At 40.0% G+C, this 72,089-nt stretch overlaps 1 protein-coding gene across 2 annotated transcripts; it reads right to left on the bottom strand.

Annotated features, from left to right (window-relative positions):
- Nucleotides 1-7,819: 7,819 nt before the first annotated feature.
- On the bottom strand, nt 7,820-23,713 carry enc1 (ectodermal-neural cortex 1). 2 transcript variants are annotated; one of them, XM_069937251.1, is made up of 3 exons: nt 23,054-23,713; nt 16,979-18,787; nt 7,820-10,677 (listed from the first exon to the last, which is right to left on the bottom strand). In XM_069937251.1, the coding sequence occupies exon 2, from the start codon at nt 18,779-18,781 to the stop codon at nt 17,006-17,008; it is 1,776 nt and encodes a 591-aa protein (XP_069793352.1). In that variant the 5' UTR covers nt 18,782-18,787; nt 23,054-23,713; the 3' UTR covers nt 7,820-10,677; nt 16,979-17,005. The 2 variants fall into 2 exon arrangements, with proteins under 2 accessions (XP_069793352.1, XP_069793362.1); XM_069937261.1 differs by lacking the exon at nt 23,054-23,713 and adding an exon at nt 22,412-22,814.
- Nucleotides 23,714-72,089: the final 48,376 nt, after the last annotated feature.

Below are 72,089 nucleotides of genomic sequence, written 5' to 3' on the forward strand. Positions count from 1 at the left end.
ACTTCCACCACCATGACATTTCTTCACTTTGCCTTTGACTCAACTCATCTAATTGATGGATCCCTCATGAACACCTTTGTTACTTCTCTACGTGCGGATTCCAGTTCTCTTCTGACAGCCTCCATCCCTACAAATTGGGAGCCAATCATAGTTGCTCTCAATCATACCAAATCCTGCATACCTATTGCCTTAGTAGGTGCAGATGCACACTGACTTCCAAATAAGAAGATTCAAAATCTAAAAGTCTTACACTTCTTTTCAACTCCCTTCATGGCCTCTCTGTTCCTAATTGCTATTGTAGCCATTGAAAATGCAGTGGTGGCTGATGAATGTGAAATAACGACACACACAGTTGCAGGTAAATCAGAACGCGTTTACTTGTTCCTTTTAAAACAGTGAAGAATGCGTGACACGTCATGACGTTATGACATCCCGTGCCAGTTCGCTAGGCTTCTGGGAGTTGTAGTCTATCTATAGCGACACTACACTTCGATAGTGCTGTGTAGGCTGGTGTAGGTCTAGGGATCTAGAAGTCTTAACTAATGATTTAGGGATCTCCATTCAAACACCTGATGGTAGCTTGAGCATCTAATTTCAGTTAATCCAATAAATCTGAAATGAAGAGCTTGTAACAATGACCATGAAGCCAATAGACTATTGTATAAATCTATCGACTTCACTTTTTTCCTTTCCTGCCATATCTTAGATGTGACTCCAAACACAAAGCAATGTAGCCACCTCCGAAATGGACAACAAACAACAAAGTCGTGGAATCAGGATGGGTACTAAATGCTATTCTTACCAGCAATGCTCACATCCTACAGTTAAATATAATCAAAGACAACTTCACTTCTATGACACTCTGAGGTGGATGTTTCAAATCCGGTCCATTGATTATTCCTGATTTTAATTACCTCAATATTGGCAGCATGCCTCCAGGCAAGACCATGAATTTGAATTCTTCTCCTCAAGCTCACTATTTAATCAGTCAGGAGATTATTTAAAATGGAGGTGTAAGGGAACTTAATTTATTTTTTTTAAAATTTGATTGAGGGATACTGCATGGTAAAAGGCCTTTCCTGCTCATGAGCTCACATTGCTCAATTACATCCATGTGACTTAATAACCCTGTACTTCTTTGGAAGATAACAGGAAACGGAAACAGGAAACCCACATGGACACAGAGAGAGTGCCAGATTCGAACCTGGATCACCAGTGCTGTAATAACATCACACGAACCATTATGCTTACCATTCTTCCCTTACTCTCGCAGATGGTGGTGAATTTCTGAAATTCTCTATACCGGAGAATTGCAGAGGTTGTATCATTGGGGGTCCAAAACACTGCAGATACTGGAATCTGGGTGGGGGAAGGGGGGTAAAAACTGCTGGATGCACTCCATTGCTCTGTAGAGGGAAGGGAATGGACAACCTTTTGGGCCATGAGCCAGCATCACAACTGACAAGAGTGTACAGGGGAGAGAGGTTGTATAAAGCAATGAGATGAGTGATGAGATAGGGCCTACGTAGTAAGTGGTAGGTGGAATCAGATGAGGTGGGCAATGAAGGGCAGGTGGATCCAGGTAGGGGAGGAGAGAATTCAAAGGCAGAGACTGGAAGGTGATAATCATAAGTAAAAAATAATTGGGTTGATGGAACCGTGGGGAAGGGGTAGAGACAGAGGCAGAAAGGTGTTATGTGGAAACAGATAAGGAAGGGTTGAGGGGCAGATGGAGACAGGCGGGGGAGGGTAAGAAGGGATCTTAGAGACATTAGGCCCTTTCACGCCAGGCCTCCACATGGAGGCCAGTTATAATGCGGAGGGGAAACATGGAATGCTAAAAGGCTGCTCCTGTGCCGTATTTCATGTCGAGTGGTGCCTCATAGCACCTACAGAGCCAACAGAGGTATCATCAGCCCGCCCCTAACCAGCTGCAACAGTAGCTGCACATTCAAGCCAAGTGATGGAGCGCTGCGCTTCGCTGATTATCTTTCCCTGAGAGGGATCGCAGTCAGCGCCTCGGAGCTGACCACGCGATTTCAAGAAGGCAAGTCCCCCAACATAAGGGTGGAGAATCTCTGCCTTTACAGTCAGGCTTTTTCGTTGCTTGAAAGGGCCTTTAGAGAGGCTGGAAGGTAAAGGTGGGTTGATGGGCGGAATGCCTTATTTCTGCTCCTATGTCTTATGGACCCACAAGTGCTGCTGGTGAACCAGATATCTGAACCAGGATCTAAGAGCGTGCCAATGGCAAGAAGGGCTCCTGAAGGGCCTCGGGCACTGAAGGCTTCCTGATTGTGTTCAAGGTTGGATCTGGAGCTTGAGATGCAGATGATTCAGGTTGTGTGGCTGCAGGAGAGCTGGAGGCAAATCCATGGACACCTTCTCTTTCCATCTTACTGTATGAGGTGCTGGGCAACACTAATGTCATCTGTTTGGCTGCCTTACAGCACATTGAAGGCACTTTCATGTAATATTACACGTTCTGTACTATTACATGAAAAAAAAGGAATCTTGAATCTTGAACAGGCCCTTCCGGCCCACAAGCCTTTGCCACCCAAATACACCAATTAACCTACAAACCCTGTTTGGAGGATGGGAGAAAAGTAGAGCACCTGAGGAAAACCCACACATTCATGGGGAGAACATTAAAACTCCTTACAGACAGCTCCAGATTCTAACCCAGGTCACTGGCGCTGTAATAACATTGCACTAACTGCACGACACCCTTTTTATTGGTAACACTTCTGGTGCGAGACATGGGATGTTTTTGCTCCCTTAATAATAGTTGTCAAGATTAAGAAAATGGTTGTTAAGGTAACAACAGAGAAAAAAAAGCTGAGCCCATCTTTGGTTTAGTTGTGCCATCTTGTAACATGACCATAGAAAACATAATATCATGAGAAGTATAGCACAGGACCTTTCAATCCACAAAGACAAGTTACTAAGCCTATCTGCCTGGACATCATCCAAGGGCTCCAGCTGAGATGTCAGCCATTCTTTTTCTCCACCTATTGCTGTTCAACCTGCCGAATTAATCCAGCAGATTGTGTATTGCCTGATGGCCACTACCAGTTGCCCAATAACCACAAGGACAAAGACTGAGGGGAACGATAGGCTTTATTGTACAGAAGACTTGAGTGGCCCAGATCCAAGCTAGGGAAGTGCAAGGAAGAGAGAGGTGGCTCGACTTTAATGGCCTAGGCCACAGGGGAGGACTCCAAGGGAGAGTGTCATCAGGGGGCGGGCCAGCCTGTGCCTTGACCAGCCAATGACTATGTACAATCCATATCATTACATTGCCTTCATCCCCTGCCTGGTCATGTGCCTGTGTAAATGCCTCTTCAATGTTGCTATCATATCTGCTTCCACCACCTCCCCCAGCAACACCTTCCAGGCACCTACCACTCTTAGTGTAAAATGTCTAATTTCATAAATCTCCTTTAACTGTTCCCCCACTCACCTTATATCTAAGTCCTCTAGTATTTGACATTTACACCCTGGGGAAAATACTCCTATCTGCCTTCTCATAATTTTATCTAAGGGTCACTCTTAGGCTCCAGAACTCCAGAGAAAATAATCCCAGTTTGTTCAACCTTTTCTTATTGCTAATTCTCTAATCCAGGGGACTCCTGGTGAGTTAAAACACAATGCTGGAGAAACTCAGCTGGTCAAACAGTATACTTCAGTAAAGATAAAGATGCAGAACTGTTTTGGGCATGAGTCCTTCATCAAGGTATGAACGGAATGGTGAACCTCTTTTGCATCCTCTCCAAAGCCTCCACATCCATCCAGTAATGCAGCAACCAGAGCTTTACACCACGCACTGAATATGGCCTAACAATGTTTTAAACTGATGCAACTTGACTTTCCAACTTTTATATTAAAGGAGAATAAAGTTTTTGTATACTGTGTACACCTTCTTTAGCACCTAATCTATTGTGGACCTACACACCAAGATCCAGAGGTGCAATGTTAATCTTTTATGTTCCAGAGCTGACAAGATGCCTGCCATTTCCAATATCCCCTCTGTATATATGTCACACCCAATTTGTGCACCTGCTCATTATGTAAATGGGGCAAGGAAGTTGCCAATATGTGAAATAAGCAGGTACACAGTTTGGGTGTAACATATGAATAGGGCTTCTTATAATGTCAAGCACTAAAGCAAGATGAAAGAAATATGTGAATTCCAGAGCTCCACAGAAATACAGTTATGGTTAAGACATTAACATGATTATAGCTATATTTAAATGTTATAACTGGTATAATAAAAACATATTTTACAAACTAATTTAATAATATGACAAAGTATTGCTCAGTTGCACTCACTAATTATCATAAAATATAATTATCAACAAGTACAGAAAAAGACAGTAATCATCTATTTTACCAATTTAAAACTAATTACTTATTCACAAAATGCCATCAATCAGAAGCTTCACATTAATTTCCACAGAGGGTCAGGTGTAATATGTTTTCGGGGTCTGAAGTAACTCTTGTCCTGGTGTCATCTGCTGATCTGTGGTACTGCCGCATGATGTGGCGTACGACTCAGGATTCCATTGAGCTAGAGGAGGTCCGTGTAGTTTAACAAACGTAAGTGCTGATACATGATTTATGAGAATTCTTGATCGCATTGTTGTTGTTATCAAGTTCATGTGACTCTCACACTCAGCAGTACTAATAGGAATAACTTGTGAACAGCTCAGTAATGAGCGTAAATCTTGGGGGATGCAGCATCCACGATCCTCCACATAATCTCTGAAGGCATTTATTACAGAGGAAGAAGAAACCTTAAACCACTTACAGAGAGATGATATTGCAGCTTCTCTATAATTAGACAGCATTTCAACAGGCCAAATAGCCTTTATCAAGGACACATATTTCATTTAGGAGGGATTTATGCATATTTTGAGGTTCAGAGGTTTGAAAACCTTTCAAGGATGTTGTCATGAGCATACGGTGCTGGAAATTGTTTATAAGATGACTAAGAAACAGTAGATAATTAATGGAGACAATTTTGTTGTTGCTTGTTAAGGTAATTTCTCCAAACTTCCCCTTTTCAACTGCCTCTTGAGCTTCAAAAGGTTTTGTACCAGGTTACTCTTTCAGTCCGTAATCTTATGCTCCGTTGGATCACTTTGTCTGCATGAACAATCGTAGTAGTGCGTTTCTGTAAACACTCTTAACAGTAAACCAAGTTTGTGCATTAAAGTTAAGTCTAATAGAAACTGTTCTGAAGAGAGTCGTTTCAAGAGAGTCTATAGGTTTTTTAGTCACTTCCAGATTTTGTTTCATCCTTCACTGCTTTTTCAAAATGAAAATAACGCTTCATAATTTTGCCACACAGCTGAAACTGTTTCAAACGAGCTAGCTATCCACCTGATGCCCAGAACTTGGCCTATTTTGCAACTTTGTTGTTCTAGATGAGAGGCACATTCAGACAGTTCCTTTTGATTTAGAGGTGATCCACTGTAAACTATAATTTGTCCATAAATGATTGAAAATGATTAATTTCATGAACTTCTCTCACCGAATCACCTACAGCAATTTCAAATCTGTGATTAAGACGGTGCCATCAGGGTAATGTTCCTTGAGAACTGTAGCAACACCAGATTTGACACCAAGCATTACCTTGCCCCCACCACTAGCAAATGCTACAAGGTTCTGTTTCAAGTAAGAGTCATCAAACCCATAGTTATTGAGATAGTTCAATAGATGCTTAAATATAGTTGCAGCTTTCTGATCAGGCAGTTCAATTAGATCTAAAAACATAAAATGGGGATCACCTTCCTTATCATTTTCACACTTCAAATAAACTATTAGGGCGATCTTAATACTCAGGCTTGTTGAATCATCAATAAGAACAGAAAATTTGCCATTTATCCGCTTGATATATGCTGGCAATTTTTCTTTATCATATTAATAGCTAAGTGATTAATTATCTCTGTAACATTAATGTGGGAATACAGCCCAATTCCAACATCAATACCATTTTTGTTTTGAAGCTCCAGTTAGCCAAAGTGACCTGTCATTCTGAGCTAAGAAATATGGAGAACAAAAAATGGAATAAGTTGCCTTTAGATGCAAAGCATTCATGGTGTCACATAATTTTCCAAGATCATCTTCACTGGCTCTATCTTCAACACATAGAGCAGCAGGGTGAGCTCTTGATAGTTTGTGATCAATATTTTTTTTCTGAGAGACTTCAAACGTGTACTTTGATCAGCTCCATAATATGATACTTGGTACAACTGCCATTCATTTGACAGCCTCAAACCCTTAGAAGTGAAAAGTGTCAGATTGCTTATGTTTGCACCCAAGTTTATCATCCTTGAAGTCTAACCAGGGATAAGTTTCTTTCTTTTTCTTCCATATTTTTTCAGTCTAAACATCTGAATAGGGATACAAGCCTGACTTCGAAGCATCAATACGCTCAGAACTGCATTTGGACCTGGTTAGAAAATTTGAATTAGAGCCAAGCGCAACACAGCTTTTGTCACTTGTACTGTTATCAGTCTCCTGTATGTTATTCTCGTTACAGTCCTCAGCTTGTTTATAAAAGAAAGAAGTTAACATTGTTTGCTTAGAACCCATAAGGTTGTTAGTGAGAAAAATTTACTTTTGGGTTACCAAGCAATCCACGGACCACCAGCCACCACAGATGTAGCCTAAGACAACAGGGCCTGCAGTGCTTATCAATGTTCCTAAGCAGGTATAAAAATAACAAAAGTAAAGCAAATAAGTTTTTTGCACTTAATTTGGAACCAAGTAATCAAGTATGAAAAAAGAACATTTAATGAACTATTGTTAAAGCACAAATATCGCTGAATATTAGTATCAAAAACGGTAGATTGGCAACTCTGTCTCGTACCGTTCCTCTTGCAGAAATACTTGGACAGAAAGTGTACCTGTAAGTGTCGATTAAATTACTCTTTTTCCTATCAACACAGAGGAAAAGAGCTTTTCAATCGTCAATAGTTGGTGGAGCTCGGCCAAGGGGTTGATCTGCTATTAATGATAATTGAAAAGATGTAAAATTAGATTACAGCCGAGAATTTTTTTTCCAATTGGATTGTTTAAAAAAAAACTAAATTTATCCAGGTGTACAAGAGGATTTTGGATGATTACCTTGAATATTTCATCAAAATCTGACCGAAGATAAGCGAGCAGTGAATTTTTCTTTCATTATTTTTGACTTTTAACCTTTGGCTTCAATGTTTATTCCTTGCTTCACATAGCTCCTACATGGAATCAAATGGTTCCCATTGGAAAGAGCGGAAAAATGCTCATACTTGTGTATTCCCAGCTTCCTAGGACAACGGGTCGAGCAAGGAGGAATTTCACAAATAACTAAAAGACCATCACAATTCCAGGATTTCACCAAAAACTATCAAATATCCTAATGGTGTTAGTGGTATTTTTCCCCCTACCAGCCAATCCCCCCCATCCCCCAACCCAACACCTGCTTCCGTAAAATCCCCTGTATAGAATTTGACCTCCCAAATTGCAGTTTATCTGGATTAAACTCATTTCTCCCATGTTATCAACTGATATTTGATGATATTGGTCACCATAATTCCACCAATTTTTGTGCTGTGAACAGAGATTCACTGAGGTTTCTAATCATGATACATTTTATACATCATCCAGTAGAATATAATTGGTTATTTTAAACATCAGAAAGCAAAATAAAGATTAAAAGACCAAACAATTGTTTGCAACAACATCCTCAGAACATTTGCAATTAAATGGTGCTGGCTCAATAACTCATTTCAGACAACATGGAAGAAATGTCAATACAATTTAATATCTCTGATTTCACATTGTGAAAAAAAAGTTACTTTTACAAAAATGTTACATTCAAGCAATAAAAAAAGGAAACACAGTACATCTTGAAATTACATTTTTTATACACACACATCTACTTTTGTTGGTGCAGACATTATTCATCTCTAATCACCCTCATTCAGACAGGTGTCAGCTCTATTGAAAAGGCCTTTATGCAATTACATTGGAAATAGAAGAGTACGCTTTGTAATGTGTTGCTATGGTGATAAGTGTACAAAATAGGAAGAACCTCCTTGTCTCATGCCAACTTTGTGTGTGCAGTCTGCTGTGAATTGCATTCTCTAGAAACGGTGCAGTGATTTTGCAGACCTGCAATAGCCAAACCACAAGCAAAATTACGACAAAATCAATTCAAAAAGCAGGACCTCAGAAAGTTCCCCGTAGAGCTTGAGGCCCACCCTGCATTCAATGCCTTCTCTTAGCTATTATTCAAAGGCAAATGAAATGATACACAAAATAGCTGATGTTCCTGTCTCAGTGATTGAAAATATGCATAACATTTTTCTTACAATGGTGGCACTGGTCAGATCTTGAAAGTTTATATTATTTCCATTTTTAATTGGTTCACTAGCAAACAGGCCTAGATATTTCAACCAATAATAAACACCTAAACACTAATCATCTACTACTGCACTGCCACTTTACTTCACAAGTCAAATACCTACGTTAATCCATGGATTAACGACATTCACTTTATTCACTTCACCATCCACTCTTTTTCATCCTCACCTGAATGTTGTGATTCAGGTTGATAAATGAAAGATGGTCGCCCTGTCTGTGGCCACAATCTTGATTATTCATGATATACAATGCATCAGAACTTGTTATCACTTGATATCACCCATTGACCCCATTAAAGCCTTCCAGCATGGACCACTTTGATCCATGATCACTTTCACGAATGTTGGGTGATTGAGCATTTCCTTGAAGATAGTTGAAGTCTGTTTTGCAACTTATTTTTTATCACCCTTTCCATTCCCTCTGTTCCCCTCCCAACCCCTCAGACAATCTAACCCCATACATGCCAGAAATCAAAGCTAATATTCTATTGTTTGTATGGCTCAGTTCCCAAGTGGGCAGTGCGTTTCCAACTGATGGAAACTTACTTATGTTCAATTTATATGCAGTCATAATAAAGCTTTTTAGATTATGTTGCAATGCATATATTAAATTTAAGATTTCCAGTGGGCTGACCATTTCCGAATTTTCTCTCACTAATGTTACCTAAGCTGCCCTACAGAAATCAACTAATAATCTAGTATTTATGTCACTGAAAACTTTTATGTGATTTCACACAGTGACTGGTATTTTAATGTGTAAATGCCAAGAAGGAACGATGCTTTAAGACTGATTCTGATGAAAGAATTTTAAGTATAAAGAGTTAATTTGCTCACACTGCATTCCACTGAGCTCTATTTTTAGACAGGTACTGTGACCTGTTTATTTTAAATGGATTAGCATCTGGCTAAATAATGCATGCAGGAATGTAGTGTAGCATGTTAATCCTTTATATGCAAAGAATGCCAATCAGAATCACACCTAAAATCTATATCTGAATTTTCCAGTCTGAATTTTGCTTCTCTCCCTTTCATCTATCATGTACACAGCAGGAAAGGTTGACCCTTGAATCATAATGAAAACTATTTGCAGCTCTGATCACTTTTGTTCATAATGATTCAATGTAATTGAAATGACGGATTTGATGAAGAAATCACGTAGGCTGGATTAACTACAGGAACGAACATGCTCAGAGATTGATTAGCATGCACTAACCAGTGCTGAAAAACATAGTGAAATGTGGGCGAGAATTACAGCATGCAACCTGGTGAACTATAGGCTTGAGAAGGTGACCTCAAAGCCTTCTTCCTGTTCTGGTGTAATTTAAGAACTTGCCTTTGGTCCCTTCCCATTTCCGACTGCAGATTTCCCCAGTCTTTCAGTGCAGGTTTGCAATGTCCATCTTACGTGATGAATGAATGGGTATGGTTTTAATTGTATGAGCTGCCCCTCTCGGCCCCTCTATCTCTGCTAAACAAGTGTGCAAATATTTCTAAACACATCCTCCTTAACTCAAAGTATGCATTTATGAATACTTGTTAATTTCAATGTGCAAGAGTCATCATTGAGCAATAAATATCCTTCGGTCATTAAAAAAACATAAATAACAGATACATATAAAAGCCGTTTCTCTGACCCTCAGGTCAATTTTTCTCCTCCCCCTTTTAATAAAGATTTATCTTCAATGATGAAGTTGTATTTTGATGGTTGTCCACAAGCTGCAGTGTTTTCGAGCCTGACAGCATGGTCACCGCAAGCAGGGCTGTTGCTCCCACAGGCAAGAGTCATCCACATTGTCCACAGTGCTGGCCAGACCCAATAAAAAAGACTTGGGGAAGCACGACTACACTCACGCTCAGCCTCAAATCCATGCCTTTTCCTCTCCCTCCTCTTCCTCGTGGTTGGCTTTGCATTTCAAAAGTCCTGCTACTAGATGACAGTCATTTAAAATATTACACAAAAATGATATGAGCCAATAAAAATTGAGAACAGTGTAGCAACACGGAGGAGCCAATTAATATCACCTTTGATTCATTAGTAATTACCATTGACCCAATCATTGTTCTGAAATAGGTTCACAATGACAACATATGGATGTATCAGGAAAAAATGTTCTCTTCTTTTGTCATAAGCAGGTTACATGCAGATTACCAAAGTCAAGTCAGTTTAGCTTAATTATGAATAGAAAGCTTTATATTCTTCCTTTAAGTTATGTTTCTTCACAGTTTAACAAAAAACATCTTCATGTCAGGAATCCTGGAAGTTGTTCTGTTCGAAAAGAAAACAAAGCTAGATTACAAATACTATACCAACATGACAATAAGAGTTCACCCAATCCAACCACATAACCGGTTCCATGCAGACAAAATCACTGGCTGTACTTTGGCTTCACTAAGTTGTAATCCTTCATTATTCAATGTCAATTTATATTGGTGTTTCTTGCTTTAGCGGTGAATGGGCTCATGTTGTTCATGTTGTTCTGTCTGATCAGATCACAGCCTGGAACCACTGCACTGTATCATCCCATTTCTCTGCTTTTTTTTTTGACCTTGCTCTCAAATCACAATCTTCTGGCGTCTTGGCTGCGCATTACTTCATAAAAAATTTCAATTGACTGAATAATGGCAAATTAATTTTCAAGGCAACCTTTACTGACAACCTCTGTGAACTCAGATTATGTTCATGGGCAAAGCTTAACAAAATAAATTAAATAATTTATCATCCATTACTCGAAGCTTATTCATGAATCTTGAATGCATAATTGTGCATTGTCCATTGGAATCCTACATAGATGAGCAGCATAAGGAATAAAAGAAATAAAGCATTGTATTCACTTGAGAAAACCCATCTTGTCTGCGGTGAACTCAATTGCTTTCTGTAGATGAAAAGAAGTAAGACAAATGCCACAAAGATTCTCCACTGTGATTGGGTTCAGCCTTTATCTTGGGCCCTCACAGGGCAATAAACATGATTTGTTGGGAGAAAGAGTAGAAAGGCAGAGTACTTTTTTTTAATGGTGCGAAGCTGAATTGTGTTGGTTTTCAGATGGACCTGGTGTCACTGTACACAAATCACTGATAACGTGCAGGCTCAGCAAGCGATGAGGAAGGCAAATGTTATGTCGGCCTTCATCTTTTGTTTGCCATGGTACAGTTGTACAGCGAGTAGAGCCGCTGCCACAAAGGTCCAGTGACCCAAATTCAATCCTGATTTCCTCTGCTGTCTGTGGAGAGTTTGCATGTTCTTGTGATTGTGCGAGTTTCTCCTGAGATTCTGATTTCATCCCACATCCCAAGGATGTCTGGGTTGATTGACTACAATTAAACTACCCCTGGTGTTTGGGCAGGAGGCAGATTATGTGAGGTGTTTATAGAAATGTGGGGATAATAAACATTAAAGATTCCATTTATTTTTAGGTACAAAAAACAACAATTCCTTTGTTTAACCAGTAAAATGGGAATCAGTCCAGAATGAGTCTAAATGGGTGTTTGATGGCTGGTGCAGACTTGGTGGCTGGAAGGGTCTGTTTCCATGTTGTTGTGAGTCTATGGCCATTACTTTGAAATATTTGCACAAGTAATTGTTTCACATATCTCCTACAGCCTAAAGTGGAAGTACTTGCACAGATATATGGATAAGAAGGGCTTAGAAGGATAGGGACTTAATGCAGGCAAATGGGACTAACCCACAATAGTTCCATGCTCTATGACCTTAATCAACAAGGGTGAACCAATGTGAGGGAAATGTTTTTATCTCAAGAATACACAAGGCTTTATGAACCAGGGCATCAGATATATAAAGCTCAATAAGTTAGTTCAATTTATTATTAAACAAAAACAGCATCATTATAGCATTAAAACTAAAAATACATTTTTCACTGAAATAAATAACCTGCTTCACCCAAGTATCAAAAGAGCATTGTTCTGATTACAAAGAACATTACAATTTGAACTGCAAGGGAAAACAGTTCATTTCAATACAACTCCATAGCATTACTTGTGCAGATTTATATCAGAATGATTGATGTTTTAACCTTGAACTGTAACCGATGGGACCCCTGAAGCTTTAGGACATTAGGTGGCTGAGTGGAAGTTATTTCTCTGGCAATATTCCCACAAGCAAATGCTGGAAAAATCAACAGCTTTTTCTATCAGCTTTGAATCATGGTAGTGTGGATCTCCATTAGCTATTTGTTTCCTCCACCCCCTGCCCCTCACTAGCACCAAGGATAATTGACAGTTAATTTGACTTCAAAATTAGTCAGTTACTGATCCCCTCTGTCTCAGTCTCTCATTAAAAACCTGTCAACATGGCACTTCCAGAAAGAATTGGGTCGTAAAGTCAGGAATGGGGGATTAATATCGTATTAACCTTCTAAGATTCTGCCTGCAAGAGCCAATAAAAAAGAATACTACAAATTTAATGCAGGAAATTTAATGCTTTTTATTGCTTCGTCGTTGTTTCTCTTCATAACTCATTGGCTGCTAGCCAACCTTATGACAGGGCATTACCCCGAGATCAAGTAAATCATTATAGAATGGCTAGTTCCAAGATTAACTTAAACCATTTGTTTATATTGCATAGAGGGTATCCAGAGTTTTTTTCACGATTTCCTAAACTCACAGTGATGCCATCTCAAGTACAAATTTCCAGCTATTTTAATTTCAAATAATTTCGCTCTTGCCATAGCATTTTCAAATTGCAAATCATTGCATTGAGACACACACTGTGACAATATTTCTTCCCTCCCTGCCTCTCAGGTCTGACAACTGGTCTCAGAGCTGAAACATTTCTTTCCATCGCAGCTGACCTGCTGAATGTTTCAAGTATTTTCTGGGGTTCTTTTTATTTCAGATTTCCAGCATCTGCAGTTTTTTTTAAACTGATTTATGAAGTCATAAGTGCTAGAATGTGAACAGTAAAAACACACACACAGAAATGCTGGAGGAACTCAGCCAGTCTCACAGCAACCATAGGAGGGAAAGATATATTACTTGACATTTCAGGCCTGAGCCCTTCTTCAAGGAATAAGCAAAGAACAGGAAGGTGTAAGAATCAAGAGGCTGGAGATTGGCTGGGGAGGAATACAGACCAACAAATGATGTTAATTGGATATAATAAGAGGAAAGATGAGAATAGATTTTGGCTCTGTGAAAGGAGACAGAAGGAAAAGGGAAGAGAGAGAGAGAGAGAGAGTGAGAGAGAGAGATAGAGAGAGAAACAGCTGGAGGAAAGAGGACAGGAGGAATAAGAAGCGGGTGGGGTGGGGTGCAGATTTAACGAAATCAGAGAAGTTGATGTTAATGCCATTGGTTGGAGACCCAGGAATGTGAACAGCTATTGTTTCTGATTGCTTTGTATTAAACAGTTCTAGCAGGGATGAAGGTCTGATCTGAACCTGGGGAGGGTGTCGGACAGGGAGCAAGCAGCTAACCATCTCAGCAGTGGCTTGTAACTTCCAGAAAACATCTGAACATAAGAAAAAGAAGAAATAGGGTATTCATTCCCTGGTGTGTCCTCCACCATTCATGGATGATCTTTATTTTAGCACCCCAATCTAGCACTCACCCATATTCTTCATATCTTTTAATCACATGAGCGGAGGAATACCTGTCAGGCAGTGGATGGAAAAGAAACTTCAGCCAGCAGAAGGCTTCTATCAAGTCTTGGGGAAGAGTCATCCACACTCAGGTTCAACCTGAGGTGATTGTTTGTCAAGTCAATCTAAAGAACATGAAAGACCAAACTTCCCATAGGGAAGGGAAATTTAGACATTCTTGACCCAATTGGACTAAAGGGAGGATAAGAAAAATGGAAATAACAGATTTCTTCGACTTCCTCTGTCCTCGCCAAATGGGATATTTGGATAAATACATTGATCTCGGGCTAAGACAACAATAGCTCTGATGGTATCATCATCTATAAAGAAGGCCCAATCATTTAAGCCTCCTAAACTGCTCAGGAAAGAAAGTTCAATTTAAAGCCTGTGGGAATGTTGGCAGTTGGGTCTCATGAGCAACTTTAATTCTTGACAAGCAAGTTAAAGACCATTCCATTTTTTCTGTAACATTGCCTTTTGTACAGATAAAAATATAGAATATTTTGATACTCTATAGTTGCTAAGGCCTGTATTTTTTTAATGAACAATATTGTCTGAAATATTTCCATAAGTGCAACAGTTGGAAACAGTGGGATTACCAATTTATATATTTTTAAACAGTACCAGGCCCTTTTAGCCCACAAGCCCATGCAATTCAATTACACCCAATTGACCCCAGTAAGTTTTGAATGGTGGGAGGAAACCAGAGTACCCAGAGGAAACCCACACAGACATAGGGAGAACGTTCAAACTCCTTACAGACAGCACCGGATTCAAAACTGGCACTGTTACAACATTGAGCTAAATGCTATGCTAACGATGCCACCCTTGTAGCTGGGTTTCCAAATGTTTTTCCCAACCAATATCCCGTCACCTCTATAGGAAGTGATGAACTGTGGAAATCAGTTGCAGCCAGAACCAGGCTTGGATTTCATCCTCCACTTGACTTGACCAAGTCATCTACTGACACAGTCTAAGCTCCCACAAGAGAATGTCCATTTTGTCCTTACCAGACCTCAGGAACCATAAGGCAATGAAGGAGAAGGGCTACCATCAATGATAACAATATTAGTGTAGTGTGGATTGTGGAGGGTCATGTGGCTCTCTGTCTGGAATCTGGTGGGAATGTGGATGGCAGAGGGTCATGTGACCTCCATGGCTGGAATGTAGTAATCTGTAGTCATCTCACCTGCCAATCAAGGGTTAGATCTGTCTACCTGTCAGGCTGATGCATGATTGGCCTAGGCAGTTGACATGTGATTGGTCCTCCAGGTGTCAATCAATGGTTAAATCTGCCCAGATTGATCTTCACAGGTTACATGGATGGGTCTTGCACTGACAAAACCAATCTCTCTCTCTCTCTCTCCCCCCCCCCCCCATCCACACCCCTCCCAGAAAGGAGTCCATCACTGAACTCCAGGCTGCAGTCCATAGGGGCAGAATGCAATGGGCCCATCCCGGATCCCTAGCCGTGGGCAATGCTAGAAACCAGGTTCATTTCATATACTTGTTAGTTGTAATTCATTCACTGTTTGTTAAGAGTGCTGTGTCTGCTAGGCATAAAGAGAGTTGGTGGGAACTGTATGTTTAATCCTCACATTCCCAATCACATGATGAGAATGTTTAGCAGAGACTTATTCGCATCCAATGTGTATATATTTTTGTATTACTGCTAGGTATGTGTTCGTTATTTGTGAGCATTGCTGAACTCCAGGCTGCAAGCCATAGGCAACTCTGGAGGGCCAACTGCAGTGGGCCCATCTGAGTCTGAGCAGAAGCTACAATTGAGATAACGTTCATGAGGCTCTGATAGCTCAGTGGTTAGACCATTGGTCTTGTAAACCAGGGGTCATGAGTTCATTTCTCACTGGGTCCTCATTTCTGTGAGGGGTGCTGGACAAAGTGGCGACTCTCTGTCTTCTTTAAGGGAGACAAAGTTAAAGAATTTCATGTATGTCACATTCTAAATGTAGTATTACATTACAATAATGAAACCTTTACCTTGATGTGCATGTACTCATTTAGTTACGCAGTATACCCTGCCTTTGGGTGGTAGGTTCAGAAGAGGTTAAACCCTCGTTTCTCAGTATACTGTGCCTGTGGGTGGTGGGTGCTGAAGTTAAACCTTCATTTCTAGGTATACTATGTCTGTGTGCTGTGTACTTGTGAGTGTGGGCCCTTTTTGTGAATTCCACTGTGTGTGAAGACCACTGTTTGTTCATAATGTGTCCTGACTTGATTTTCTTTGAACCCATCTTAGCTATTCTTGAACACAGCAATAGTACTCAATTGTTGTAAAGACCAAGCAGGGGAAGAAATCTATTTGGCCTTATAGACCACAAATACTGTCTTGGCCACACTATTCATCCCATTGCTGAAAACTTGGCCATTCAGCGCAATATTGTCAGCCTGTTTGAAAACCATCCCAAGCTAGCCTTAAAGAAAAATAGGCAGGAATTTTTCATTAAACTGTTCTAGTTACAAGCCAATATTAAGGCCAAGAGAATTATGTAAATAGATCCTTTCTTTGCAATTTTTTTTTACAGGTTAGATTTTCATCTTTCACCTGCAAAGAATTTGTTCAAGGCCATCTGCATCTGTGTTAAAGAATCTGCCTGATTTTAACATAAAGAATGGAAATTATACTAGTGGTACAGGAGCATGCGACCTGCTTGACCAGTAACTACTGCAGAAGATAATTTAACCCTTCTTCCTCAAAAAGCCCCTTCCCCCTATGGACGATGCTGCTCCCTGGTGTCATGAGGATGTGAAGGTCCTATAACCTTTCGTCCTGCCACTGGATTCCTTGAACATTTCAGTTCACTTTTTCCACTGCACCACAACCAACTTAAAATGGAGGAATTAGGTCAGTTGGACACTAAATACAGAGCAAGTCAGTTTAACCCTATTTCATCCTGTTGGCTTATTTCACTGATTCACTTCTTGGCAATGATCTTAACATCTGCTTACCTGTAAAATATTGAAGTGTTGTAACTTCTATGTTGGAAGATGCTTCCATGTGCTAACAAATGCTGTGGGAATTAATGAGTAAGGTACTGTAGTGATACTATTCCATGTGTCCAAAGTGGGATCATAGCAGTCCAGTGTTTTGCATCTCTGAGTACCAAAATAGCCTCCAACTACATATAGTTTATTGCCAGAGGCTACTGCATGGCAGCTCATTCGCTTTGCAGTAACATCCCCAACTTTAGTCCATTGATAGGTCTCACTATTAAATCTGTATGCAGAACATGCAGAGAATTCAGTATCCCCGCCCATGATAAAAATCTGGTTTCCCAGCACAGCTGCAGCTGTGTACCTCCAAGGCTGAGGGCAGGTGGCCGGCACAGTCCATCTATTTTCAACTGGGTCATAACACTGGACTTTAGGCAGTTTATCATGGCTCACACTGGTACCACCAAAGGCAAACAGCTTGAGCTTGGCACTGACTACCGCTGCATTGCTGACCCCTTCCCGAAGAGGTGCCACCATCGTCCACTTGTTGGTCACCGGGTCATACTGTTCCACTTGCTTCAGAGAAACAGAAGGTGACGCTGGCTGCCTTCCTGTGGCTGCAGTGTGCCCACCCACCACGTACAAAGAATGTTTCAGCTCGGCAGACCCATGGCCAAACCTTGCGACCAGCATTGGAGCTGATTTTGACCATTCTTCATGGAGAGTATCGTAAACCCAAACATCTTTTGAAACACCATTCTCCGACCCCCGTCCTCCAGTCACATATACTTTGCAGCCAATTGCACATGCACTGAATTCTTTGCGTGGGCTGGGGATGTCTGCTTTTGGAATGATCTCCTTTGCTTTATGGTCTATTAGATAAACTTTATCACACATAAAGGTCTGTCCTCCGAGTAGGAGTAGGGCATGCCCTGTTTTGCGAGGTCGGGCACAGAGGCTTGTCACCACGCCATCGTTCTGCAAGATTTTTAATTTACAGTGTATTGCTTCTTCTATTAATTCTTTACTCTTCAGCTGCCGGGTAATGAGTTCTTCCGTGGCCACACACTCCATGAGATAAACAGCAGGAAGGAGGGCCAATCGAACAGTTTGCAGCAGTTCTGGCAAACAACAGTGACGCCTGCTCATATCGTATTTCACCCACTTTATGGTGGTCTCATAAACAAGCTTCTCATCTTCTGTCTCCAGCTCTTCACTGGAAAGAAGCTGCACCAATGTATCCTTTGGCAGCTGCAGAAAATCTTCACTCTTGCTTATGGTTGGGAAGTTACTCAAGCACATTCTCCAGGAAAGCTCGTAAAGTTTAGTGCAATGGTGGGCATCAGAGAGCAACAGCATTCCAAGACAGTTAGTTGGGTGTAGATTTTTCTCTAAGAACTCCGCACACGCATCCCGAATATCTTGGAACTGCAGCATATCACCAGCTTCCAGAAGTGACTCTGCATTTTCTTCATTGATGAGGACACGAGATGAATAGGCATAGTCTAAAAGAAGCTCCAGAACCTCTGGATGTATGGAATTATGGAAGTTAACTTCATTATCCTTGCTCTCACGTAATCCCCCACTGAACATGGCCTCAAAGTAACGGCTGCAAGCAGCCAGCACAGCCCTGTGGCAAGGAAAAGTCTTCTCCCCTGCATGAAGGAGGACATCTGTGAAGAGCCTCTGCTGTCGCAGAAGGTTCAGGTGAGTGAGTACACTGTCAGCATAGGTGGTTTTGTGGAAGAGATAAATATTCATTGAGCCATTGCTGGCTCTTGATTTCCGGTTTTCATGCATTCTTACGGACATCCTCATCAAACACTGCGGGGGGAAAAAAGAAATTCAGAAATCAAGTTAATTCACAAATAGTGTAGTTTTGTATCACATGGGTTTTTTTTGTTGAAAAAGCCACAAACACATTGTTTGTATTTGCTAAACTTAGAAAAACAGCAACCAAAACTAATACTCAATGGCAGCCTCCCATTACAGCCTAAAATCAGAGAGCTGCTTTAGTGGAGCTGAAGAAGTTAAATTCCAATTCAATTATTTCAAATCCTAAATAGCCAACTTTGTGGAAAATTGCATTCCAGAATTTCTTTACTTTTTCTGTCAAAAACAGAACGTTCATTGTTAACCTTCATAGAAAATTTTATTCCCAATAATCAATGTCTTGAATGACCAGTTCCACTTTATAATAATAAAGGCTTTTATTGGTATCACAAGCATATGAATTTTGATTTTTTTTTACGCATTTTGTGGGAATCATGTCTATCGAAGCAATTCTCCTCCTTATCTTGAGTGTTCCATCTAGTGGTTCCTTTTAATAATAATGAAAATGTGTCGGAATCTCTTGCTTTGTAACCTAATGCTAACACTATAATTATATAGTGCTGAATGTTGTCACGAGGATTCCCACATAAAGCAGTGGTAAATGTGTAATTTGTGCATTATGTCTAGTTGAACTGTATGCACAGCAACACAATTATAGACATTGCCCTTATGCCCTTCTACACTTTAGTTATGTCTGAAGAGATCATATAAACAACAATGTGCAATATTGATGAGGAGAGGCCTGTCATAGGTAGTACTGGTGGGAGCAATTAGGGGGTGATGAATTGATAGTATTTGCACAGGAGTATTGCACATTAGAAGTAGATTGAAGTGCATGTTTGCCCTATCATGTGATGACCGCAATGGTCGATAAAGCTATTTGTAACACAAGCAAAATTAACATGTACTTTGTGTTGCTCTATAAAACGTCTACCCATGTATAAACTGCTTCCCAAGCCCTGAAAAAGGTAAGTCGTTAACTCATATTCATGTATCGGCTTCAGTTTTTCAACATGAAGTTCATCACCGAGACTTGTCTTGCTCCTGCATCCATACATATAAATTGCTTTGATACTCCAGTATAACAGTAATGAGGAGCTACCGATTTTGGATACATTAAGAACGGTGTGGCAGTTCAAATAAAAATGAGAGATCCAAGACACTAACTGGTATATCTTTTGATGCTATAACCAAAAAACCTACCCTTAAGCAAAACCACCAAAATTCAATTCACTAAATCATTCACCTCATGATTATGTGTGGAATAATGCAACATACATAGTAACTGTTAGAATTTTCAACAAAACAATGGTTTTAAGATTTTAGTTCTTCATACTTCACAATATACAAAAACTATTTTTCTTTTAAGGGGTGTGGCCAGCTAGGACCTAAAAGAGTACTCTCTATCACACTTATTACTCTGTACATTACACTATACATTGCTTGGGTCCATATAAAAGCACATTTCACAATGCAATTTTCTGAAAGAGTTCAAGTCTGCTTCTTAATTCCATTAGGTTAAATTCAATTACCATAATCTCAATTTTGGCTTTGACATTACAGACACTTATGTCTTGATAATCATTTTTTCTAAAAAAAAATGAAATCCTGAGCAGACAATGAATTACTGGAGGAACTCAATATGTTAGACAGCATCCATGGGTAGAAATATTGGTCAGAATTTCCATTTCTACCCATGGATGCTGTCTAACTAGCTGAGTTCCCCCATCAAACCTTTGTCTGCTCCAATAAAAGAAATTGGTATAGGTAATATCATTAACAATGCATAACAAACCTCCCAAAATGTTTCATTAATCTTTGAGTCTGCTGTCGTTTATAACCAACATAAAATTGCTTACAAATGAAACTATTAGCTTTTTATGGAACAGCCCATCTAATATTCTATAAACCCTCTAAGCTAAACGAGCTCCCACTCCAAGGACACTTTTTGCACCCAGAGTTAGCTAGAATCTACAACTAAAATAAAGACAGATCTTGCCCTGATGGGCGAATAATCTTGCACTCCATTGACATCAAGCAAAGCTGATTATTAGAACACCAACTATGGCCTGAAGTGTTATAATTCATTGGTCAATGGAATCTGCACGTGGGCTCATCATCCGAACTGGTCGCCTCTGTGATGCCCAAGCCCATATAACTGACCATGCTACCTATAGCTCTCCTTCATGTGTCCAAGCTGATAGTGACCATTCTATTCTTTGATTGCCCACCTCAGTCCAAGAAATAAGTGCAAGAGCAGGAGTTGGCCACCTGGCCCGTTCAGCTTCACCTAGCTGGCATTTCTCCATCACCAGCCCCTACACATCGATGCTGACCATCTAGTCTGCACACAGGGGCAACGCCCTAAAAATTCTCGATGTGTTCATGAAAAGGGCTGCTCTATAGTGTGATAAACACAACTGACTGCACCCTATTCCACAAAATAAAGTTCTAATGAAAGGTCTTCCACGCGATACTGCCTGACCTGCTTGATTGTATCGCAACCAAATAAATACTTCTCTGTGTGAAGGTGATGAGATGCGGGAAAGGAATTGCTGGAGGTCGCAGATATGATTACCTGCTCACCGCCGTGAGATGACGGAGAAGCCCCGTTTTATTGCATGGGTCAGGGGAAGCCAATTGCCCCAGTCACCCGATCTACCGCGGCTCTTCCCAAACACTGGCAGGGCTTTCCTTCTCCCACGATTACTTGGAGATGAATCGTCGCCGTTTCCTGACTCCACCTGAGAGCTCACTTAGCCGCTTGAGCGGAAAGCTCAAGCCGTGAGAGGCACTTGGGTGCCCTAATAATTTGCAGTCTTGGCACAAGTCAAGGCCCCATCCTCAGATGAAGTGGTGATTCCCAATACAAACACTGGCCGCTAACCAGCAAAACGAACCCAACTTGATCATTTAACATGTGCGAAGTAATGGCTTGCAACTCTGAAGTTCAATCCTGCCGCTTGTGGAGAGGAATTCCTCGTGGGTGGATATTTGGACGCTGCGAGAATTGTTACCGGATGGTGGGGGGGGGGGGGGGGGGGGTGGAAACCCCAACTAATCTTTTACTTAGCCAGCAAAATCAAAACGGCAGCTCTGTAATTTATTTAGGAAGAAATTCCTGAAAGAAATCGGCAATCCGGACCGTCTACCCCAGAGACTTCAAATCCAAGGCCGATTCAAGTCATTGACCGAGGGGCGGGGTAACATGCATAGAAATGACCACTGAAACATCTACACTGTTGTTCACCGCAGCTCCTCAAGACCCCTCACCGTCTTCCTTCCAGCGCTGGTCCACCAGCTCCTTCAATGCGAGGTGAGGAACTCTGCGAGAAAGTGCGGCGGCTTCAGTCGAACCGCTAACGGTTTCCCACATGGTCGCTACCGCCTGGAGCTGTTTTCCAGCCATCCTTCAGCTCATTCACAAGGACAGAGCGCCGATGTCCGGAGTGCTCGGCACACGGGTAGCAGAGAGAGAGAAACGGGACGCGAATACACAAAGGGACCCGAGTTTGAAATGCATATTAAAATGTAAATTACTATTGGATGTCCCGCGAACATCAAATCTTTGAGGAGTACGTTTAGATTCAGCGAACCCACCCAAGTCTTACTCACATCGATTTGCAAAGAGCCAAAGAAGGAAGTTTGCTTTAAGTTTGCTCAGCTCGCCGGCTCCTGGGTTCCGCGTTGGAAGATGGCAGAATCTGAGCAGCTGCCGGCCTCTTCGTCAGGCGAACAGCGTCTCCTTTCAGACGCGCGGGTGCACACAAGGAGCAAATGGGCAGACGAATATAGGCCACAGAAAGAGGCAACGCAAGCAGGAAGAGAGAGAGAGAGCTGCTGCTTCCCGCTGCCATCCGTAGGGGAGGGAGGATTTGTAACAGCGGCGCGTGTAGCTTCACAGTCTGTCCAGCCCCTAGAAAATGGCAATCGCCCACTGCACACGGACCCACTCTGGCACGACCCACGGTCCCAATTCCTCACCCTCGTCCCACACACTCGAGCAAGGCGCAGTGCCCAGCATCGGTACCCACAGAATGTGACCACGTCCCCACATATATAATGACTCAGGCCCGCCTTGTCATCCAAGCCGAACAGTAATCCCTGCTTCATATTGTCACTCTACTGCATTTGCCCTATTCTCTTCCCTTTGCTCAAGTGTGTGACACCTGCCCCCAACGCGCTTTCCACACTTCGGCCAGAATCCCAGACTCGTTCTTTCCCCGACGTCGCCCTCCCAGAACATTACAGTGATACCTTGATGAAGAACTCAAGCCAGAAACGTTGGTTATGTATCTTTATCTTTGCTACGCTATGACTTGCTGAGTTTTTCCAACATGATGTTTGCAGACTTTCGTCTTTTACCACGGGACACTGATGCTCTCTCTGGCCTCGCACTGTTTTTTTTTAACATTTAAACACATTTATTTATTTCCTCCCTCCTGCCTGACACTGACTGCAGTTCGTCATTGTGCTTTCTGTTACGTTTGTATCTCCAGTCCGGCACGGTGACTCCAGCCCACACCACTCCAGCTCCCCACAGCGACCCCTGTCTCGCACCAACGCAGCTCCCCGCGACTCCTTTCCCGCACCAACGCAGCTCCCCGCGGTAACATCTGTCCCGCACCATCCAGCTTCACACAGAGACACCAATCCCACAATACACAAGCCTATCCGGTGACTCCAAACCATAGCTCCCCCTAATCCGCACGGTGACTCCTGTCCCCGGTCCGCACGATTAACTCCTGTCCTCAGTCCTCACGATTAACTCCTGTCCCCGGTCCGCATGGTGGCTCCTGTCCCACACTGTCCCCAGTCCGCACGGTGACTCCTGTCCTCAGTCCGCACGATTAACTCCTGTCCCCGGTCCCAACGGTGACTCCTGACCCACACTGTCCCCAGTCCGGACGGTGAATCCTGTCAATTTCACGGTGACTTGTCGCCGTTTACAGACTCTTGCTGCACATCATTGTCCAGCCCTGTATTTTGCCCTCTGCGAGTCCGGTTAATCCCGCACGGGAGCGCCGGCATCGCAATTAATCACAATTCATTGCATTGATCAATGAATGGTCGACTTACCGAAACTTGTCGGCAGCTGATTCGGCGAGTGAATGCATGGTCCGGACAGCTTCGAGATGTGGGGTCGCCTGTGTTCAGGTTTGTGGTCTCCTAGAGCTAAGCAGTGTGCTGAGAACAGGCAAATCAGCTGCTTCGATATCAGTAGTTGGGCATTGACTGCTTAGAGACAGCAAACTTCTACAATAAGGAACTGTCACCCTCTGGAGTCAGTGTGGACGTAGGTACCCAGGTACTTAGCGGAAGGCGATCTGATCCCATTGAACTGCGCTACCCTCGACCCGTATCACCTCTTCCACACACAACACCAGGGGCTGCGGCTTTAAGAGAGATCACGCTGGGAAACGGAGCGACGCCTTGTCGGCTGCCGCACTACTCACTGTGGCTTGGGCGCGATTTCGCTGCCTTTATAAGTGAGACGTTTAGCACTAGACTGATCACTCATGCAACGAATACCCGGCCTGATGCCAGAACAGGAAACGTCTTGAGAAGCAGAGCTACGATGAGGGACCTGAAGCGCACGCGGTCTTTCCAGAGGCTGCTTTTTACGAAATGTTAAATGCTCCCTTGTTATCTTTTTTTCCCCCCTTTCACAGAAAATGCTGACAATGAACAGTCTGACAGGAAGGCATCTGCTGTGTGGATGGATTCACCCACTAGAGAGTTATGCTGACAAGTTATTTCCCCTCGCATTGCGCGCAGCTTTTATTCCCTCACTCACCCGCCACGGGTCCAAATTTACTCCACCCCCACGCTGCACACACCCTCAGAGAAAACGCACAATCGGCGTTGATCGTTTGGCTCCATTTATTGCCGGCAAGTGGCGTCTGCATCAGTGAAGATCAGGACCATACTTTTTGGCCATTATTGTTGCAAAGGTACAGTGACTCAACATTGTATCCCAATCAGTCAATATGAAAACAATCAGCTTGGTGTGACTTACTTAATTTAAGCATCTTTCGATTATCTTGACAAAATGTCTTTTATACCCGAACAAAAGTAGTAAGTTTTTATCGCAGTCAAAGAGAATAGCCCCTCTCCGGGCTGTTTAAAATTACAGTGAGGTTTTATCTTCAAAAGGGTCTGTATATGTCTTCAGTCCGCACGGCTACTCCTGTCCCCAGTCCGCACGGTGACTCCTGACCCCAGTCCGCACGGTGACTCCTGACCCCAGTCCGCACGGTGACTCCTGACCCCAGTCCGCACGGTGACTCCTGACCCCAGTCCGCACGGTGACTCCTGTCCCCAGTCCGCACGGTGACTCCTGCCCCCAGTATTGGGTGAGCTCTGCACAATGGGTGTTTGATTCGTCTTATACTCCTGGCTTTAATGGATGATAAATTCTCTATTCAGTATGCCCATTGTTGTAAATTCTTTAACACTGAAATGTGTTATGTGGCAACATCGTTTTCTTTTGAGCTTTAATGACACAAGCACTGCTTTCCTCTCTATACATATCCTATTTTGTATGGCTTGTCTGCCCGGGTAGTGGCAAGTAATCTTGATGTAGGCTCGTTCGCGTCCTTCTTCAGAAATGTGAGAGGGTGTTTTCAGCCGGTCTTCTCTGCTTCATCAGATCGAAGGCTGAGCCTTTATGCAGAATCTCATCAAGATGATCTTGCTGAAATCCTCAGTGAATCATCTTGGATACCCAAATCACCATGCAATTATAATGACGAGTTTGGTGAATCAAATGACCATTGAAGTAGGAGAAAAAAAAGTCGGCACTGCGATTCTTAGCTCAAAGCAATTCGCGTTGTCTGAAGGGGGCGCACAAAATCGTTGAGGACCCTGTCCACCCGGCACACAGCATCCTTCAGCTGCTTCAATCGGGAAAGAGTTGCAAAAGTAACAGGACCAGCGCCACCAGGATGAGGAAAAGCTCCTTCCCACGCGGCGGTGAGAGGAAGAACTGCTCACCATCCGAGACTCTCATATTTACAAAACAATATTGATTCATTCAATCATTTGTATATATGAATCCTCGTGTGTGTCGCGTCAAGTTTTGTGTCTGCGTGTTGTGCGTTGAAGACCTTTCCTCGGGCTGTACTCCTGCAACCAGATGCAAATAAACTTAACTTAAAAATACAGAGTATGCCAACCACTTCAATTCCTCACCCTACTGCCATTCATGTCTGCCCATGGCTTCATGTGCTGCTAGGTCGAAGCCATCCCAACCTACAGATTGGGAGCACCTTCGCTCCATCTGCTCCAACAGCAAAGACCTGCCAATGACCAACCACTTCAATTCCTCACCCTACTGCCATACATGTCTGCCCATGGCTTCATATGCTGCTAGGTCGAAGCCATCCCAACCTACAGATTGGGAGCACCTTCGCTCCATCCGCTCCAACAGCAAAGACCTGCCAATGACCAACCACTTCAATTCCTCACCCTACTGCCATACATGTCTGCCCATGGCTTCATGTGCTGCTAGGTCGAAGCCACCTGCAAACTGAAGGAACTGCATCTTACATTACATCTCGACAGTCTCCAACTAGGTGACCTCCAGTTTCTGCTACCAACTTCACCAGCCCCTCTCTCTTTCCCTCACCTTCACGTCCCCAGCCCTTCTATCAGAGAGAGATATATTTTTGGAACCCCTCCCCTTTCACCTCCTTGCTCCTTTCACTTCTTCCTCCTCCCACTTGTCTCCACCTATCACCTGCTAGCCTGTGCTCCCACCTTCTTGTTTGGGTGTCTGCCTGCTTTTCCACTTTCCTGAAGAAAGACTCGTACCCAAAATGTCGACTGTCATCTACTTTTTACAGATGCTATGCGACCAGCTGAGTTTCTCCATCACTTTTGTGTACTGCTCCAGACCCCATCATCTTCACACTTGTTTTCCTAAACAAGCAGTTGTTTTATACCCCAGGGTAAGGTAGAATTTTGTGGCAACTTCATGACATAAAACCATTAAAAAATGAGCAAAATTAGGCCATTCAGCCCATTATGTCTGCTCCACCATTCTAATCTGACTGATGTATTTTTCCTTTCAATTCCATTCTTATGCCTTCTCCCCATAACATCTGACACCCTATTAATCATGAACCTTTCAACCTCTGCTTTAAATATACCCAATCACTTTTATTCTTGAATATACCCAATCACCTTTTATTATGAGGGTGCACCCTTTTGTCCTAGATTCTCCCACCTCTCTATCTAGTCCTTTCAATATTCAGAATGTTTTGAATCCTTCTAAGCTCCAGCAAGTTTAGACCCAGAGCCATATTATGTTTACCCCTCATTCCTGGGATCATTTTCGTGAACTCCTCTGGACCCTCTCCAGCATGAACACAGCCTTCTTTGGACATGGACTCCAAAGCCACTCGCAATATTCCAAATCTAGATGCTGAGTGGGGAGGATGGTTCTTGGGTTAAGGGCAGGATAGACTGGGTAAATGGTAGGAAGGTTTTCTCCCCTGGGTTCTTAGTCTTATGTGACTTGGCCATTCAAGTACTGGACTAGATAGTTATTAACTGCTGTGAGAGTACCTGTCTTCACCATGCAGCATATTCCAAATGGGAACATTTTCAGATGGGGCCACCACAGGCAGGGATATTGGTGAGTATGGACAAGTTGGATCAAAGGGCATGTCTGACCCTACAATTCTGTAGCAGAGGTGCCAAAACTAGAGCATAGTTTTTAGATAAGTAATTTGGAGTTAAGAATTGATATGAGAATGAACTTTGTCACTGAGTGGGTGATTAGAAAACTGGAATGTGCTGTGTGGAGGCAGGTACTCTCACAACATTTAAGCAGTGTCCAGGCAAACACTTGAATGGCCATCACAGATGACAAAAAAAACAAGTGGGGAAATGTTTCCTACCATTTGCCCAATCTATACTGCTCATAATTTCTCCCCATGGCATCATGGGTATAAAATTGTGATGAAATTGATACAAAATTCTACATTACCCTGAGACATATTAAAACCTAGAGAATCACAGATAGAACTTCTTCACATTCAGGTCTTCTTTTGAGTCAAAAATATCTCAAAGAATGATTGAATTGTGTAGCAAAGAGGAATCCATTCAACTCATCAAGTTTATGCTAGTTGAGAACCAATATATATCTATAATATTTTAAATGCTCTTTTCAATTCTGCCGATGGTGATCTTATCCTGCAGAAAAAGGGCAAGATCGGTATAGGTAAGTACTTTATATCAGCATGGATACATGCGCCAAAGGGCATGTTTCAGTGCTATCCCACTCTATGACTATTGTTACCCTGTTAGATTGCTGATCATCAAACAAAAAAAAATCTCATGAAGCAATATCATCTTTCATAGATTCAGTACATTTATGGAAAGTGAATCACAGGAAACAAAGGGATTAAACTATGCCATATACTTCAGATCTATCAATTTCCAATGAAACATTCAACAATCTTTTATCAGAGACAAGAATTTTAAAAGTTAACCAAGGACCTTTAACCAAAATATGAATTTGTAGCAGCTACTACGGTCGAGCTATTGAAATAATAAAAAATACACAACAGACTAGTCAACCGAAGACTGATTTATTCAGGGTTTACAGGCTTCTTTTATATACTTTATGTCCCAGGCTCGACGAGACAAGGTGGAATGTCACAATGAGATTACTGCCGATCCACGGGACTGGCAGGTTTAAATTTAGCCTTGTAGATGTCCTGCGCCTTTCAGCAGGTGACTCAACAACTCAAAGCGCTGTTCCTCGGTACTCAGTATCTCTTGCGTGCGGACCTGGTAAGTAGGCAGATGTTCGCATAATGGTTTCGCACGCCCGCAGAAGTGCGCCGGCTACAGTTCGCATTGCCGTTCTGTGCGCCCGCTTGGCCCACTACACAGCTGCTACATCACCCCCCCCCCCCCCCCAGAAATGTCGCTGGAAATTAAAAAACCAGTTGCATGTGCCTTAGGAGGATGCCCACCCCGTCTAGGCTGAATGGGTGCAGTGGGATTCATATGGACAGGCTTGAGTCTGTCTACACTAAACAGCAGCAAATGACCCCAATGTCCAAAGTAAACACAACTCCGTCCCTCTTAATCATGTGGAAAGGGCCCTCATATGGTCGTTGTAATGGCGCTCCTGGGACCTGTCTGCGTACAAAAACAAAATCAGTGTTGAGGAGCTGTGGGGGGACATGTTGTTTAGGGGTTCCATGCCAGCTGGTAGGAACAGGTTTCCTGCTAGTGATACCACGTCGAAGTTGAGGAAGAACATCCAGGTCAGAGTTGGTTGTGAAATAAGTGTCCCCTGGAACTGTAAGTACTGAGCCATAAACCATCTCTGCCTATGATGCAGACAAATCTTCCTTTGGGGCCATGCTAACTCCCAGTAGAACCCATGGCAACTCATCGACCCAATTGGGACCAGTGAGATGGCCCTTAAGCGCGGACTTTAGTTGCCGGTGGAAACGTTCCACAAAGCCTTTGGACTGTGGATGGTATGCTGTAGTGTGGTGCAGGTGTGAGGCACAAAAGCACGCAAAGGCAGACCATAATACAGAGGTGAATTGTGCTCCGCGGTCTGAAATTATGTGCGTTGGGACACCAAATCTAGTGATTCAATTGATGATGAATGCCCTAGCAAATGTTTCAGTGTCACTGGATGGCAACGGGATGGCCTCTGGCCAGTGCGTGGAACAGTCCACCACTGTTAGAAGGTATCTTATGTTTTGAGATACTGACAATGGCCCAACCAGGTCCACATGCACGTGTTCAAACCTCCTGTGTATCACTGGAAAAGGTTAAAGAGGTGCCTTGGTGGGCCACTGAATTTTGGCCGTCTGGCAAGAAGGGCATGTACGTGCCCAATGAGAGTCCATGCCATATGTATGTATTTGACGTGAGCTTGACTGACGCTCTGATGGATGGATGAGAGAAGCTGTATATCTGGTCAAAAAGCCATCACCTCCATGATGCCAGAATCAACAGTCTAGGGTAGCCCAAAGACACTTCACAAAGAAGGGTTGGGCAGCCTGTTGTGGTTCCACTCATTGTATGTCCAAGTTAGTAATGGCCGTACTGTTTGTCTGAATATTGGGGTCTATGGCCTGTGCACTGCCCAATTCAAGAATATGGATTCCATCCTGAATATGATATACAGTCAGTCTGGACAGCATATCTGCGACAAGATTGTCTTTCCCTGAAACATGGCGTACGTCCATCATGAATTCTGAAATGTACGATAAGTGTCGCTGCTGTCTTGCCGACCATGGATCTGTTATTTTGCTGAAGGCAAAAATGAATGACTTATGATCCGTAAACACAGTGAAATGATGACCTTCCAAAATGTATCGGAAGTGCCGTGTGGCTAGGTACAATGCCAACAGCTCCCAATCAAATGTACTATATTTAACTTCCACTGTCTTTAAATCACTGCTGAAGAAAGCGAGGGGTTAATAATGGCCATTGACGTACTGCTCGAGAACCGTAGGATGCTGGAGATGTATCTGCTGCCAAAACAGGCTGTATTTAACCATATATAACCGTATCACAATTACAGCACGGAAACAGGTCAATTTGTCCCTTCTAGTCCGCACTGATCCGAGTAACCTCCTCTAATCCCACATACCAGCACTCTGCCCATATCCCTCCATCCCCCTCCCATCCATATACTTATCCAACTCTCAACCCATGACATCTTGTATCCATCTCTCCTATTCTCAATAGGAAAAGCTTTTCAAATCAACTCTATCTATCCCTCTCATTATCTTAAAAACCTCTATCAAATCCCCTCTCAGGCTTCTATGTTCCAAGAAATAAAGACCCAATTTGCTCAATCTTTTCTTGTATTCCAGATGCCGAAACCCAGGCAACATTTTTGTAAATCTTCTCTGCCCTCTCTCTATCTTGTTAATATCCTTCCTATAAATCGGTGACCAGAACTGCACACAGTACTCTAAATTTGGCCTCACCATTGCCTTGTACAGTTTCATTATTACTTCCCAACTCCTATATTCTATGCACTGATTTATATAGGCGAGCATACTGAAGGCCCTCTTCACCACCGTATCCACATGCGCTCCTACCTTCAGGGAACAATGCACTGTTATTCCTAGATCTTTTAGCTCCACTGCTTTCTTCAGTGCCCTCCCATTTACAACATATGTCTTGCTTTGATTATTCTTTCCAAAATGAAGCACCTCACACTTACCAGCATTAAACTTCATCTGCCATCTTTCTGCCCACTTCTCTAAGCAGTTTAAATCCCTCTGCAATCTTTGAAAACCCTCTTCATCATCCACAATTCCCCTATTTTAGAATCATCTGCATATTTACTAATCTAATTTACTGTCCCATCCTCCAGATCATTAATATTTATGACAAACAGCAATGGTCCCAATACCGAACCCTGAGGTATGCCGCTTGTCAACGGCCTCCATCCTGACAAACAATTATCTACTACTACTCTCTGGCACCTTCCTTCCAGCCACTGTTGAATCCATTTAACTATCTCCAAATTAATACCCAAGTACTTAGCCTTCCTAACTAACCTCCCACGTGGAACCTTATTGAAGGCCTTACTGAAGTCCATATAGACAACATCCACTGTTCTACCCTCATCAACATTCCTAGTCACCGCTTCAAAAAATTCAACAAGATGGGTCAAACATGACCTTCCTCGCACAAATCCATGTTGAGTATCCCTGATCAGACCCTGTCCCTCCATATACTTATATATACTATCTCTAAGAATGCTTTCCATCAATTTACCTACCACAGATGTCAAACTTATGGCCGATAATTGCTAGGCTTGCTCCTCAAACCATTTTTAAACAAAGGAACCACATGCACAACACGCCAATCCCCCGGCACTATACCCGTCTCTATTGACATTTGAAAAATCACTGCCAGAGCCTCTGTTATTTCCTCACTAACTTCTCTCAAGGTCCTGGGGAAAATTCTGTCAGGACCTGGAGACTTATCCACCTTTATATGTTTCAAAAGCTCCAGTACTACCTCTTTCTTAATCACTATAGTCTCCATATTTACCCCCTTTGCTTCCTTTACCCTGCACAGTTCAATATCCTTCTCCTCAGTAAATACTGAGGAAAATAAATTGTTCAAGACCTTCACCATCTCTTTTGGCTCCACACATTTGTCCTTTCTGGTTCTCTATTGGATCAATTTTATCTTTCACTTTCCTTTTGGTATTTACATATTTGTAGAAACCCTTTGGATTTATTTTCACCCTGCTTTCTATAGCCACCTCATACCGTCTTTTAGCTTTTCTAATTTCTTCCTTAAGATTCTTTTTACATTCAATATAGTACCCAAACGTCTCCTTTTTTCCCTGTTTCTTATATTTATTGTAGTACTCCCTCTTTTTTCGAACCAAGTTTCAAATATCCCTTGAGAACCATGGCTCTCTCAAACTTTTGACCTGACCTTTCAACCTAACAGGTTTATAAAGATTTTGTACACTTAAAACCTCTCCTTTAAAAGACCCTCCATTTCTCTATTACATCCTTCCCAGAAAACAAATTGTCCCAATCCACCCCTTGTAAATCCTTCCGCATCTCCTCAAACCTAGTTTTCCCCACTCAAAAACCTCAACTCTGGGCCCAGACCTATCCTTTTCCATAATTACCTTGAAGCTAATGGCACTATGATCACTGGACCCAAAGTGCTCCCCCATGAAGTGCTTTGTCCCCTGACCCATCTCATTCCCCAACAGTAAATCCAACACAACTCCCTCTCTAGTTGGTACCTCCACTTATTGATGTACAAAGCTATCCTGCATGCATTTTACAAACTCCAACCCATCCAGCCCTTTCACGGAATGGGTTTCCAAATCAATGTTTGGAAAATTAAAATCCCCACAATCACTACCTTGTGCTTATTACAAATATCTGGTATCTCCCTACTAATTTGTTCCTCTAATTCACGTTCCCCATTCGGTGGTCTATAATACACCCCTATAATTGTAAATTCCCCTTTCCCATTCCTCAATTCCACCTAAATAGCCTCCCTGGATGAGCCTTCTATTCTATCACACCTAAGCACCGCTGTAATATTTTCACTAACAAGTAGTGCAACCCCACCTCCTCTTGCCCCCCCCCCACCCCAGTTCTATCACACCTAAAGCAACTAAATCCAGGAATATTTAGCTGCCAGTCACATCCCTCCTGTTACCATGTTTCACTAATCACTACCACGTCATACTTCCAAGTGTCAATCCATACCTTCAGCTCAAGCACCTTCCTTACTATGCTCTTAGCATTAAAATATATGCATTTTAGAGATTTCCTACTTTTTACTTCCTGTAGGCCCCTATCTTTACCAACACCTCTCTTATGATCTTTTGCAATCGACCTCTGTCCATCTTCGTATAGAGCATCCCCATTTTCTATTATCTGGCTTTCCCCCCTCAAACACTGTCTACAAGCTTTCTCTGATTGCACTCTAACCTTCTCCTTGCAGTTCTCCTTCATTTGGTTCCCTTCCCCCAGCCATTCTAGTTTCAAGTATTTGAGCAGACTCTTGTGTAGGAGTACGAGAGAGCCTGTCAGCCTCCCGTGCTTTGTCATGGGGATGGTTGAAATCCATGTTAGAAATGGGTATGATGATGCAAGCTGGCAGCTTTGATAGGAATAAGGTTTCAAAGAGCAGGCAATGAGAATGACCATCCGCCAATGCAAGCATTGCATTCATTAGGTCCGATGGATTCCTTTCACCCAGGCCTTCCATATTCAAAAGCCATGTGCCGCGTTCATGCCTTGTCAATTCCAGTGCATCCAGGAAGAAACTGGCGGAACCTGGTATACTGGTTTTCCGCTGGGGGATTGGCAATAAATTTGCTCACTCGAGATGTGGTAGCGACGTCCAACGCACCTACGACATGCCAGAACCTTGTGTCCTCTGCCATTATGCCCCGAAGACGAAACTGGGTTTCAGCCTGAATAAGCCAAACCCGAGGTTGATGGGCCCAGAAAGGAGGCAAGTGAAGACCAACTGCATTAACTGCCACCACCACTGCTGCTGCTTTAGCTGCGTCCGTTATGACTGTAGACTCAGACTTCGGCTCAATCTTGCAGACAAGGTCACCAATTGTAGCAGCTACTATGGTAGAGCTACTAAAGAAATACAAACACACGCCAGAGTGGTCAACTCAAGACTGATTTATTCAGGGTTTACAGGCTTCTTTTATATACTGTGTGTCCCGGGCTCCACGGGACAAGGTGGGACATCACTATGAGATTGCTGTTGATCCACAGGACCGGCAGGTTTAAATTTAGCCTTGTAGGTGTCCCGTTTCTTTCGGCAGGAAACTCAACAGCTCAACGTGTTGTTCCTCAGCACTCGGTATCTCTTGCTTGTGGTCCTGGTGAGTAGGCAGACGCTCGCATTATGGTTCCGCACAACTGCACTGGCGACAGTTCGCATTGCTGGTGTGCCTGCTTGGCCTGCTACACGGCCGCTACAAATTTCCCACACCTACAGTGAGAAAGACATCAAGATTAGATTTGTAACAATATTCTGTGAAATAATATTTATAAATGATTTACAGCAACCCTCTTCAAAATTAAACAAATTTGTTTAATATCAATAGATGTTCATATTATCAATGACATGTGATATAGCAAAATGACAATTTACTCTTCTCTGAAATGTTGTGAAGAAGCACACAAGGGCAAGCAATGCTTAAAATAAAATGTTAAAAAGAAGAAAATAAACAGATGGTTTTCCCTAAAGTCAAGGATGACTTGCTTCAATTCCAGTTCTGTGGGTTCTGAAGAGACTGATGAGTCATATGCAGGTTTCTCATTTTCTGTCATAGGTGGTGCTTGGTTGGATGGGTGGGAGATTATTTGTTTGGGATGTTGAACATTCTTTCCACTGTTTCAATTGATCTCAGTTGGTTCCCCTTATTGAAACATAAGGTGGACACCACTTCCTTGGTTGCTTTTCCATTTTAAACAAGAATAGAGCCATATAGTTATTCAACAGGGAAACAGCCCCTTCACCCCTGCTCATTCCTATCCATGTATCTATCCAATGTCTTTGACCATTACAATTTCCCTGTTTCTACCACTTCCCCACCACTCTCTATGTGAAAATGGTGCCCCTCAGGTTCCTTTTAATTCTTTCCCCTCTCACATTAAATTTTTACTTTTTACTTTTCAATTCTCCTACAGTGGGAAAAACTCTATGACTATTGCTTGTTTAGATTTTATAAACTTCTATTTAGTCACAGGACAGGAATTAATTTAAAGTAGTGAAGATGTTACATGTCTTCCAGGAGTCTTGGAAAATATCCCTGAGGAATTTTCTACGTCCTCCTGCACGTCTCTCCTCAAGGAATTAAATTGCTGCAATAAAAAAACGATGCTGAAGTGTTTTACTTCAACCATGGTATCTGCAGACTTTTGTCTTTTATCTTTGGTTTCAGGAAGCTGGCTTGTTATGGCGTGTTATGATCCAGGTGCAGCCCACTGGAACTAGGTGGAATTATAGTTCAGCACAGATTAGATGGACCAAAGGTTCCACGGATGATGTGGCCCATCAACCAGGGCTGGTTATATTTCACTGTTGGAGATGTTAGTCTGGGAGAAATTGCTGACCAGGGTTTGTTCATTCTGGCTAATGAATTTACCGGGGCTGGATTAACATAGTAGCAAAAGTAGGATTATGCCCCGGATCTTCAAGGGCCCCTGCGTTTATGTACTATGGAGTCACATAGATACCACATGGATAGGCTGTGTTAATAACCCCGATGATTAATTAGGGTTCTGATTGATAAGTGTGGTACCTCATAGCTGTTACACAAAGATGAAAATGAAAACAAAAATGTAAACGGAAATGTGTCTTAGCGGAACAAAAAATAATCCTCACCTCATCCCCTCAGTCAGCTGGCTGATTTCGTTCATTTACACGTCGGGGGAGCTGCATGCTTCAGATAGCAATGATGAGCAGTAGAGGTTCCAGCTGCATGGGGATTATGGGTAACAAAGACGGCCATTGATCCTGCATTGAGCCAGCTGCCAGCTACTACCATAAGTACGTGTTCTTTTAACAAAATGTGTAAGTAAGTTTTAACAAGGGAGGGGAGGGGAGGGGAAAGGATGGAAGAGGAGGGGACATAATTTCAGTTTAAGTGTAAGCGCAAAAATGTGTAAGTTTTAATGGGGGGGTGCAATTTCAGTGCTTGCCATAGGCACCATGTTCCCTAGATATGCCACTGATAATCACTGAATAGATAGTGACCTGAGCAAGCTATCATCACTTGGTTAAGAATAATTAAGACTAGTTCAAATGTACCAAAACGGACATGCAGGGTCGACGTCAGAAACTCTCTTGGGGCATCTCATTCCCCTTCATTGCACATGTGCTAGACAGCACTTCGTGTGCTGCCTTTACACTTCCCCCTTACCAGCTGGCACTAAATAGGACCGCACGTGCGTCAGCTGGCATAATTTAGGGCTCCTTTAAAATAAGTGCTCCAGGCCCCATCATTCCTTAATCCAGCACTGGAATTTACCTGTTGGTGGCATTTTTCTCACATTTTGAGTTGCCAACTCTAGGCAGACCATGTCTCATGAGTCATGACCATACAAGAGGATGAGTCCCTGGTGGGCAATGAGCATGGTTTTCCTCATTCAGATAAAGGTTGCACTGATACATGCCGGCCAGTTTCATCCATGATGCCTGCTTTAACTGGGAGGTGTTACTAGGACAAGAGCTAAGTGTGATTAAGAAAGATGGTAAAGTAGTCATGTTACCAAAAATGGAAAGAAAAAAGAAGTCGATTTAAATAAGAAATAAATTATTTCAGGAAAAAAAAATTGAAATGAAAGAATATTTGTTGTAAAATGCCATAGTTTGGAACAGTATGAAAAAAATTATGCAACATAAATCAAGATGTGAATTGCAATTTGTGCAAATATTTGCTCCACTATATAAATACGTAAAATGTATGGCTGAAATAAATTGCACAAACATTTGTTAGAGCATAATTACATAACTATTAAAATACAGAAAAATTCTCGGTATCTGGAATTCAAGCCACCGGCAAAAAATAATTGAAGAAATAAATTATAAAAATTAAAATAAATAAGAATAAATAAAAATTTAAATTAACGAATAAAATTGTAAATGTTCTCCAAAGCAACACGCAACCCCTTGGAGAAGATGGGAGGAAACATTCAGCTAGCAGAGTGTCCCGGTCATGCCCCACCCATAGCAGCTTTTTGAATAAAGTTGTGTTTGAATAAAATAGCGTCATGCAGGATGAAGAGATGGCCAATGCTACATGTTGCTGGGGCGGCGCTCCCAAAGTGTCTCCCTCTCCCTGCCTAGTAAGAGTCTTTATCTTTATTAGGATATTCTCTTTGGCTTGGCTTCGCGGACGAAGATTTATGGAGGGGGTAAAAAGTCCACGTCAGCTGCAGGCTCGTTTGTGGCTGACAAGTCCGATGCGGGATATTATTAAGTACATAAGAAAGGCCTTATCTATAAACTTGGTGGGATGGGGGGGGGGGGGGCGTTAACTATTATGGTGACATGGTTAGTATAATGGTTACAGCTTTACAGTGTTATAGCGCCAACAAACAAGGGTTGAATTTAAATTTAAATTTTGTGAATTACTTAATTAAAATGAATTTTACTCTACAATACTGATTTTTTTCTAAATTACTTAGCATTTTCACTTAGTCTTTAAAACTGTTTATTCTTAATGCAGATGTATTAGTTAAGTATTGTAAGAGTGTGTCTCAGGCAACAAGAAAATTTGCATATTCACCATCCGCAATCCCTTGAAGGTGCCAGATATACTGTATAAAAGTATAACATCCAAGTACAAAAATACAAAATGCTGAAAATACTCTTCACATCATGAAGTTCCAGTGGAAAGTGAAGCAACTTTCAATATTAATTCTTTTCTTATCTCCACAGATGTTGAATATTTCTATCTTTTACTTTCTTTCCAACATGATTTTTTTTGTTGCTTTATAATTTCCAAATGCCTGTCTATGTTTAATTCTATCTAATTGCATGCTCTTTCTCAATAGTTTCAGCTTGACAGGTTAACATACATTCTTTTCATTTCAACACGGTGGGTTTTTTTTGATTGTCTGTAAAGGTTAAAATGACTAAAAATCACTTGTAAACATATTTTTGCCAGTTTCTAGCAGCTAGAAGTTTCTAGCAGTCTGCATAAAGATTATTGGCATTCTTTTGAGTGTCTCTGTAGTTGCAGACTTCCAGTCAAGGTTAAAAGCTGTGTTTTTGACCATCTTCGAGAAACTGTTTAGTTTTGAATTTGGTTTTGTGCTGTTAGAATCAAAATCATAGTGCTCGTTCAGATTATTTCTTTGACCGTTTACTTTTGAATGTATTCATATCTTTTTGTCCATTTATTAATTGGTTTTAAAAGTTCAAATAAATAGTGAAAAATTCAATGCTACTTTGGAACAGACTTTTCATTGTTTAACGAGTCATGAACAATAATGTCTACATGTTCTGCAAGCGATTATAAAAGGAAATGGTCACACAATTGTCTATTTGCTTTCTTTAGTATTTATGAAGTTAATGATCCAGATAAGAAAAAGCTAAATAAAACATTTTATGATGCACAGCAAGGAGCTTGTGATTTTGCATTTCTCCATCTTATAGGTTCATTGAGATTAAAGGAGCTGTTTTTACAAAGTCTGAAATGAATATACAATATTAATGTGAATCATAAACTAGTCTTAAATGCTTATATCATACTTGCTTTGCATTCTCTGTAAATAAATGGATACATTTATCGTTCATTTGAAATTCCCTTTCCAATCCCCAAAGGTGAAAAATGCTGTTTTAAACAATAGCTATTCATAAACTCTCAGTTTAAATTTAAAAAATACTGTATAATTTTTATCTGATTTAGTACTAAAACTATTTTCTATGGATTTTAATCTCCCATAGATTAGCTAATACATGAATGTTAAAACAACTTCCAGTTGATCTGCAAATCTCAAAGATTTCTTTAGAATCTCTTTAGAAATGCAAATAGTGACCTTTCCTGCATATATGAGAAAATGAATAAAACCATCAAGAATGATTGACATTTAGTATATTTTTATTATTCTCCTGCACTTTCATTTTTCACCTGACAATCTTCCAGCATAATTTCTCTTCCAGTAAATGGGCTGGCAAATGCTCTGAGCAACAGAATCTTCCATTTCTTTTACCAAGGTGATATAATCATGCCCGAAGGAGAAATCTAATCCACATGGAAAGGAAGCCATATGTGTTTTTACAACATAGCTCGATTGCTTCCCCAAGACGGTCATCTTGTTTTGATTGAGGATTCTTCCAGTTGCATGCTGAGAATGACAAAACTCATTCTATTGATAGATGAGGTTTTTGAAGCCTGATTATTTTTCTGACCTTTGGTTAGTAGTCTATTACAAAAGTACTTATGTTCTGAGGCAGCTTATGATGTTGTATTTCTTAAAATTAATACTGTATTTTCAATAGGGAATGTTGGTTGACAATACACATTGGTTAATGCAAGATCACAGCTTATTTGTTGCCCATTTGCTTTGAAAAAGCATTGTTCCTTTACATGTACTTGCTTAAACTTTCATTTGCTATTTTTGAAGCACACTAATGGAAAGTATGTAATTTATATCAAATAGAATGCTACAGCACAGAAAACAGGCCATTCAGTCCTTCTAGTCTGTGCCAACCATTATTCCGTATCTCATTGACCTGCTCCCATTCCTCCAGATCTCTCCCATCCATGTATCTATCCAATTTATTCTTAAAACTTAAGATCAAGCCCACATTCACCACATCAGATGGCAGCTCATTCCACATTTCCACCATTCTGAGTAAAGAACTTCCTCCTAAACCTTTCCCTTTTCAGCTTAAAACTACAATTTCTCGTATTTATCTCCCTCAATCTAAGTGGAAAAAGCCAACTCACATCCACTCTGTCTATACCTCTCATAATCTTGGAAACCTCTATCAAATCTCCCCTCATTCTTTTTCGCTCCAAGGAATAAAGTCCAAACATGTTTCATCTGTACTTCACTGATAACCGTTCCTTTTATATTATAAAAACAAGAAACACATTTATATAAATCTTGCTTAAATTCAAAGCACTTTATAATCAAAGCAATATTTTTAAACAGCAGAGACTGTTGAAACAAGATATTCAATATATACATACAAGAAGGTCTCGTATTTAGCAATGTGATAATAGAAAATAAACCTATTAAGCGATAATAAATGGATATGGGGTTAGTGCAGGAAAGAGTGCTCATATAAAAGATCAATTGGAAAGGCAGAACAGACAAAAGAGTTAAGTGTCCTCCTTCCACCTTAAGATCTTATGTAGCAGGTTTTAAGGTACTTCTATCAGTTATAAACAAATAAACAAAGTTTGCAGATGGTACAACAGTAGTCGGCCTCATCAGCAACAACGATGAGTTGCACTACAGAGAAGAGGAGGAAAATCTCGTGATATGGTGCGAGAGTAGCAACCTGAGCTCAACATGAACAAGATGTCGGAGATGATCGTGGACTTTAGGAGGTTTGGGAACGACCAACTTCCACTACACATGAACAACTCCGTAGTAGAGAGAGTGGAGAGCACAAAGTTCCTTGGAGTTCACTTAACTGGTGACCTATTGTGGACACTCAGCATCTCCTCACTTGTCAGGAAGGCACAACAGCAACTGCATTTCCTGTGAAGACTGACATGGGCAAAGCCACCGGCCACCATTAGGTCAACCTTCTATAGGGGCTCTATTGAGAGCATCCTGGCTGGCTGCATTATAGTGTGGTATAGTTGCTGCAGAGAAATAGATTGGAGGTCAATCCACAGGATCATAAGACTGGCAGAGGGGTTCATTGGAGTCTCCCTCCCCAACATCGATGTGATCTATCAGGATTATTGCCTGAAGAGGGTGCGCAAAATCATTGAGGACCCCTTTCACACTGCACACAGCATCTTTCAGCTACTCCTTTCAGGGAATAGATACCAGAGTATCAGAGCTAGTATCACCAGGCTGAGAAGCAGCTTCTTCCCACTGGTAGTGAGAATGCTGAACAACCATAGGAACTGCTCTCACTAACCATCCGAGACTCTCATATGTACAAAACAGCATTTACTTGTATTGATGAAATATTTGTCCTGCACATGTATTGTTTGTTTGAATGTGTGTTATGTCTGGTTGCATGTCTGCATGTTTTTCACCGAGGACTGGAGAACACTGTTTCATCTGTTGTACCGACTGGTACAATCAGACGACAATAGACTTGATTTGACATGACTTGAAAAAACAGAGTCTATTAATGAAATGAAATGCAGGATCCCAGTGCAGCAGATCATAGACTTCATAAAGTGTTTCTCACTTTTTGAAAGAAAAATAAATATTTCAATTTAAAATGTGCCTTTCTTTCTTTTTAAAATATTTTATTGAGTTTAACATATAAGCATAAATACAGAATTGACAATTACATAATAATTCATTTGTATCCAAGTAAGCGCACACAAAAAAACTTAAATGAGAAAAACAGTATATAAAACTACATCAATAATTGGTTATCATACCTCAAAAACATTTACTGTAAATATTCGTGTATAATGCAAAACATTTTGTACCGAAATTCAAGCTCAAAGTAGGGGGTGGGTCGCATTATACACGAGGTTATTATTTTAACAATTTTTTTCGGCCATGTTTAACAGTAAGTAAGATTATAGCAGCTGCCTACATTGTATTTATAATAATTTATTGGATTTAAATTCAGTTCTCATGGCTGGGATTAAGAGTGATTGGGAATGAGATTTGAACATAACATTTTCAGATTAAGATTTGTACTCTGCTCTCAGCTTGATGAATGATTCCTCATTTTGTGCAAAATGTGTCTTTCATAATTTCCAAAAACACTTATTTCTAATTAGCACTTTTGAAGTGATCGTGTAATGATCGAAAACAAAGCAGCCAATTGCACGGAGTAAATGATACGACCAGATAATCTGTTTCATATATTTTGTTCGGATGCCTGGGATAATCTCCTTGTTCTTTCTTAAAACTGCATACTTGAAATAATAGATGTGAGCTGGTTTAATATCTCACTGAAAAAAATACAGTGTCTCTGACTATTCATTTGTCCCCCCAATACCACAATGATATTTGTGCTCTGAAATGAGACTAACCCACAATCTTTAGGATATTGAATTTTAATTATATTGATACATAATTCAAGAATTTTAAAAGAAGACTTTCAGCTGAAGTCAAGCACATCAGGACTTATTATAGACTTCAGGAATGAGAAGCCAAGGACCATACATCTGTCTACGTTGGCAGGGCAGCAATATAGAGGATTTGTATTTTCAAGTTCCTGAGAATCCACATATTGGAAGACTGGACGTTGAGGCTACCATGAACAAGGTATATCAATGCCTCTACTTTATAAGAGGCTGAGCATGTTGTTGAATACTGTACCAAATTTTTATGGTTTACTGTGGAAAGTATATTAACTGGTTGTATCATGGCCTGTTTTGTAATTTGAATGCCCAGGACTAAGAAAGCAACAGAAAATGGCAAGTGGCAAACCTAGCCAAGTCCAACATGGGCACTAACCTTCCATCCATGGCAGACACCTATGTGAGATGCTGCCTCAAGAAGGCAGCCATCATCTTAAAGGATCCCCATCACCCTGATCACAATGTCTTCTCACTGCTATTTTCAGGTAGAAGGTACCTAAGTCTGAAGTTCAGAACCAATGAAGAACAATATTTTTCCAACTATCCAGTTATCTGGCTCTTGAACATTGCCTTTAACCCAAATTCTAACTATAAACTACTGTGGGACCATTGTTTGCAAAACTGAAACCTTATTTTTTTTTTCTTTCACTAATTGCAATTATGAATATTTATTTATCAATCCTTTGATATTTATTATCTCTTTTCTGTCTTGGAATATTGTGCATATTATTTTAGTTGGTGTATCTTACAAACCTGTTTGGCTACAGAAATTAAGAATGTAGTTGCATCTGTATATTGTACAGTACAATTCCGATTATGCAAAATGGTCAGGATGGGGCTTATTTCGGATAGATGGTCATTTTTAAAAAAACAGCCCAGTAACAACAGCAAATCACTTGTAACAGTGTTTAAACAACAACTAACAACAATGGAAGACATTTTTTAAGCATGAAATAATGTTTAATTCCCACCCAAAAAAACAACTTGAACAAAATAAGATAAATTCAACACCAAAGACTAGGGGTCTTTCCAAAATTCCAATTTTTTTTCAACCTGTGACATCATTTGGGCTCTGAACATTTCTTTTGATAAATGAGGATTTCTTATTGTTTCAGATATCCTCATTTATCTACCATGAACAAGTTTTGGAGGTGAAATGATGACATTTTGACTTCAAAATTTTTCGGATAAATGAGGATTTCTGATTTTTCTGAAATCCTCAATTATCTGAGAAGATTTCCAGAGCCAAATAGACGTGACTTCTGGATCAAAGAAAAAAATTGGATAACTGAGGATTTTGGATAACCTGATTTCAGATAATCTAAGTTGCACTCTTAGGTACTGTATATGCACAAATTCTCATCATCTGAAATATTATGTATGGCTTGTCTAATTCTGATTATATTTTGTGGTAATTCTGATGTACTTATGAATCTATCAATTCTAAAACACATCGTCATCACATAACAGATTTCAATTGCGTTTTCACTGAAGGCTGGAAAACTCACATGACTAAAATTTGCTTTTGATGCTATTTATTACAATACAAACAAAAGTAATTATTTGCATTTCCAACGGCTGCTCCAATATTTAAAGAAAATATCAACTGGAGGATATTTTTGAATTTACATACCATATTTCATTAATTTAATAAACAGGAAATAAGAACTACAGAAAGTAATTCTACTAAACCTGAGTCAAAAAAATTCTGATGCATAGGGTTTCAAGCAAATTTTTTTTGAGTTTTGTATTTTGTAGTGATAAACCAGATTTACCAGCTTGCCAGTAAATGTGAGCTATGAAAGAAATTTATTTTTGAATATAATGTTCTACTTGTAATAATTGCAATAAGTGCACTTTATCCCATCAGCACCTTTCACATCTACTTAGAAATACATGTAATCAATAAAACATACTTCTGCTGGCTTGTCTGTCATAAAATCTGAGCTGGTAATTCAACAATGATATTTCAAAGTATACACTGAGAAAAGATGTAATTAAACATATTTATTTCTCTGGAGTTGGTTTAAAAATTAATGGGGTGAAGATGTATTTCAGATATGTTGATTTGATAAGGAGATATTTATTCCTCTGAAGATTTGGCAAATAATTTTCAAGCACTTGGTAATTTACAATATGAATTTTATCAATTTTCCAGAGAATAATTCAAACACACTGCATGAAAGCAGCTGAATGTTAAAAATTGGTCTGGTGACAAAATGACTTTCGTTGAGTTCATGAAACAAAGGTAGAAGGAATGCAGTGGAGGGAGCATGTCTAGCAACAGCTGGGCAAGGATTATTAAACTAGAATTAGGCAAGTCACATTTTAATGTAATATTTCAAAGGAATGACTGTCAGTCCTGCTGAACAAAAAATTATGTGCATTTTGTAATTGGGATCTGTATCCCACTAAAACCTCTGCTCTTCCCTTATAATCTATGTTAAAACAACAACCCTTTTGCACCTCTGTAATATTTCCATATGGAACACATTTTGATCTCCATGTAATCATGGAATTTAATGCCAATTTTTTTTTATGTTGGTTCATCTCTGTGAACATTGTGATTGAGACAATTTTAACTCAATCAATTCACGATGTCTGCAGACAGACAGCAGAGAGAAAACACTTTTCATCTTATTGATAAGGAATTTATGTGCCAGGGAAAGTCATGCACATGGGAATAGGATGAAGAAGACCTAAGAGTTGAATACGTGGTACAAATGAAGGGTAGAACACAAGGGATTCAATGCCTGGACCCACTGGCAGTAGGGCTGCAGACAGGGCACGTTTTCATTGGGGCGGGCTCTACTTGAACGGTGCTGGCACAAACATCCAGACAGATTGAATAACTAATTCTCTAGATAGAGATTTAAAGTATAATCTTGGGAAGGTTTAAGGTTTTGGATGAGGGAAATTTAAGTGAGAGAAAACTCAAATCAATGGTTCAGTCTAGTAATTTTGAAAACGAAGCCGGTGATGAGGAATGATCTTGACTCAGAGATTAGGAAGTAGAACAAATCCGAATTGAGAAAGTCAACAAGCACATAAAATAACACTGCTGTGACTAATGAATAGATCCTCTCACCTCCAAATGATCCCTTTTCAATTGGACAGATAAATAATCATCTTATAAGTAGGACAAATTGAGCTGGCAAATTTAAAGTGGGAAACAGTTTCATCGAAGGCAAGAATACATTCAAGAACATTTCCTTGAGAAATGTGGTATTATCACTCAGACCAACTGGGCAGCAGGTAGACTTTTATAGATCTTGTCTTGTACAACAGGAATCATAAAGAATTTCTCTGACAAACAGTGATCACAATATAATTAAACATTATAATAAATCTGTGAGTGATGTTATGCAAATCTGGAATCTCAAATTTTAATCTTAAAAATCAGATCAGAAAACTGGATTCAAAGATAGAGGTCAATAAACAATGTCAAATATTCAAATACATTATTATACAATCCTCTTAAAAATAAATGTCTTATCGGTAGGTAAAAGAGAAGTTATAATAGTTTGGAATTAAAAAGTCTTAAAAGAGTTAAGAGTTCAGTTTGCAGAAATCCTAGATTTCGTTACATCCAAATGAAAACTTGACATGTAATCATTGATGAAATGTAAGAAAATATTTACTGTGAGGTAGAAAATAAATCTATTATGCACTTTTGCCCGTTTAAACTGGAGCCTCAAATTTTGCTGAAATCAGAAAGACTAGAGTACTAACATGAATAGGAAATTCCACTCCTAAAAGAAGCTAACCTTTATCATTGTTTCTAATAGTCAACATAGATCCTGTACGCTTATCCTTTTAATCAGAAGCACAATGAGGCAGTGACTAAAACTGTTGCATCAAAGTACCAGTCAGCTGAGAGTGTGGAGTTTGCATGTTCTCCATGTGACTTTCTGTGGCTTTTCCCTAGTCCTCGTCTTTTCTCACACATCCCAGGGAGTGGCAGGTAACTGATTAATTGGGACAGTTACAGAGAGAATTAGTGGCCAAATGACTCAATGAGTTAAGTAGCATTCTTCTATATCAAAAGAAAATACCAAAAATATGAAAAGTCCATGTCACATCATGGACCACTGACCAGCACATTCAATATTGTGAGGTAGAAGGATATGCATACCGGAACCACGCTGCCTATTAGATAGGTGTGTCTATCCATAAGGAGCTGCTGCACTAATGTAGCATGTGTTCCAATGCTTCCTCGGGTTCCAGCCATCTCGGAAGAGAGCAAGACTGATGAAGGCCAAGGTGATGTGCCAGGAGATGCATGAGATGCTTCATGTGTTGGAACGTGATGATGTACTGAGGAAGCAGAAGCTCCATGAGCTCTACACATACTGAGAGGAGAGAATAAGGGCAGAGGCAAGGGAGACTGAGGTGTCCGCCTGTGAAGCAGACAGATGTAACCGTGCAGAGGAGATGAGGGGGTTTGGGAACATATGAAAAATTTGAAGGGGAAATGTAAAATCAAAGCACCACTATGAGGGGCACAATGAATCTGTTTGCTTTCTCACTTGCATGCAGCAACCCCCTGTACCCCTACTACAAACACCCATCCAGCAGTACCACCCTCAATAACCCCCGAACCAATTCACCGCGCAGACAGGACGTATAATTCTTTTCATTCTCCTCCTCATCCTTCCCCCCCCCCCATTTTCAGTCATGTGACTTGTTAAAGTGGCCATGTATGAGTGTTCTTATTGTATATTAGTATCATGGTAACTGCAGTTGAGTGAAAGGTTGAAATTTGAGCATTTGAAATATTTGCAAAATATTTGCAGTCTTAAAGCTTCAAAGGCAGTTGCATTATAAAATGCTATTTGCACAGTGTGAATGCAATACATTCTGTCAAGATGAGCATTGCAATTTGCACATATGCAACTCCTTAAATGCATTTGAAATAAATGTTTTTATTTAAATTCACAGACCTCCTGTAAATCTACTTTATTACAAGTGTACCACATTAATCTATTGAAAGAAGTCATGCAGCAGTTTACAGAATGCAAGTGATCCAAATATTATTTCCACTTGCACAGGACACATGTACTTAAAGTAGTCATGCCAAAGTTTATGAGCTTACAGAAAAACAAGAGTACAAAATTCAAGTGTTCCAACTATTCTTCCATAAGTGTTCCAGGTACATCTACTGCATGAAGTCAAACAAGCACCTAAGTTCTAACAGAGTGGCAGGAATCAAGATCTAACTTGACCTAAAAACCTCCACACGTGTGTGCATGACACAGGCTCTATAGACAGTCGTTACCTACATTCATTCTTACAGAATGGCCATTATCGTCGCTCATTTCTCATGGGAACTATGTGGAGCTCCTCTCTAACGGGGAACCCGCTTGGGCGCATCAGGTAGTTCACATTAATTTATGTACCACTCCTCCAAGAAATGCTCTTTATTCATCTCACATATATTATGTAGAGTGCAACAGGCAACAACATCTGGCACGAAAGTGGTGCAAATATCAACTCACTTGGCAGGGCACCTCCAATGACCTTTGAGAATTCCAAATGCATTTTCCAATACAATCCTTGCAGAGTTCAAATGTTGGTTGTAGCTATGCTATCGCTGGTTGAACGTATTGTGTTTGTGAACTGCTTCATCAACCACTTCCCGAACGGATAAGAGATCTCCACTCCATTAACAAATTTAGATTTTGATTGGCATAACAATGAACAAGTATCAGCACCTTATTCACCCTCTGAGAATGACATATAAATGACAGGACAGTGGGGTACAACATTAACTTACTTCACGTGGGTAGAGGTAACCTCCTTATTCCTCAGCCTTTCTGTAGAGGGGGGAAGTTGGCTAAAACGTGAGCATCATGGGTGCGCCCAGGCCACCCCACATGCACATCCATGAAACTAGAATAACCAGAAATCTATGTTTAGAATGATACATGGTTCACAATATTTTTCTAAAGCGCAACTCAGGAGATGATTCTTACCAGTAGTTGTGATCTGCAACTGGCTGCAAAACAATCAAGTGCCATCCTTTCCTACTATAGTTGGTAAGTGGGTCATCACTGGAGGCTCTGATGGGAACAAGTGTGCCATCAATGGCACATTGGATACCCTTGTTCTGCAAATGCGTTGATTTGTCTCCTGGAGTTGAGTACCACTCAGCAGTTCAACAAAATGTTTCATTGGGGCTATCCCAAGTGCTCCAGTTACTTGGCGTACAACATACAGACAGTGGCCACACCTATACCAAAAATACAACTTATGGATCAATATTCACATGGCATTGCATACCACCACGAAGCAACAGCGAGTCTAAGCTGAGGATCCAGAGGCTGTCACCAGTTAGTTGTCTTGCACCCTAGGTGTGGCTCAATGAGTCCCAAAACAAAGTCAAAAGTGTCCCGAGACATATGAAAATTAGTCCTCCACTCACCATCATTATAATTGTTTAGGACATTAGACCAGAACATGGGCCCACTCTCTCTCTCTCTCTCTCTCTCTCTCTCTCTCTCTCTCTCTCTCTCTCTCTCTCTCTCTCTCCCATATGAGAATCACCAATCTGCAACCTCTTAATACACACTGTCCGATGCAACAAAGTTCGTCTCTAATGTGAATGTAAGCCTTGTGAGTACACTTGTCCCATTGTCCACTCTGTATGCATTCTCTTACTTCCATGAGTTCTGGATCACGTTCGGATTCTCTCTCGACTTCCTTCGTTGGTGCATGGACTATGATGTCGTCAGAAATGTTGGCAACTCCAGGAATGCCTTGAATCACTCGACGGATTTCATACTGGTAGATCTCCGAAGCTGCATTAATTCCAAATGATAGTCTCTTGTAACGATACAATCCACAGTGAGTCACAAATGTTGTTACATCTCGGGAACCTGGATCCAGCTCTAATTGATAATAGCCCCATTTCAGATCAATTTTTGAGAATACCTTGCTGGTAGTTAGTTCTTGAAGTATTTCCTCCACTGTTGGTATAGGGTGTCGTTCTCTAATTATAGCTTCATTGGCCATTCTCATGTCAACACATAGTCTTATGTCACCCTTTGGTTTGGGTACAATCACTACGGGACTGACCCATTGTGTCGAATGTTCCACCGGTTCTATAATGTCTTGTTCGATCAATTCTTTAATTTTGGCTTCGACTTTCCCACGAAGTCCAAACGGAGTTCGGCGCATTGGTTGTGCCTTGGGTTTGACCGTTTCATCTACCGCTAGCTTCAATTGTCGACCTTTCAGCTTTCCTACTCCTTGGAAGACTGCGAGGAATTCTTGCTTCATATCCTCATATGACTGAATTGAATTGACACAAGCTCCAATATGAAGTATTGCCAGGTCTTGCGCTGTGCTTCTACTCAGCAATGGTTCTCCCCTCTCTTCTATGACCATAAACTCTGCTTCGGTGTACTTATCTCCAGCTTCAACAGTTGCAGTAAAACATCCAATGGTCTGCAATGGCTTGGTTGCTGTGTATGGATACAGTTTCTTGGAACACTTCTTTGAGGTACAGATGATCTTTTTCCTTTTCAACTTCTCCCATAAATGTTGATCAATCACATTACTGTCACTGCCTGAGTCTACAATGACCTGAACTGTCACTCCACCAATGATCACTGGGACCTTCTCATGATGTACTTCATTTAACGTAAATTGGTAACAACTCTGTTCCTCCTGGGTATCATCATCGTCACCGTCTATCTGGCGAATGGTATCTTTCTTTCCAGGATACTTTCCTTTCCCCCAGGCTTTGCCTTTGGAAGTTGTACACTTCCTCTTCTGGTCTGCATTGGACTTGCTTTTGCACTTCTTTGCAAAGTGGTCCTTACCTCCACACTTTCTGCAAACTTTGCCTTTGGCCGGGCAATGAATGCCATATGAATGGCGTCGCTGATGATATCAATGCAGTGACGCCGTGTGTCGCACATTGGTTATACATCACGAGCAATGTTGACCCACGTCCAGCCTATGTAAGTACCACACCTCTGGTACTTAATCTAAACAAGCGGCGATATCCATACACAAGTTGTTCTGTGTGAATGGCCACTCTGGAGGGTAAGTGTGAAAATTTATGATGGAAAAATAACATTATTTATATGTAAAAAACCTAAATGAGACTGATCTATTGACTTGGAGCTTAATCAGTTGGAATTTTTTTTTATTATTCTGACTGGTGCTGTGAAGGTGTCTTTTCCATTTATGGTTAGTTAAAAGCAAAACAAAAAACAATAAAAAATCATGTGCCACATACTATTACACAAAGTCTCATTCGCCTTCCCAGTGATCCAGCAGGGATCAACAGTTCTCCATAGTGTTCTGTGAAGCAGAGGAATCTACTGGCTCTTTTGTTAGCGTGAAGCCTGGCCACGATAAGTCCTGGCAGCATTGATCTAATCAGGAGGGTTTGATTTTTCAGCCAATTAATTCTTTATCCTGGCATTTCATACAGTGTGGGACAGCCAAAAGTTAATAAAGATAACTTCCAGCATTATTTTGATCTTTATATCCCAAAGCTGATCTTTTGGGCACCTGTAAGCGATATGAAGATCAAAATAAAATTGCAGTTACAATTCCAATGTCTAAAGGGACAACGTGAGACAGCGCAGATGCAGAGGGTAATCGGAGCATTGCAGAGATGTGTGCATTGCCATATTCAATAGGATGGCAGGAGCACCGAGGGCAGGCAATAGCCAACATTCAAAATTATTCATGGGTTAAAACAGATGTCTTACAGTGAGAAAGACTTGTCCTGTGCAGGTCTTCAAGACATTTTCTTTATGTAATTTGATGCTTGGATTGTTGTTGCACTCTTCTCACTGTACTAGGACAATAAACTTTAATCTTGTATGCCTTGTTTAGCATTGGACTCTATGATTAGGATGGATAGTCTTTTTTATTTCCTTGAATACATGCAGTTCAAATGAAGTTTTCAACCACAACAGACTAGTGATGCAGAGAAGCCAACTTAAAATAACAAAAGTCCTTTTAGAATATATTTCTAAAATAGATTATTACCAGATGTTTTATATCAGCAAATAAAAAAATTGTAACATAACGTAATTCCTGACTTTCAAATATCTACCACATGAAAAGAAGTACGATATGCGGTTTGCAACAAAACTTTGAACCACAGAGCAAATTAATCTTACAGCACAAATGGTGGAAGGAGGACTCTGTCAATTTAGTCTATGAATGATTTGCCATAGCAATCTAAAACTAATTAACTTCCCTGCCCTCTGCTATAGCAATGTATTATCTCAAAGACATTACTAAGTTTAATGATATGAAATCCTATCAAGAAATTATATGATTTATCAAATGATAAATCATTTTGCAATTCCCCTGATGTACAAACATAGGTCAATACTGCCATGAGTGTTGAAGTTTCAAAATAAACTTTATTCACTAACACACACACACACACACACACACACACACACACGCACACACACACACACACACACACACACACACACACACACACACACACACACACACACACACACACACACACACACACACTGCAAAGCTTTTTCACATTCTGAGTGTCATAGTCATTTGTACTCTCCCTTTCTGTTCATTGTACATGAATGTCACCTCCCAGGGTTACTCTCCCTTCTGTTTGAAAGGTTTCCCCAACCAATTTCAGCCTGTTAATGTCCAGTAATGGAAGGACTCTAGACTGTGGTCCTTCCTCACAGATGCACTGTGCCAAGTCTCAGTGCATCACTTAGCACATAATCCTGCAGCCTGAAATGTGCCTATCAGCAGTATCCCCTACTGACATCTTGCTGTGCTGGAAGACCAATAAGTTTTGGGCTGACCGAAGAGTATCTTTCACTGAGCTGATGATCTCGCAGTATTACTGGACATCTGTCTGTCTCTGTGCATCTCTGTTACACTGATGGAAATTAACTGTGACATGGACACTTGCAACCCTCTTCATACACTCTTAGCAAATCCAAAGTATGCTAGGAGGTGAGTGAGTGTCTCCTACCTATCACGGTCGTCTTGAGGGTTACATGCTTTGGGAATGATATTCAAATGGAACAGGAAGGATCTGATGGGAGGACTCTTAGCCAGGCCAGGTCCTGGTGCCTGTTAGTGAGTTCAACAATGAGGAATTATGCCAGAAGGAGCCAATAGATTCCTCTACTTTACTGAGCTCAATGGAGAGCTAGGCCTTGTGGCAGAGGTCTACTTCTGTGCACTTTCAGGTTAAAGTTACCCACAAATTCAACTTAAAATGTACTTCACAGTTCTAAATAACATTTTTAATAGATGAAATGTCCTCAGATTTGATTTGTCATTATCCCATCTTTATTTAGATACGTCTATAACAATTGAAAACAATCTAATTAACACAGAATAACAGAACATATTGTTGAATGAATGCTAATTTAGATGATCATGTATCTGTTCTACAATGCACTTTTTTATACATTATGTTCTATTTATCACAATGAAAATTTCATCGTGAATATTCTTACAAATCTAATAAAATATAGTATTCTTTATTTGATTGACTTAATAAAGCAGTCTTTAATTAATTAATAATCTTTATATTCTGTTACTTCCCAAACTTACCAGCACTTGGCAGAAATATCTAGTTTGTAGTTCAAATGTGTGTTTCCAAAGAAAGAATATTTTCAACACTGGACTGCAATATAATAAATGCATAACTATGTGGAACACATAATATAAGTTTTAATACTTTGTTCACAATATCACAAGATAAAGGAACAGAAGCAGGCCACTTGGCCCATCGAGTCTGTTCTGCAACTCTACCCTAAGTTAAACTATTCTCACACCTAGTTCCAATTGTCAGCCTTTTCCCCATATCCCCTGATGCCCTAATCAATTAGATAGGTATCAATCTCCTGCTTAATCTCTCCTAGTGATCGGGCCTCCACCATTGTATGCGGCAACAAGTTCTACAAATCCATGACCCTCTGACTAAATAAGTTTTTTCTCATCTCTGTTTTAAATGGATAACTTCTAATTTTAAGACTGTGCTCTCTTGTCCTTGATGGATCCACCAAGGGAAATATCTTATCTACATCCTCTCTGACAAAACCTTTCAAAATTCGAAATGTCTCGATGAGATCCCCTCTCATTCTTCTCTACTCCAATGAATACAATCCAAGAGCTGCCAGATGTTCCTCATACAATAGCCCTTGTATTCCAGGAATCATCCTAGTAAATCTCCTCTGCACTCTCTCCGACAATATCACATCCTTTCTAAGACAGCCCGGCCTTGGCTGTTCCCTGATGGCCCCTGCTGGCTGCCCCTGCCTTGACAGCCCCTGCCCTATTGGCCCCTGCCGGCCACTCCTGATCTGTTGGCTCATGCTGGCCAACCCTGGCCTGATGGCTCCCGCTGGCCTCCCGTACCCTGAAGGCTCCTGCCAGCCACTCCTGACCTGATGGTCCCCGCCTTCCACCCTCACCCTGACAGCCCCTGCCCTGACAGACCCCATTGGCCACCCCTGACCTGATAGCCCCCACTGGCTGCCCATGACCTGATGGTTCCTACATTTACAGTCTTTACAGGATCTCCACCTTTACAATCGGGCTTTTTCACTGCATGAAAGGTCCTAGTATCTTGCTGGTCTGCAATGGATGGCAGGCGATTGAAATTGAAAATAATTGGACAAATGAACAGTTGAAAATTGAAAACAATCTAATTAACATTGAATAGCACAATCTGATGTAGAATGTATGCCAATTTAGCAGTTCTGACATTTGTTGTATCTTACACTTTTGTTATATTATGTTCTGTTTTTAATTATGAAAATTTTATCTTGAACATAGTACAGTAAATCTCCTGATATTCGAACACTAAGGGGATTGGTAGATACTAGATAAGTGAGTTTTCCAGTTGCTTGAGATTGTGTTGCACTAATGGAGAACTAACGGCGACGGACACCAATTTTAAACTTCCGTATTTTTTAGCCATTTATTTCCTGTGGTTTTTTTTTGCCTATTGCTTGAGGTTGCTGTTTGCTTGAATTCCAGAAAACAGGGATTTTACAGTATATATGTGGGTGAGTTGGAAGAGTACGAGAGGTTGAGGCTCTAAGCTTCAATAGTTTGAGATATTATTGAAAGCAATTGATATCATCAGGTTACCAGGACTTCACAAGTAAAACCCTCTCCACTATGGAAAACATCTACAGGGAATGCTGCCATTGGAGAGCAGCAGGAATCATTAAGGATTAACACCACCCAGGACACACTCTGTTCTCAGTGCTTCCATCAGGAAAGAGGTATAGTTGCCAGAAGACTCACACCTCCAGGTTCAGGAACAGCTGATCTCCCTCCACCATCAGACTCCTCAACAACAAACTCATCAAAGATTCATTTAAGGACTCTTACATGATCACTATATTGATTTTTTTTCATTCTCTCTGTATTGCACAGTCAGTTTGTCTACATTTGTTATCTGTTTACAGTTCTTTTTTTTGAAACTTTATTTAAAGATTTTATCACATGAATAAAACAAAAAAATTACATTTAAAGAAAAATAAAAATAAAGTAATTATTACAACACAGCATTAATAACCTAACTTAAGTCAGTCTAACAACCCCCCCATATATACGGCCACTAAAAAAAAACTATATATTTTAAAAAAAAAACACCCCAACCCAAAATAAAGAGTGAAGAATTAATAAAGTTAGTAATATTATATATATAAAAAAACACTCACAAACAAAAAAAATAACAAGTAAAAATATTAATAAAAAAAGTTATCAAATCTAAAATATCACACATAAAACGTATTTAAATCAAACTTAATTGCATGTACTTAACAAATGGAGTCCACTTCAGCTTATAAAAAGACATCTTATCTTGAATTGAAAAAGATATCTTTTCCATAATTAAACAAGACTTCATCTCTAAATACCACCTATCTAAGGTTAGTATATTTCTATCTTTCCAAGTTAGCGCTATACATTTCTTAGCCACCGCTAAGGCTAAATAGATAAAATAAATCTGATAACCATTTAAGCCTAAGTCAATTAATGATTGCATATTCCCTAATAAAAATATATCAGGATCTAATACAACATAGATATTATATAAACTATTAAATATAGATTGAATACCTTTCCAAAACTGTTGCAATTGATCACAAAACCAAACTGTATGTAAAAAAGTATTACCCGTCTGATCACAACGAAAACAACAATCTACCTTACTAAGACCAAACTTTTTTAATTTATCTGGTGTTAAATATAATTGATGTATAAAATTATAATTAATCAACGCTAATCTAGCATTAATCAATTTCCGAATACTATTCTGACAAATTTCCATCCAGGCTTCTTCAGCTATTATAGAACCTAAATCTTTTTCCCATTTCAACTTATCTTTATCTCAATCTGTCTTGTTTTCATTTTCTTGTAAAATACAATACAAATCAGATATATACCCCTTTTTTGGTATAGAAAGTACATATTTCTCAAAACTAGTTTCAGGCAATAAAATCATATGTCAGCCACATACCTGTTTTACAAATGATCTTAACTGATAATATACAAATACAGAATTTCCACTAATACCAAATTTCCTTTGTAATTCCTCAAAAGAACAAAAACATCCTTCAAAAAAACAATCTGATAAATTTTTTATTCCTTTCCTTTCCCATTGTTTCAAAGTAATATTGGAGACTGTAAAAGGAACAAGTTGATTATTATATAATGGCAATCGCCCAGACCATTTATTTTTAAGCCCCAATTGTTAATTTTACTTGTCCATAAATTCAGTAAATCTTTCAATATTGGTACATCTTAAGTTCGTAATAAATTTTTATTCCATCGAAACAAATACTCATGTGGATATTTTTCTAAAATACTGCCATTTCTATCTTTGCCCAACTAGGTGGGTCCTCTGTATTCATTAATGCACTAAGAAATTTAAATTGAGCTGCCTCATAATAATGTTTAAAATTTGGTAGTCTCAAACCTCCAAATTGAAAATCCCACATCAACTTTCTCATTGGTACCCTCGGAAATTTTCCCTTCCATAAGAAGTCTCTAACTGCTTTATATAAATCCTTAAAAAAGCTTTTTTTTAAAAAAAATAGGGAATTGATTGAAACGAATACTATATCCGAGGAAATATATTCATTTTTATAGTGTTAATCCTCCCCAATAAACCTAAAGGTAAATCCTTCCACCTAATCAAGTCTAACTTAATCTTTTTTATTAAAGGAAGATAATTAATTGAATATAAATCTTGATATTCTGTATTAACATTAATTCCTAAATATTTAATTTGTTTAGTCCACTTCAAATTTATAATATTTTTATATATTGAATAATCATCTTTACAAATTGACAAAATTTCACTTTTAGCCCAGTTTACCTTATAACCAGATAATTGACCATAATTTTCTAAAGATTCTTGAATTGCTGGTAAAGAAATATCAGGATCCACCAAATATAATAAAACATCATCAGCAAATAAATTAATCATATATTCCTCATTCAAAACTCTCATACCCTTAACATTTTCATTTTGACGTATTAATTGTGCCAAAGGTTCAATAACTGTGGCAAATAAAGCAGGTAACAATTGACATCCTTGCCTAGTAGACCTTGTTAAATCAAAAGATTCTGAAATCTGCCCATTGGTAGCAACTCTAGCCTTCGGACTATTATATAAAGCCTTAATCAATCCAATAAATGAGGAACGAAAACAAAATTTCTCAAGTACTTTAAATAAAAACTTCCATTCCACTCTATCAAAAGTCTTTTCTGGATCCAACGAAACCACTATTGGATAATTGATTTGAGATTTAGATTTGTTTATCAAAGTTATTAAACGCAAAATATTATCAGACGCATATCTATTTTTTATAAATCCTGTTTGTTCTTTATGTATTATTTTAAGTAAATATTGAGCTAATCTATTAGCTATAACTTTAGCTACAATTTTATAATCCACATTTAACAACGATATTGGTTGATAAGAAGAAACCTGTAAAGGAACTTTATCTTTTTTTGGTATAACTGTAATTATAGCATTAGAACAAGATTCAGGTAATTGAAAAGTTTTATAAATTTGCTGTATTACATCCTTATAAATAGAAGATATATCAACATAAAAAGTTTTATAAAACTCTATAGAAAACCCATCTTCACCAGGTGCCTTTCCATTTGGCATATCTCTTATTGCCATTTCAATTTCATTTTCTGTAAAAGATTTATTCAACTCTTGTCTATCTTCTTGATTCAGTTGTAGCAATTTAATATTTTTCAAAAAAGAATCTATTGCATCTTCAGTTAAATCTTTACATTCTGAAGTATATAATTTTTATTAAAAAATTACAAAATTCCTCATTAATTTCTTTTTGTCTAAAAGTAATGCCCGATTTCTTTCTAATTGCTGGTATAATCCTAAATAATTGTTCTTTTTTCAACTGCCATGAAAGGACTTTATGAGCTTTCTCACCCCGTTCATAAAACTTATGTTTAGTTCAATTCATTAAACATTCAAACCGATATGTTTGTAATTCATTATATTTAAATTTTAAATTAGTTAACTGATTCTTTTTCATTTCAGTAGGATTTTTTTGAAATTCTTTTTCAGTAACAGTTATCTTTTTCTCTAATGCTTCTATCTCTCTGATTCTCTCTTTCTTTACTTTAGAAGCATAACTAATAATTTGACCTCGTAAAAAAGCTTTCATTGCATCCCATAAAACAAAAAGACTAGAAACAGAATTAATATTATTACTAATAAAAACCTCAATTTGTTTTTTTTAAATAACTAATAAATTCTGGTTTTTGTAATAGCATAGTATTAAATGTCCATCTTGGGGTTCTCTGAACATCTTGCGAACTCTGATATTCTAATAATAGTAATGAATGATCTGAAACCAACCTTGCCTTATAATCCACAGATATAACCATATCTTGCAAATGCATTGAAATTAAAAAATAATCAATTCTTGAAAAAGAATTATGGCGTGAAGAGTAAAAAGAAAAATGTTTCTCTGTAGGATTAAATCTTCGCCAAATATCAACTAGATTCAAATCTGTCATCATTTTAGTACTTGCACTGCCATTTTAGATTTCTTAATTGCTCTTGGATACTTGTCCAATAAAGGCTCCAATGCCACATTTAAATCTCCCCCAATCATCACATTAGAGTTCGATTGTCCAAGTAATAAAGACATATCCACAACAAAAGCTGTATCCTCAACATTTGGAGCATAAACATCAAGCAAAGTCCAAGCCTCTTTAAAGATTGTACAATTCAGTTTTAATAATCTTCCACCATTTTTCTCTTCATTCTGTAACTGAAATGGTAGATTCTTGTGCACCAAAATTGCCACTCTTTTTTCCTTTGAATTAAATGAAGAATAAAAAACTTGTCCAACCCATTCACGTTTATGTTTCAAATGTTCCTTATCCGTTAAATGAGTTTCCTGCAAAAAAGCCACATCAACTTTTAATTTTTTTAAGTAAGCAAGTACTTTCTTACGCTTAATATGATTATTTAAACCCTGGACATTAAGAGAAGCAAACTTTAATTTAGACATTTCTTACAACAACACAAGAGAAAAAAAAAGAAGAAAAAAAAACAAGAAAAAAAGAAAAAAACACCCCCTCCCCTTATCCCCTCTTAAAACTACAACAAAAAAGGAAATTATTTAAAAAAAATAATAAAAAGAAACTTCACTCCTTAATCCAAAAATTAATTAAAAAAAAAACAGGCAGGATGTTACGACTACCTCCTCCTGTCTGAACCGCACAATGCGGTAACTCCCACAAAATATTGGGTGTGAGATAACTCACACGTAGCTGACGACTTCTGGAAAATAATGCCTACCCAGTTCCCTCTCCTGACTCCCATTTCACATGAAACTATCATCATTATCTAAATCTTCTCGAGAAAAAATTTTTTTTTTTTTAAATTTAATCAGCTTTGTCACTCCGACCACCATTGCTTCCATTTCTTCTTGATATTCGGTTCCCATCTTGCGTCTCCACTCTCTTCAGAGACGGTGGAGGACTACGTCGTTCCTGGAATTGCATAATTGGTAACAGTTGAGCAAAGTCCATAGCCTCTTTAGGATTATCAAAACATTTTGGTTGATATCCATCCTGAAAAATCTTCAATACTGCAGGGTATCTAAATGTTGCTTTATATCCTTTTTTCCATAACACTTCTTTCACAGGATTAAATTCACGTCGTTGAGACATAATTTCCTGACTCAAATCCGGATTAAAAAAAACACGATTGTTCTGGACCATCAAAGGAGATCTGCTTTGTTGAGCATTTCTAATAGCCACACGCAAAATTGTCTCTCTATCATAATAGTTTAGACAACGGACCAGAACAGGTCTTGAATTCTGTCCTGAAAAAGGTTTTCTTCTCAAAGCTCGATGAGCACGTTCCAGTATTTTAACATAACAATTGCAGCATGGAAACAGGCCATTAGGCCCTTCTAGTCCGCACCGAACCAAACACCCCTTTCTAGTCCCACCTCCCTGCACAATGCCCATAACCCTCCATCTTCTTCTCATCCATATACCTGTCCAACATTTTCTTAAATAATACAATTGACTCCGCCGCCACTATTTCTCCCGGAAGATCATTCCACACGGCTACCACTCTCTGAGTAAAGAAGTTCCCCCTCATGTTACCTCTAAACCTCTGCCCCTTAATTCTTAACTCGTCCTCTTGTTTTAATCTTTCCTCCTCTTAACGGAAAACCATCCGGGAACTTATCTTGTCCTAAAACTTGAGGGATCCAATCAATAAAGGATTTTCTTGGATCTGGTCCTTCTATATCTTCTGGCAAACCAATAATTTTTACGTTGTTCCGTCTAGACTGATTCTCCAAATAATCAACCTTTTTCGCTAAATTTTTATTCTGAATTTGTAAAGTTTCAATTGTTTTATTTATGTCTTGTATTTGGTCTTGTACCTCAGCTATACCTTGGTCACAAACATCAAGTCTTTCATTTGTTTCAAGCTTAAAAGTTCCATAATCAACCATCTGTTGAGTAGTAATGTCCACCAAGGTATTAAGCTTGGTGTTAACTTGAACCAAAGATTTACCTAACTCTTTGATTGAAGAAGATAACTTAAATTCAAGATTCTTAATAAACATATCAACTGGAATAGATTCAGGCAAAATAGGATCCTGCTGTTTCTGAATAACCAAAGGATCTTCTTTTCCTTCCTTTAGTTTAACTGCTTTTCTTGCAGTACGACTCCGTGTAGAAACCCCTGCCACAACCTCCTCAGCAATATCAGAAGACTGGTATTCAGGGTTATCCTTAACCCATATTACATCAAGAGCCTTCATTACATCAAGATCTATTGAAGTCTTCATAACTGGTGGTGCATTTCGCAGAGCGACCGCTACATCGATCGGTGGACGTCTCTTTAAAGTCGGGTCTTCATCTGGCGGCATCCCAGCTGTTTCAACTGTCAAAAGTTCAGTGACAGCGCTCATAGCGGGTGTTGATTGAAATACACGCACCTGGCTAGCCCTTTGTTCCAAAGGCTGCCGGGCGCCATCTTTAAAGAGCCCTACCGGTACAGAGCGGAGGGAGCTCCTTTGCCAAATCCTGCACTTCTCCTCTTGGATCCATTTCATGCTGAGTCCTGGCTTCTTGTCAACAGGTAGGCTCAGACAACTTCGGGAAATGTAATTTCTTAGCGATCTGTTGCCGTTTTCTTTTACTTTTTTTCAGCAATTGTACCATTAGAAGCTAGTTTAACACCTCTAACTTCTTATAAGCTTTTTAGAAAGTTTCAACGGGCACTTAAAGACAAAACAATAACAAAGAGTCAGGAGAGGACTGGAAGGCACATCTGTTCCTTACGCCATCTTGCCACGCCCCCCTGTTTACAGTTCTTTATTCATTTACATGTATACACTTTTTTTTTGCACTAGTGGTGATTCTGCCTCACCAGTAGGAAAAAGATATCTCCGGGTTGTATGTGATGTAATATATGTACTCTGAGAATAAATCTGAAATCTCAAACCTGAGCCCACTCCAGATTGCAAGTCATTTGAAGGTGTGTGCTGATAAAGGGTTGGGGGTTTATCGAAGTGCTTGCCCAGAATCACTACTGTGCTTGTTTTACAATGATCTCTGATCAGGATGATATGCCTGCACCAGATCGAGGGGTGGTGGGTACTGTTTGTTGCATCTTTTCACTGTATTTAGCTGTCCGCGATAAGTCATGAGTGCCGGTTGTTAGTTGTATCCGATGCAAGTGCATTTTAAGTACCTTGTCTGATTGTGTGTGTGTGTGTTTGTGATCCCTGTAGTAACTTCCCCACTCTGCTTTGATCGAATTGTGTTCAGACTCATTGCTTCTCATACTGTGACAAATAAATATAAACTTTCAGCTGTAACCAGGAGGTCATATAATACAAATGTAGAAAGATGTGATATAAGAGGAAGAAAAAAGCAGGTAATTAATCTGTGGCTGTTATAGAATTAACAGGGCATTTTAATTGCCACCAAACACTGCATGGTTCTCCAAGTCCCTGAAGAAATTTTTAGTTGCTTCTGATGCAAGGGGTCAAATATATTTAAAATATATTGGGATAGCATCCATGCACTGGATTTGGAGAGTGAAGCCATAAAGTTTAACATATTAAATTAAGTTTACGAAACTCTTGCATTGGGATATACGATTTGGAAGAATTAAAAATTGGTTGTCACTATTCCACTACAGTATCTGCAAAGATAAAAGAAAAAGTTTGAAACAGAATGTGGCAAAGAAGTTGAACCCCTTTGACAAGACAATTTAGGGATCAATGAACCTTCACCATTACTGATGAATTCTGAGTAGAGTCCATCTTGGGAGGAGTACTGGGGCACTGAACTCCTTTGGAAAGACAGTTCTGGGAACGATGCACCATTACTGATGGAGTCTGAATATAGGCCATCTTAGAAGTATTAGTCTTAGGCTATGAACAAGAGAATTGAATAAATGCAAGGTTTAATCAAGATTAGGAAACCCAGGAGTTTGGCCAAAATAAGCAAAGATCACACATTCAAGAAATTGCAAAAAATATCCAGTAGTGTGGTGCTAGAAGCTGTAGTGAATTGCAGGATAGCACATGGAAAAGTGAACAATCCAGTCATGAAGTTGTGGTGTGAGTTTGAAAAATCAATAAAGGAAATTTCTTCTAGAAATGATGAATTCTGTGTTATGTCAGCGATTTGCTGCATAGACTGTTGGGAGTGTTTGCTGGAAGAGCTTAAGATATATTTACTTCACTACAGGGCAGCATGTAAAGCAAATACCTGTAGTACATGGCAGTGAGGTACTTGGCGGAACACTTTCATACTGGAAGCACTGCAGAGGTCACATAATCTTAAAAGGAAAGGTGGGAGGCCATTGCACCAAAAAAGCCACCAGCGTAGAACAGAGTAAAATATCCTAGAGTGATTAACAGTGCAATTTGAATAGAGGTATAGTGGACAAAGTGACCTTGATTTTTCTGAAGGACTGTGATTTAACCACGTGGCTCACTGATGGCCAACAGCTGCACCATTTTGCCAGATTCTCCGCAGAAGGTGGAAGATGGGAAACTTGAAATGAAATATTGCATTGTTGCAGTGAGACTACTTCACTCAAGTGCTGCTGAGGTGGAAGAGACTGCTTCAGTCCATGGAAAGAATAGGATGTGTAAGAAACCCATGCTGTTCACAGAGGTGGTAAATGCCCTGAACCTGCTCCAGTGAGTGGGATGTGTTGGATTGTGTTGTTATGTAGAAGTTACTTACAGAAATTGAAACTGTCTATATCATGCCTGATAAACCTCAGATGCTAAGAGAGTGCTGCAGGCAACCCCTTGAGGAAATTTTGGCAATTGTGCTTATTTACAAGTTCGTCCAGGCTTATTTCTCTGTTAGTTTTAATCTTTTGAAGATACCACATTTCTTCAACAGTTATCCAAGGATGGAGAGTGAAATGGGAGTCAGCTAACTGTAAACTGAGATCCTAACAATGTATGGCCTTCTTCATGAATTTGAAGCAACAGATCACAAATAACGATAAAATTATGAACTAGGACTGGGTTATGTGGCAGGTGAAAGAAAATGAACAGAAGCAAGTTAATTCAGCGCAACACTGCATCATGGAGGAATGGTGATTATTGTTTCAGGACTTACAGGATTAGAAAGACCTTAGCAAGTCAAAATAAAAAAAAATATCAAACTGTACACTGCTCCGCTAGAAATTCCACTTGGCCCGCAGGAAAAAGAATCCCAGGGTTATATGTAATGTCATGTAAGTACTCTGACAATAAATTTGAACTTTAAACTTTGGAGTAATTTGGTGGCAAGTTACAGATGACATCTAATGAATGATCTGTTTACTATTTGGCTGCCCAGAGTGACTGGTTCAGGGAATGGCTTACTTGCTTGACTGCTAATCTAATGTAATTGTTCACTCTTTTCTGTGCCTACTTCTTTTGACCAAAATCCACAATTTATCTTAGCATTCAACAACTGAAAACCCTCTAAACACTTATCGTTGCATGAATGAAACCGTGAACATTGAAAATTTATTCTGACGGGGATTTTCAAGCAAATTACCATAGACACAGAAATAAGTTGGAAAATTTAATTGGAATATCATTATGGAAATTGTTCTTAAGCATGTCATATTAGACATTAGATTTTTAAATTGTTCTTAAGCATATCATATTAGACATTAGATTTTTAAATGAACATGTACTTTCATTCCATGGGTATTCAGAGCTGTTCACATAATTGAAACAACTTGATTACTTAATATGACCCAATTTGCCTGATCAGATGGGTACATTGTGAGAGAGGATACTTGAATTGAATTGAGTGAAACAAGAATGCTTATACTGTGATTGTGGTAAGTACACAAAATTGTTGGAGAGACTCAGCAGTCTCCGCAGCATTCCTAGGAGGCCAAGATCAATAACCAACTTTTCGGGCCTGAGCCAAATTGTTTAATGCAGCCATTCTCACTGAGGATCACAGCACATTTAAGGGGAGACACAGACAGAAATCATTAAATATTTTAATGTTTTAATTCAGTCAGTAGGAGAGTAGTATGGAAGAATTATTTATACGATTATATAATTATTTGGACAGCCAGAAACTGATTAGGGATTGTCAACATGGAGTGGTAGTTTAACCAAACTTATAGAATATTTTGAGGAGGTTAACCAGGAAAGTTGATAAAGGAAAGGTTGTGGATGTTGTCCACATGGACTTTAGTAAGGCCTATGACAAGGTCCCACATGGGAGGTTAGTCAGGAAGGTTCAGATGCTACCTATTCGTGGAGAAGTAGTGAAATGGATTCGACAATGGCTGGATGGGAGAAGCCAGAGTGTAATGGAGGATGATTGCTTCTCAGACTTGTGGCCTATGACTAGTGGTGTGCCTCAGGGATTGGTGCTGGGACTATTGTTGTTTGTCATCTATATCAATAATCTGGATGATAATGTGGTAAATTAGATCAGCAAGTTTGTAGATGATTACAGGTGTTGTGGACAGCAAAGAAAGTTTTCAAAGCTTGCAGAGAGATCTGTACCAGCTGGAAAAATGGGCTGAAAAATGGCAGATGAAATTTAAAATGGTGTTGCATTTTGGAAGGACAAACCAAGAAAGGATGTAGACGGTGAATAGAAGGGCACTGAGGAGTGTGGTAGAAAAGAGTGATCTGGGAATACAGATACGTAATTCCCTGAAAGTGGCATCACAGGTGGATAGAATTGTGAAGAGACCTTTTGGCATATTGGTCTTCATAAATCAAAGTATTGAGTATAAGAGTTGGGATGTTATGTTAAAGTTGTACAAGACATTGGTGAGGCCAAATTTGAAATATTGTTTGCAGTTTTGGTGTCCTAACTACAGGAAAGATATCAATAAGATAGAAAGTGTGCAGAGAAGATTTACTAGGATGTTGCCTGGACCTCAGGAACTGAGTTACCGGGAAAAGTTAGGACTTTAATCCCTGGAGCATAGAAGAATGAAGGGCGATTTGATAGGGGTATTTAAAATTATGAGGGGGATAGACAGTGTAAATGTAGACAGACTTTTACTTCTGAGGGTAGGTGAGATACAAACCAGAGGACATGGGTTAAGAGTGAAAGGGGAAAAGTTTAGGGGGAACATGAGGGGGAACTTCTTCATACAGAGAGTGGTGTGGGTGTGGAATGAGCTTCCAGCTGAGCTGGTGAATCTGGGCTCAATTTTAACATTTAAGTAGAACTTGGACAGGTACATGGATGGGAGAGGTATGGATGGCTATGGAATGGGTGTAGGTCAGTGGTTCGGCACAGTCTAGAAAGTTCAAAGGGGCCTTTTTTTATGCTGTAGTGTCTATGGTTTTAACTAAATTTGACTGCTTCACAGGGAAGGGAGCCAAAAAAGGATGAGAATAACTGGTTTAATCTCACATCCTCCAAAACACAGTGAGGAAGTATCCATGGAGAGAAATGGACATTTAATGTTTCAGGGTGGTGTCATGATAATGAATATGTATGAGATGTATCGGAAATCACGTGGTATGAGAGAGAGATAAGAATACAAGCAGGAGAACAAAGGAAACTGGAGAATAAAGACACTGAGAAGTTTACCTGATAAAACTTGTGTTCGATGTTTTATTAACTTCACATTTCAGGCCACAAATGTGACATTGGCAACGAGGATGAAAGAAGCTTGAAGAAAATTAAAGACTAAAGAAGATTACAGAGGATTACAGAGAACTTCAAGGTGATAAGAATTTTCTCTTTGCTCAATACTTTTGGGGCTGCAATATTTCCTCATGGCTGGGGCAGACGGTGACTTTCTAACACATAGTGGAATTGCTCATTTTGACCCAACGGGTGATGCAAGCACTGTAAGTGTGAAGTGGAAGGCATGGCTGGAAGAATTTGAATCCTACACCGACAGTCGTGGCCTATTTCTAGATACCGGTACAGTTGAACAAAATGCGCAGAGAAGGGCGTTACTTCTTTTCACTGCGGGACCCACAGTTCGGGAAACATTTAAGACACTTTTGAATACTGGAAGAAAGGATCAGTACCGGAAAGCGGTAGATGCATTAAATGCACACTATGTAGTGACACCGAATGCTACATTTCAACGCCATTTGTTTCGGAGAACGAGACAAGAAGATGGCCAGACAATTGCTCAGTACGTGACGAGACTACGCCAGCTAGCTGTTGGATGCAATTACATGCCAGCTGATTTGGACAACCAATTACTGGATCAGGTCGTACAGCACTGCAGATCAGATAAACTCAGAAGATGTCTACTGGAAAGAGGGAGTGAGTTGGAACTCACCGATGCTTTAACCATTGCTGCTGCATTAGAGGCTGTTGAAGGGCAATTTCATACCATGACCATGAAAGACAACTCAAGCCAGCAAATTAAGAGGCTCTCACATCGCCATAACCAGCCAAGATATACGTCAACACAGGACATGGAGTGTTATCGATGTGGAAACCGAGGTCACTTTGGAAAAGACCCATATTGCCCGGCCAAAGGCAAAGTTTGCAGAAAGTGCGGAGGTAAAGACCACTTTGCAAAGAAGTGCAAAAGCAAGTCCAATGCAGACCAGAAGAGGAAGAGTACAACTTCCAAAGGCAAAGCCTGGGGGAAAGGAAAGTATCCTGGAAAGAAAGATACCATTTGCCAGATAGACGGTGACGATGATGATACCCAGGAGGGACAGAGTTGTTACCAATTTACGTTGAATGATGTACGTCATGAGAAGGTCCCAGTGATCATTGGTGGAGTGACAGTTCAGGTCATTGTAGACTCAGGCAGTGACAGTAATGTGATTGATCGACATTTATGGGAGAAGTTGAAAAGGAAAAAGATCATCTGTACCTCAAAGAAGTGTTCCAAGAAACTATACACAGCAACCAAGCCATTGCAGACCATTGGATGTTTTACTGCAACTGTTGAAGCTGGAGATAAGTACACCGAAGCAAAGTTTATGGTCATAGAAGAGAGGGGAGAACCATTGCTGAGTAGAAGCACAGCGCAAGACCTGGCAATACTTCATACTGGTGCTTGTGTCAATTCAATTCAGTCATACGAGGATATGAAGCAAGAATTCCCCGCAGTCTTCCAAGGAGTAGGAAAGCTGAAAGGTCGACAATTGAAGCTAGCGGTAGATGAAACAGTCAAACCCAAAGCACAACAAATGTGCTGAACTCCGTTTGGACTTCGTAGGAAAGTCGAAGCCAAAATTAAAGAATTGATCGAACAAGACATTATTGAACCGGTGGAACATTCGACACAATGGGTCAGTCCCGTAGTGATTGTACCCAAACCAAAGGGTTACATAAGACTATGTGTTGACATGAGAATGGCCAATGAAGCTATAATTAGAGAACGACACCCTATACCAACAGTGGAGGAAATATTTCAAGAACTAACTACCAGCAATGTATTCTCAAAAATTGATCTGAAATGGGGCTATCATCAATTAGAGCTGGATCCAGGTTCCCGAGATGTAATAACATTTGTGACTCACTGTGGATTGTATCGTTAAAAGAGACTATCATTTGGAATTAATGCAGCTTCGGAGATCTACCAATATGAAATCCCTCGAGTGATTCAAGGCATTCCTGGAGTTGCCAACATTTCTGACGACATCATAGTCCATGCACCAACGAAGGAAGTCGAGAGAGAATCCGAACGTGATCCAGAACTCATGGACTAGAGGAGGCAGGCCTTACCGTGAATGGAAACAAGTGCCAGTTCGGTGTGTCAGAAATGGACTTCATGGGACACAGACTTACACGGGAAGGACTAAACCCTGCAGAGGCCAAGGTGAAAGCTATTGCAGAGGCACGTGCACCTCAGGACGCAACAGAGTTGAGGAACCGATCCGGAGTACGCAACTCCCGACAGGACCATGGATCGACGTAGCTGTTGATTTTCTTGGACCTTTACCGACGGGTGAATCAATTATGGTAGTGATAGATTACTACAGCAGATGCTATGAGTACGTGGTGTTGAAGTCCACAACCACTGAAAAAACAATACAAGCGTTAGCAGAGATATTCGCAAGATATGGATTACCTGTTACATTATACTCTGACAATGGTCCACAATTCACTTCAGAGACATTTGCGGAATACATGAGGACCACAGGTATCCACCATCATAAAGTAACTCCAAAATGGCCGCAAGCCAACGGTGAAGTAGAGAGACAAAATCAGTCCATTGAAAAACGATTGAGGATTGCACACGCAGAAGGACAAAATTGGCGAGAAGCATTGCTATCTTATGTGGCTGTCTATCGAGCAACGCCTCATGCAACCACTGGAAAAAGTCCTGCAGAAGCATTTTTTGGGAGAAAAATCCGCACAAAAATGCCAGAAATAAAGGAAATCCGAGATGACCAGGAGATGAGGGACCACGATGCTGAAAAGAAAGATGCAGCAAAGCTGTACACAGATTCGAAACGTGGAGCCAAGTACTCAGACATCATGCCAGGAGATAATGTTCTAGTGAGGCATGAAACTGGTGGTAAGCTAGACACACCTTATTACCATCAACCCTATACTGTCGTATCCAGAAGTGGCAGTATGGTGACAGTCAAGTCTCCGACTGGAGTCCTGTATAAGAGAAATGTATCAGGTGTAAAAAGGTACCAGTCCAGAGATACATCGAGCGAAGAGGTTGAAAGGCCAATACGAGATGCTGAAACTGAGAGACCTGATGATGTTCCAGAGGCAGTTACCTGCACTCCTGATGAAGTGACTAGAGCGCCAGAAACACCCGAAGCTGTGGCGAGCAGTATTTCCGACGCTGAGAGTGAACGACCGAGAAGCAACGACAATATTGCAGGCAGGCCGAAATGAAACCGGAAAGCGCCCAAACGATACGAAGACTTTGTGCCATAGTTTTAATAAGAAATTTGGGACAGTTTTAATCTTATATCATAAAGTGCATGTATGAGTGCTGTAGGAAGTAAATTTTATGTAGTTGAGTTATAGTATTACCATTAGTTACGATGTTTGTATGTTTCCGAGGGATATTGGTAAGTGAAGGTAAAGTTTATTTCTGATTAAAGGCGGGATGTCATGATAATGAATATGTATGAGATGTACCGGAAGTCACGTGGTATGAGAGAGAGAGATAAGAGCACAAGCAGGAGAACAAAGGAAACTGGAGAATAAAGACACTGAGAAGTTTACCTGATAAAACTTGTGTTCGATGTTTTATTAACTTCACATTTCGGGCCACAAATGTGACAGGTGGGTCCCTTTATCAAGTCCCTGATCTGCCCAGTGCCTCTAGCTCCTCTTTGCTCAAGATTCCTGAATCTGCAGTTCTTGTGATTCTCCAGCAATAAACCAAATTGTTTTTCATTGTTTGTGGATTTAACATCAGATTTATTGCTTAATGATCACCTAACAATTATTTCAGACTTTGTTAGTTCAGAGAAAAAAACTAGATTTATACAATTTAAGAGACTACCAAAGAGATTAAACCTTGCTGGGTGTCATATTGCAATGGTAACCATGGGTGTGGATATTTCTAATCAACATGGATGATCTTAAATCAGTTCCAGCAATTTATCAGATAAATACAATTGTCTTCAGCAATATATAAAATAACCAAAAGCACTTTTTTTAAAAAACAGTGCTTGTGATGCACCATCAATGACTCCAAAAGACTGAACAAACTGATAGGCTTTTATTAACTCTAGAACAAAAGCACATCCATGCAGCTCGACTGTTCTGCACTGAAAAAGGGGCTTGTGGAACATTCGGGAGCCTAGAGAGGATCCACAGGCACAGTCAGACAATGGGTGTGCCCAAACAGACAAACGCATTGGTTTACCACAGTTTGTACTGTTAATTCTTTAAATTTGATAGGAGATAACAGTATTGACAGCTGTTCAATGTTTTAAAATTTCTACAGTTGCTACATGCCTTTCACTCAGAGTTCATGTGTTGCTGGGAACAGGTTTTCTGTAATGAATGTTGCAATTAATTCTTGGCACTCAAAAATCTGTCAAACACCGATTTTTGTGGAAAGCCCTGCAGTAAAACAATTCAGCAAACCAAGGAGATCTGTCAAAAGATAAGAACTAGTCACATGACATTTGACTGCAACCTGTTTTTCCTTCAGAGCAAGAGGAAATAAATGCAAACCACCTTGTGGCGTAACAATGGGATACAATAATGGGGAACCAGGAAGATTCAAATGAACTCAGTAACTGCTGCATTCAGGTCAATGTCACTTTTCTTCATTGATTTAAAGTGACCAGTATGCAACCACAGAAAAAAGGCATGATGTAGAGCTCATCGAAAGAACCAAAGACTTGTTGATCCAAACCAAGGCTTTTATTAGCAAAAGACAGGAGCTCTTCACAGGTGGCTGACCAGTCCGGAGTGATCCGACCTGACTAGGGACACAACCCTTTAAGGCCCAGACAATAGGCGTAGCTTAGCTCTCAGCCAATCGCTGTAAGCACAGTCTAGATACAGTAACTATATACACTATGTACATTGGTGATAGATCTGTACTATCACACATGGGCCTGAATGTAGCAGGTTCAGTTCTACCATTCATTGGAACCATTGTGGGCTCCCTGAGTGATCAGTTCCAAAGTTTTTCTGAAAACACAGGCAAAGCTGTTTCACAAAAGAACACTTGAAAACAATTTTTTTTTCAAAAGATAAGCTTCCTACAAAATATTGGTATATGATAGACACCGTCAATCTAAACACAAAGATAATTTCAGATTTGCTGTATCATGTAGGTGTCACATTTGTGGCCCGAAATGTGAAATTGATAACACCATCAACACATGATTTACACATCAGCGTGTCTTTATTTCTCTGCTTCTATTATTCCACCATTTCGCGCCTGCATACAACGCGCGCATGCCCTCTCATTTCCGGTCAGGTTAAAAGCTCAACCTCTATCTGCATACATCTCATGCATATTCATGATCATGACATCCCTCCTTTCACCGGAAATAAACTTTATATCTTTATGTGTCTTAACCTTTCAATCTAAATGTATATCTCGTATGAATATCACCGAACATAATACATTGCTGTGTTTCTTTCTGTTTAAACATTTCTATGACTGATTCCACCTGCATTGAATTCGCCCATCGTTATTGAATGAAGATCTACCGAGACCAATGCCTGAAGAGGGCGCACAAAATCAGTGAACCGGTATGGACTCGAAAGGCCAACATGGCCTGTTTCCGCTCCGTAAATGGTTATATGGTTATATGGTTATAAATGCAAACACTTTAACACTATCAATAGCATTTTTCTGTCTTCAAACCAACAAAAGCAACATCAAATTCCCTCTTCACAAAATGTAACGTAACCATGTTATAACCAAATGTAATATAATGGCTCAACATTTTTTCTGTAGTTATACTAATACAATGGTGACCTCTTATGCAAAATGTACACGTTTAAAATTATACATTTTTTTTTCATAGTCGACCAAAACAAAATTGCAATTCTTACAGCACTCATACATGTACTTTATGATGTATTTATCAAAATCACTGTCCAAATGTTCCCCTTATCATTCCTCTTCCTGCATCAAAATACTTCTGATTGTTGGTTACTGTTACTGTTGGTCAAAAGTCAAACCACATCAAGTATAAAATAAATGTTGGACGCACAGTTTTCTTTTTCTAATAACACTAAACACAACAAAACAGCGATGATCCAGGTAATCATAGCACAACTTTGCAAAGGTCTCTTTCTCGGAGTTCGCGATGGTTTCCTTCCTGACATCCACATATACACATTCACTGCGTGTTTCACAAGGGCAGCGTTCGGCGAACACCCTTTTCATTATTTCTCTTTTTTTTGACAATCATCACACATTTCCACTTTTCCTTGGCGTGTATCATTACTGCGCTTCCACTGAATCAATGCACTTTTTTTTCTTCATTGAAACTCATTCCAACTATCACAAACTTTCACTTTCATGATAATGCAGGCACGATTAGAAATATGGCACAAAATCTTCATATCGTTTAGGTGGTTTCC

The sequence above is a fragment of the Narcine bancroftii genome, chromosome 1, assembly GCF_036971445.1.
Source record: "Narcine bancroftii isolate sNarBan1 chromosome 1, sNarBan1.hap1, whole genome shotgun sequence".
NCBI lineage: Eukaryota > Metazoa > Chordata > Chondrichthyes > Torpediniformes > Narcinidae > Narcine > Narcine bancroftii.

Coding starts and splice junctions, on each gene's coding strand:
- enc1 (XM_069937251.1), bottom strand. CDS start 18,781: ATGAGGATGTCCGTAAGAATGCATGAAAACCGGAAATCAAGAGCCAGC.